Genomic DNA, 72,089 nt, shown 5'->3' on the forward strand with positions numbered 1-72,089 from the left:
CTATGTCAAACTACCTTAGGCATGGAAATGTGACAGCACCACCGTACAGCCTCTTACGTGAGCGAATGTGAAAATAAGCAGCCAAAAATTCCTAAAATGCTGCCAGATGCCTCAGGAGGAGTTTGTTCTGCCTTGACGTCCATCTCTCGCTCTGTCCACTTCAGCAGGCTTTGAAGCTGCCTGCAGTGTGAGAGAAAACCAGACTGTGTTCAAACAGCATGGCAGTATTTCGCATAACTGAAGTGTCTCTTCAGACTGAAACCAAGGTTAGCCAGCCGCTTGAATTTCCTCTCTGTGTTTGACAGTGTTCTCCATGGGCTTGACTTGTCTGGGCTAGGGAGGGGGTACCCAGCAGGAATGTGTGGAATTGGAGGCTGGAAAAAAAAATATGCTTGTTGAGCAGTGTATTCTTCTGGTCTGAGCAGTTATCTAAATGAAAGTGATTTCCCAGGGCATCTGGCTCTGCACATGATCTAGAACAAATAGCAGAGGATTAATTTTCGTTTGAGAAGTGAAGGGTTTAGCCATGTCTAGGGGAGGTGCTGCGTGGGGGGGCTACCAGGGGTAGCATTCCACTCTGCAAAACACTTTCTGCTGAGAATTAGCATTCAGGCAATTAAATAGCTCAGCTAGCTGGGCAAGCTTAGCTCGCTGAGCACTCAGCAAAAGGTATCCAGGAAGAAAATGAGTTAAACTTCCTCACTTATCTGTATGTTGTGTCTTTCTGCAAAGTTCAGTGTCTGTAATGCAAGCTTGGCAAATTCTACTTGGAATGTTGTTGATTAAATTCAGTATTACAAGGGTAGCATTGTTAGCCAAAGCAGTTGTAATTAACTGATGCTGTTTTTTAAGCAAGTGTGGATTCATTCTTCTAAGTAGTACCTAATTAGTGTACTAATTTCTTCCTCTTTCTCCTTCCTCCTCCTCCCTCCCCTATCATGTAACTTGGGAAACAAATTCTTATCTAAGTGTGATGTTTGACCTTTCATGTTATTTATCAAAATAGTCATCTCCAACTTATTTTCAGATCTTATTAAAACATGATTATAGTTAACATGGGGGAAATTGGCTGCTGTGAGCACCTCAGACAAGTTTTGATTTTGAGCCAAGCTCCTCAGTCACCTCTCCAGTGTTAATAGTCTTCGCTTATTTACATTTTGCTTGAAAAAGACAAGACTTTAGGAAAAAAGCTTTACTATTATTTACAGCACAGTGCATTTCTTAACTGTCTTTCAAATACCTGTCACTAGGAAGCATGAGCTTTTCAGTCAGCAGTAATTGAATCCTAGGATTTTTTTTTTCTTAAATTTGGGGGAAACATGGTTGTATTCTATGTTTTTAGTATTCCTTACAATTCAATTTGAGCTTCTGCTAAAGACCTAGTTTGCCATCCAGAAACGTCTGCTGAAGTGGCTTGATTTAGTTAAATAAGGCATTTAAAAAGAGTTTCTTCAAAAATACAAATGTGCTTCGTTTCCACTAGAAATTGGAGGCAGGAAATGAGATTGCTGAAAGCAGCACATTAATGATTATTTAAAAAGTATCTATTGTGTGGTGCTGTCTCCTGTGGGATTTCAAGGCACACAGGCAAATTGCAGTGCAAGGTGCGGATGGTTGCAGGCTTTGTAGCAAACTCTGTTTTCATAAATAGTGTCCGTCATTCAGTCTTGTGCAGAACTGTCTTCTTCCTGTGCATCTCAAGCACTGCTTGTTAGCTGTGACCCAGAGCCTGTCAAATGTCTGTTCATTTGGATTAGAGTTTGGTTTAATCACTGAGACTTTGCGTAACTTCTCTCTTAACTTTTTGTTAAACAAACAGCTTCAAAATGTTCCTGGCAATCATAGAATCAGTCAGGGTTGGAAGGGACCACAAGGATCATCTAGATCCAACCCCCCTGCCATGGGCAGGGACACCTCACACCAGATCAGGCTGGCCAGAGCCTCATCCAGCCTGGCCTTAAAAACCTCCAGGGATGGGGCCCCAACCACCTCCCTGGACAACCCATTCCAGGCTCTCACCACTCTCACGGGGAAGAACTTCTTCCTCACGTCCAGTCTGAATCTCCCCACTTCCAGCTTTATTCCATTACCCCTAGTCCTGTCACTACCTGGTATCCTAAAAAGTCTCTCCCCAGCTTTCTTGTAGGCCCCCTTCAGATACTGGAAGGCCACGAGAAGGTCACCTTGGAGCCTTCTCTTCTCCCGACTGAACAGCCCCAACTCTTTCAGTCTGTCCTCATAGGAGAGGTGCTCCAGCCCTCTGATCATCCTGGTGGCCCTTCTCTGGACACCTTCCAGCATGTCCATATCCTTCTTGTACTAGGGGCTCCAGAACTGGACACAGTACTCCAGGTGGGGTCTCACCAGAGCTGAGTAGAGGGGGAGAATCACCTCCCTCCACCTGCTGGCCACACTCCTCTTGATGCAGCCCAGGCTATGGTTGGCTTTCTGGGCTGCAAGTGCACGTTAACAGCTCATGTTGAGCTCCTCGTCCACCAGCACCCCCAAGTCCCTCTCCTCAGGGCTGCTCTCCTGCCAGTCACTGCCCATGTGCTTGTGATTCCTTTTCCTGTGTTGTGAAAGACAAAGATGTGAGAAGAGCTCTACTCATTTTAATATAAAGTTCTTTATGGGCTTCTGAAAACACCACAGGTCTGTAAATTTTACTTTATTTGTTTCTGCAGGTTCATCAGGCATCCACCAAGAGCTTGGAGCATGGCTATGAGCAACGTCAGTGACTCCATGGTTCTGAGCAATGGCAGTGTCTTGTCAAATGCTACCGGCCCAGGTATTGTCACAGCTAATGATGGAGATGTCGTGGTCCAACAACTGCCATCCAAGGAAACACCAAGAGCAAAAGCAAGTCCAAATGGCTGCCTACAACTTAATGGTACAATCAAACCATCCTTTCTGCCTTTAGACAACCAAAGAACTCAGCAGATGCTGTCTCAGTGCTGCCACCCTTGTCCATACCACCACTCTTTAAATAGCCATAATAACAAGCAGGAATGTCATTCAGTGGTTGGCAGCTCAGCATCATCTCCTATCACTTCGTGCTGCATGCAGCCACATACTGAGTATTCAGCATCTGTTTGCCAAAAACACACCCCCATATATCAACCTGCCTGCTGTCTTCAGCCCTCCCCATCCTTCTGCCTTCACCATCAGTGGCCTGACCATTTTCAGCATCAGCCAGTGCAGCAACATATAGCCAGGATAAGGTAAGCAGATTGTGTTGGTTGTAAGTGCTCAGTATGGGTAACCTTTTCCATAACCATTTCATTTTTTTAGGAAAACAGAAGATCTAAAACAAAGGTAAACCATATTTCTTCCCCAGTGTTAATTACAAGTTAATCTTCAATGTGTTGCCAACCTTTTTCTTTTCTTTTTTTAACTGGTTTTGCTGGGATGCATGAGTATTCCTGAAGTGAATTAATTCTTTCTAGGGGGGGAAAAAAGGCTGGTTTTCTTTCTTCTTGGGGATTGTTTAGAAGCTTATTCACTCTTTCAGAAGACACAGTGTACACCTGTATTGTGTGAAACAATACAGAGATAGCTAAGAAAGCACTGAAAGAGCTGGTGTGTCTGCAGAGTCTAATCAAAATCCTTATCTCCTCAAAAAGATGCATTAAAGAATACTTTCAACAATTCTATTCATAAGTGTGCTGGGTTCTTTGTCAGATCAGCTGGTTCGCTGAGTTTCCCCAGTGTATGTATCTGCAAAGCTTCAAAGCTGTGCTTGGATTGAGAAATTTTTGATTGTTCCAGGTTATAATCCTTTCTATCCTCTACTTTGTATAAACTTGCCTCTTTGTTAGCTGTAGAGTTCCACTCACAGTAGTCTCAGCTGCAATGAGCAGCAGCCACAGGGAAGATCTTCTACAGCCTGCTGCTCTTGGGCAAAATCAGTTAGTCCAAGAGTCCCTCCTGACTTGTAATTGGGCCAAACTGGATGAATTTTCAGTGGAGAAATAAGAGCTACCCATCTCACTGCCATCCAACATCTGGATCCTTGCTCAAATACTTGGAGTTACAAGTATTTCTTGGTAAGGTATAATGATTCTGCTCTGATGAAATGTGGGAACTAATTTTAAACTTCAGAAAATATCAGATTGGGACAAATATGTAATGTGGAAAAAGTCAAAGTGAATAAAGCTTTTTTCCTGAAGGTGAAAGCAGATGAAAATAAGGATAGTAATATAAAGTAAAAATCAGCTTTTCTCTGCCAATTATTCCTTTTACAAATGGAAAAAATCCTAGTTGTTGGAACTGCTTACAAACTGTTTTTTCAAAATCATACTTGTTTAAATATTAAGTAAAAGTGAGAAGCTTTATGTAATTTTGTTTACAAAGGTATATGCAGAAACTCGAACCATTACAGAATCAAGTCACTCATACATTGCAAGCTGTCAGAAGGGGTGCACTAATTTCCTTATTTTTCTCTCTGTGCAGCAGGACTGTTAAACTTCACCTGTATTCCACAGTCTTCAGGAAGGGAACAAATGTGATCCACAATCTGTTTCTGTTCTTAGTCAAGAAAAAGTAACAATGAGAAGTTCTTCCAGATACTGTAAAATAATATTTTCCATAGCACTTCACAAAGACTAAGGCTTTGTTTGAAGGACTCTGATTGGGATGTTGAATCAAGATGCTTTCTTTTCATCATGCACTTCCTTACTATGGTGTACATCTGTACATAAATGTACATAAATTATAAGTAATGATTCATGATAAGTTTGTCTTACTGTTACCAGTCAAAATAAGGATACAAATCTGACCTTTAAAGCACCTGTACTTATTTACTCAACTATATGCTTTAGCATACTTGACATATCCCTATCAATTGGTTCCTGTTCTGGGCTTCTTGCTTTTAGCTGAGGCAGCTGGATTTTTCTCAGCTACAATACAGTTGCAGTATGCCTCATAGGTCAACAAATCAAATGAGTCCTTCATCTGAAAGCCAGCTAGCTTCTGGTTGCTCTTACTTGTTCTGTTAGGTCTGGTTGGTAAATAGGACTCAGGTCCCATGCCATGGTGAGGAAGCTGGACTTCTCATATGCATTTTAACTCCCTAACATGGCTGCATTAATGGACAATGCATATGTCAGACTGTATCACTTGTGGTATTAGTGTGGAACCAAAAACTTCTTTTCTCTCTGAATAAACCACAATGTGAGTCTAAATGTGATGGTCTCCCATTGCATTGTCCATCTAGTTTATCATACTGAGAGGCCATTGTCAATGCAGATGTTGACAGATGCTTAAAAACAGAGAGCAACTGGATGCAGCCTTGCAGGTGGATGGATATATACTCAGGAAAAAGCAAATTGTCTCACCTGGTAGTTACTTTGCAGTGCTAAAGAGAATAGGTGATAAACGTTGCAGGTGATAAATATTGCTGAAGCATGTCCAGGGAAGGGCAACAAAGCTGATAAAGGGTGTAGAGAACAAGTCTTATGGGGTGTGGCTGAGGGAACTGGGATTGTTTAGTTTGGAGAAGGACTTCATTGCTCTCTGTAACTCCCTGAAAGGAGGTTGTAGTGAGGTGGGGGTCAGTCTCCTCTTCCTTGTATCAGATGGCAAAATGGGAGGAAAAGGCCTAAATTTGGTTTAGGTTGGATATTAGGAAAAATTTCTTTCCTGCAATAGTGGTCAGGCATTGGAACAGGCTGCCCAGGGAGTTGGAGTCACCATCCCTGGAGGTGTTCAAGAAACATGTGGACATGGCACTTGGGGACATGGTTTATTGGCCATTGCGGCCTTACGTTGAAGGTTGGACTCAATCTTTTCCAACCAAAACAGTTCTACGATTCTGTGTGTGTTCATTTTTCATATGCTCAGATAACTTTCTGTACACAGAAGAGCAATACTGAGGTGTGTGATATTTTAACATGATCTTTGTTCCACGCTTTATTACATTTTGAGCCTATAATCTGCACAACAGTTTCTTCTCCAGAGACTTTTTCTTGCAAGGCTAATTGGCAATCATCCAGCTTTGGAAGAGATGCATGTTTTGACAGGGTTACTTAAAATGCAGGTTCTCATAGGGATACATTAATGAAATTCAGCATGTGGGCAAGTTAGCTTTCATTTTGGTTCTTTGTGTTTATAAAGAATGCATTCAAATATTGTTAGGAATGAAGGCAGAGGAAAAAGATACGATTAGGTAGAGGGAGGTGAACACTTTTTGCAAACTATATTGCTAATGCTCACAGCTCTGGGCAGGTAACCAATTGTTTCAGCAGGACAGGTTCTGTCAGGTTTTGAAGCCCAAGGCTTAACGTTTGTCAGTGACCTAATATTAAAGGAATGTAGCTCTGGTATATCATTGCAGATTGGAGTGTATAAAGAAGACAGATTGAAATAATGCCACATTTGTCCTATCCTCTTAAAAGCTGGCTGGCTCTGGAATTTTGTGGTGTGTTCAGCTTTGAGGTTTAAACTGGATTACACTGAAATGTCATTTATACACCACAATTTAAATGTCTGGGCAACTGGTAAATTTTTAGGGTGGTGAAAAAGGCTTGTAGCACAAAAGCAAATACTTTCATAGATTCATAGAATGGTCTGACTTGCAAGGGACCTCCAAAGGTCATCTTGTCCAACCCCCTTTGCAGTAGGCAGGGACATCCTCAATTAGATCAGGCTGCCCAGAGCCCTGTCAAGTATCACCTTGAATATCTTCAGGGATGGGGCCCCAACCAACTCCTTGGGCAATCTGTTCCAGTGTTCCACTACCCTCATGGTAAAGAGCTTGTTCCTAACATCCAATCTAAATCTACTCTTAGAATCATAGAATCAGTCATGGTTGGAAGGGACCATAAGGATCATCTAGTTCCAACCCCCCTGCCATGGGCAAGGACACCTCACACTAGATCAGGCTGGCCAGAGCCTCATCCAGCCTGGCCTTAAACACCTCCAGGGATGAGGCCTCAGCCACCTCCCTGGACAACCCATTCCAGGGTCTCACCACTCTCATGGGGAAGAACTTCTTCCTCACGTCCAGCCTGAATCTCCCCACTTCCAGCTTTATTCCATTCCCCCTAGTCCTGTCACTACTTGATATCCTACAAAGTCCCTCCCCAGTCCTCTTCTCTAGTCTGAAGCCATTGCCCCTCATCACTGCAGGCCTTTGTAAGCTCTCCTTCAGTGATTGGTGGTTTACAACACGATAGTGGCAAAAAAGTTCCGTTGTAAAAGTAGGTGAAATACAACTGTAATGATTCCAATGACTTCTAAGATGTTTTTCTGAGGTTGGAAGATCTTGAGACAAAGTTTTTTGTGTTATTTTGTGTACATGTTTAAGATGTAGTTCATTCAAATATGTTGATACCTTTTGTTTGTTTGTTTTTTCTAGTGGGTACAGTATCTTGATCACATAAACACTTCCTGGGAAGTTCAAGCTTCCCTCCATATCAGAATGCAGTTGTTTCAGGACTTAATTTGCTTTTTGACAAACAGTTTCTAAGCATACCTGTTTGGAGCATGGTATAATTAGTTCTTTTCAGGTACTATTGGAAGATCTTTTTCAGCCCTTCCCCTTTTGAGAACTCGTGTCGAAGTAAATTTTTATCTAAATGCACTTAATGTACCTTAAGAAACCTGTGGGGCTTTAGAGCCACTTGAAGGTGGGTAGTTATTGCCCCTCCTTTGCTGCCATCTGCTTCTGTAATCATCAGCAGCCTTCGCCAAGTAGACAGTAGAAACGAGGAGGAAGAAGCAAATAATGCTCTTAAATCTGAAGAGATGGAAGAAGCATAAATGCTGGTGCTTGACAACTGGAAGCATTGAGTTAGGAGGCCCTAGGGAAGAGTAAAACTATGCAACCCAGCAGCATGTTTAGTGGGATGAAAGTAGGATCAAATAAATAATGAAGGGTTGCATCTTCTAGCAGAACTAAACACTGCACTAAAATGTATTTATAAAACTAGAAAACCCTTTAAAATGTGGTATTTTTCAAAAGCTATTATTTCTATAGGAGTTTATGCATGTAAATAGGAGCAGAAGAGGGAAAATGCACATTCAGAAAGTCACCTCAGGGTTGTGGAAAGTAACAGTGGAGTAACAGTGCTGTGCATGACTGCTTTCTCTGGTACCAAATTGAATTGCTCCTTTCAGACTAGTATGTGAACTTTTTAATGGGAAAACACCATTTGAAAGCTACCTCTATCCTTGCTAATCTTGATACCAGCTCTTTTGGAATCTCTTCTACAATTATAACCATAGAATAGTAGGGTTTGGAAGTGACCTCCAGAGATCAAGTCCAGCCTCCCTGCAAAGCAGGACCACATAGCCTGGTTATTGTCGGGGGGGGGGGAAATTTCAGCTCACACTGACACAGCAGGTCATACAGGAACATGTCCAGGTGGGTTTTAAAGATCTCTAGAGAAGGAGACACCACAACCTCTCTGGCACCCTTACAGTAAAAATGTTTTTTCTCATGCTGAGATGGAATTTCCTGTGATTGAGTTTGTCTGTTGCTCATCATCCTATCAATAGGCATCACTGAAAAGAGACTGGCTCCGTCCTCCTGACGCATACCCTTCAGGTGATATTTGCAGACATTGATAAGATCCCCTCTCAGCCTTCTGTCCTCCAGCCTAAGCCCCAGGTCTCTCAGTCTTTCTTTGTAAGAGGGATACTCCTGTCCTGTAATCGTCCTCATAGCCCACCATTGACCTCTCTCCAACAGTTCCCTCCACCCCTCTTAAACAGGGGGGGGGGCCCAGAACTGTATTCCAGATGTGGTCTTACTTGGGCTGAATAGAGTGGGAAGAGAACCTCCTTCTTACTGTACCCAAGTATACTAGAAAACTTAGATCTCTATGGACTGGAGACAAAAGGTGGGGTAGGAGAAGTCAAGTAACTGTGAAAGAGTACTGCTGATGAGGAAACTGCTCCAGATGGCCACTGCATGTAGTGCTTGCACTTCTGCAATATTTACCCAATAAATTCATACAAATACTCTTTGCATGGACTAGATCTGCTCTGTATCACCTACCATTATTTACATTTCTGACTATAATGTCAATGCTTTTGGCTAACGCAGATGATTGAAAAGAACTGTTCTGAAAAGCATCTGAATTATCCCTGGTAAAAAAAGACAGGTTAAAAGGGCACGTAGGATGATCCTCTCTATCATCATGCAGTCATCTCAAGCTAGAATACACGAATAAAATCAGTTTAAAGCCTCACAGAATCATTAGCTGGCTAAAATTCTAAGACTTTGGGATATATGTAAATTGTTCCTTGTCCCCTACCAGCTTTGGTTAGTCTGAATTGGTGGATTCAAAGTTTTTGCTTGCTAGACCAATTTACATTCTAAGAAAGGCAAAACCCACAGTGCTGCAGATTCAGGAAACTGGTAAAGCTTTCTTATCTCCAGGCTCACTACACATCTTCTATTCAGTTAGATTTAAGCCTTCTTTTGAACTGTTTTGGCATTGCAGATTTATGTGATGGTTTGGGATTCTGAGCTCTGCTGTATCTCAGAGAGTTCTGTGCCACACACTGTTTAAACAGTATTGCAGATAGACACGAATACTTGCACTTTAATTAATACTTTAAAAAGGAGATCTATAAAAACAAAAAAGCTGTGAAGTGAGGGTAGAATACTATAGCTGCCTCTTACATATTTTATATTTTCCTTCTAGTTATTTGGCATAAAGATTAGAAGCAGAAAGAAATAAAAAACTCTTGGGTTTTTGTTGTTTTTTTTTTTTCCCCAAAAAAAACCCCAAGGGAATGTTTGCCAAATACCAATCTGAATAACAAGACTTTATTATGAAACAGCTCTCTGCTTGATTCCAGGAAAAAAGATCATTGTTATCTAGTACATTCTGCAGGCTTGCAGAGCTGATTCTATGCATACATGTATATACAATATTTTCAAATATTCTCATTTCAGCAACTTTAACCATTCACAGGAACTCCTACATGGCATTTTTTAAACAAAGTGTTTTCCACCCATCCTAAGTATTTTTTATTTTATTTTGGAAGTTGTTAGCTTCTGCTGTGTTTCATGCATTAAAAGATCCTTTAGCTTTTGTTTTTAATAGGAAATGTGTGCTACTCTCTTTTGTACAAAATACATGTGCATATACTGTATTACAAACATACGCTATATTACAAATCAATCAATCCCCTGGGAAGACTGAAAAAAGGTATCTTTAAAAAAAAAAAAAAAGAAAGAAAAATCTTTTAGGTCACAGAACCACAGAATATATCTGGTTGGAAGAGACCCCAAAGATCATCCAGTCCAACCTTCAACCCAGCACTGAAGGGTCAACCCTAAACCATGTCAGAACCACAGGCTGCTTAAACACCTCCAGGGATAGTGCCTATCCTGGGCAGACCCTTCCAGTGTTTGATAGCCCTTCACAAGCCTCATTGCCCTTCTCTGGACATGCTCCAGCACCTCAATGATCTTCTTAGAGTGAGGGGCCCAGAACTGAACATGGTACTTGAGGTGTGGCCTCACCAGTGCTGAGCACAAGGGGACAATGGCCTTGCTGTTCTTGCTGGCCACATTGTTTCTAGTAAAATGGAGAATGCCACCTGGGCACTCTGCTGACTGATGTTCAGTCAACTATCAACCAGTACCCTCAGGTCCCTCTCTAAGTTGCAGTTTTCCAATCATACGTCTCCAAGTCTGTAACTTACCATGGGGTTGTTGTGACCCAGGTGGAGGACCTGGTCCTTGGCCATGTGGAACTTCATCTAGTTAGCCTGATCTAACCTACTCAGCTCCTGCTGTAAAGCTTCCCTACCCTCTAGCAGATCGCCACAGCCACCCACCTTGGTGTCATCTGCAGGCTTACTCAGGGTGCACTCAGTCCCCACATGCATATCATTCATAAAGATATTAAAGAGGACAGGCCCCACTACTGAACCTTGGGGGACACCACTAGTGACTGGACACCAGCTGGGTTTAACTCAGTTCACCACCACTCTTTGGGCCCAGCCATCCAGATAGTCAGATTTTCCAGCTTATGTCTGAAACTTTTAATCAACCTTCAGCAACTAAATAGCAAAAGTTGCTACCATCATTTAGTCCATGATGTTGCAAATATCTTGATCCATGCTGAAGATCAGGAGTTCCTGCATGTTGCTAATTTGTATGGAAACAATATAGATTCTGGCTCCATTTATTCCATGCTAAATAGGAATTCTTTATTCAGTGGCTTCCCAGAGTGAAGGGACTGGAAGCACAGGAGAACTGCAAGCTAGATGCTCCCTTTCATGTCACAGCAGTAACAGCCCTATGACACTTGGGGATATTAATGTAGTTGAGGAAAGGAAAGGGAATGTGTATCAGTCTCATACATCCTTCTGAACCTGAGTCCAAATGTGTGCACGTGTGAGGCAAGATATCTCCCTGTGACCAAGTGAATGAACTTGCTCTTTTTCTGTCTCAGAAACAATTTTGCACGGCAGTCCATAATTTGAGCTGCACTCTATCACTTTTGCTGATTTTGTTAATTTTTAATCATAACATAGATTCATAGAATGGCTTAGGTTGGAAAGGACCTCAGAGATCATCTACTCCAACCTCCCTGCCGTGGGCAGGGACACCTCTCAACTAGTCTTTGTTGCTCTTATGTTATTCCCAAGTGTGATACCTTAAGATGTTTATTCTGGCTTTATTAATTCATTTACTGTTCTTGTGATAATTAATATGCATTGTCAGCTATGCAAATGACATGCTGCACTTTCTATTAGTCTTGCACACAGCTGAGACAAGAATACATGCAGAAACCAGAATCCAAATTAAAAATGCCATTTATAATTAAAAAAACCAAACAAACAAACTAAATACTTAATCCTCCTCTACCCCCCTATTTATTAAGCAGTTCAAGGTATTTTTGCAGGCTTCAAATTGTACTAATTAAGCATCAGTATTTATCTAGACTTAAGACTGCTTTGAAGCAAGCATTTTTGCAATAGGAGAAGGGCACTTGGAGGGTTCCTGCTCTCGTCTGAGTGCAGCCTGGCCATATTTTGACCTTTAGTCTCTGCCATTTACGAATTCCAGGTTCTGTGTGTGCTTGACGATGAATTTCGTGCCCTCTATGCTTCACCTTTTCTTGAACAACAGAAGAGCTAGTACTTAACTAGCAATTCCCTGGGCCTTTGAACTGCAGTCTTCAGATGACAAAGCTGATAATGTGAGGGAAATGGTCAAAACCTCGGCTCCTTTCTTTTGTACTAAACAGACTGGGAAGCCGGCAACAGCTGTGTTAATTCTTGAAAAGGGCTAATCGGTGTGGGGTTTTGAGGTGACTTTTAAAACAGCATTTAGAAAACAAGCATGTGGCAGAACAGCCCACACGATGGCAGTTTCTTGGACTGTGTATAGTCGTTCTCATGCCTTTTGATTTCAATAGTAGGTTTTGATAAGGTTCTGATGTGAAACAACACTAGACAACAAAGAGGAAAAGGCTAGACTGAACGTGGCTAGTGACCTAATTTTCAGCACTCTTAAAGAGACAACATTTGAAAGATTTGAGTATTCCTACTTTCTAGAAGCTTTTGGTCTTCCTTATGATGGGTGGAAAGTGGAGAGAATCCAACGGAGAGCCAAGAGGATGGTTAGGGGACTTGAGCATCTCCCTTATGAAGAGAGACTGAGATCCCTGGGGCTATTTAGTCTTGAGAAGAGAAGATTAAGAGAGGATCTGATCAATGTCTATAAATACCTGAGGGATGGGTGCCAAGTGGAGGGGGCCAGGCTCTTTTGGGTGGTTCACAGTGATAAGACAAGGAACAATGGGTTCAAACTAGAATATAGAAGATTTCACCTCAACATGAGGAGAAACTTCTTTACAGTGAGGGTGACAGAGCACTGGAACAGGCTCCCCAGGGGGGTTGTGGAGTCTCCTTCTCTGGAGACTTTCCAAACCCAACTGGATGCATTCCTGTGTGGACTACCCTAAGTGATCCTGCTCTGGCAGGGGGGTTGGACCTGATGATCTCTTGAGGTCCCTTCCAACCTCTGATACACTGTGTGATACTGTGAAAGTGCAGAATAAAGAACATAGACTTTGAAAAGCTCTTTGTCAGCTGCCATAGTTGTCTCTGCCTATAGCTCCTTCCAGAATCACTTATCCTTTCTCTCTAATAATGTTTTGATGTTGTCCTTGTCTCCTAGAAAGTTATAATTGATGTGTATGGTGAACGTACTGGACTGGAAAAGCTTCCATTCATCTCTACTTCCACTTTCACAGTATTTTCTGGGATGATAACAGGATAGTGTTCCACCAAATTCTTGCATTACATTTCCAGTTTGTAGGATGTTTAGTTGTTGAATCAAATGGATGAACGTAAAGGATGGATGTTGTGTAACATTTTTGTTGAACAATTTTATTTATATGAAATTTGCTTTATATCATATTTACTCTTGTAGTGCTTCTTTTAGGTCTTAGTTAAATATTGAAAACCTTTAAAAGTTCATTAAGTACTTTTTTTTTTTTTTTTTTTACACTGAGCAAACAAATCTCATCTCAGGAGACAAAGTGTGATTTTGGTGTGTATGTACAGTTTTTCCTCTGCGTCAATATAGGCTAAGAAGCCTTCTTTGTGCAATTGCTTGCTAAATCCTTGTATATCTTTTAATCGTGTTGAATATTGTGTGAACTTGTTTTATATCATTTCACAATTGACATTCAAAGTAACTAAATTCACAGACATTGGAATGCCAGCTCAGCACCCAAATGTGTTTTGGAAATGAAATTTAGATCAAAATTGTTTAAGTAACAGTATTTTCATTTGCTCCAAGAGATGAAATACCTAGAAAGGTTAAAAACTAGTGTTTGTCCCCATAGTCAGTCTAATAATTTGGAGAAATTGTGCAGGCTTGTAGTCTATTTTCAGGAAAGCTCTCTGGTCAAAGGAGATTTTCTGAGAGCAAAAATGAACCCCCCTGGTGACTTACATTCACAAACTCTTACATCTGCACAGGAAGGAGGGCTGAAGCATGTACCTCTTGAAGTGTGATATATGACAGTCTGAAGGCTCTCTACTCCAGAGTCAAGCTAGCGTATGCTTCATGTCAATCGTTAATGCCTGTAAGAACAGGGATTTCAGCCCTTGTGGAGAAATACCTTGAATAAAAATAGGTGCTCTGTACATCTCTTTCATTCTCTTCGGTATCATGGGATGGAGTTTTTCTTGTGTGTATGTTGTGATTTCTTGGTTCATGTTAATTTCCTGTCTGTCAGAGAAATACAAGATGTGACCGTGACCTTGCATTGCTCCATTCAACTGGGAAGTGTAAGAAAAACAGCTTTGAAATAAAATATTTCTTATGAAGGAACTTTTTTTTTTGCCAGTAAAAATGCTGAAAACTACTCTAGCCGTCATTTAAATCCCAGGACATATCTATTAATTTCACTGTAATTACAAAGAAAAGAAAAAAGACTAATGGTTTTAGACTCGTGAAGGATCTTGAAATAATATTAGTCTGCTCCAAATTAGCTGTTGGCTTGTTTTCAAATAATGATTCATGGTGGTATTTTACTAAGCCCTTTTTATTGTCTTGAATAGTTCAGAACTTTTGTTTAACTTGCCAAGCAGTGCTATATGTGGTCTTGCCCTTAGTGCTTCAGAAGTTAAAGGAATATATATAGAGAGAGAGGGAGCGCTTCAATTAAGCCTTTTGAAGCAGAATATACTTTGAATTATGTATAAACTTTGCCATTTAAAGCTAGGACGATCCAGTTTAAATATGTTTGATGGCAATTTTCTTATTGACAATTTAAGAACTGTGTTTAAAAGTGGCTGCACACATTGGAGGAAAGTTTAGGGAAAGCAGAATACAAGAAAAAAATTAGTGGGGTGTGTATTACTTGGCTTCTTCATACACTGTCAGATTTTCCTGCAGAGAAGGTCATCTACTTTCTGTTCAAGTAGATGGTCTTAAGGAAAAGAGCCAACTGTCCTGGTAGTTGAGAATATTTGGTCATTTGTCAAAGATGAAAAAGGGAAGGTATTAGGAGCAAGTATTGCAAAAATGAGGTTCTAAGAAACCTTAAGATGAAAACTTGGTAAATAAAATCTTAGGCTCCTTAACATCACCATATCTGGAGGTATTTAAAAAATGTGTCTGGGATTTAGTAGTAGTAGTTCAGTAGCAGCAGTAGGACTGTGAGCTCGAGGTGAGTGGTTGGACTTGATGATCTCAAAGATCTCTTCCTACCTCAACAGTTCTATGTATACCATGTGGGGCAGCAAGGAAAGGGAGTGCACGGGACACCAAAACCCTCAAAACTCGCAGATGTTTATAGCAGCATTTCAATTTCAAGTAATCTGTATGCTATAAATTAATAGAAGTTTTAATTTTAACATATAATGAGGAAAAACTTCTTTAAGGGTGATGGAGCACTGTACCAGGCTGCCCAGAGAGGTTGTGGAGTCTCCTTCTCTAGAGACTTTTAAGACCCATCTGGATCTGTTCCTGTGTGACCTGCCCTAGGTGATCCCAATTTGGCAGGGGCTTTGGACTTGATCTCCAGAGGTTCCTTCCAACTCCTACCATTCTATAATTCCATGATATTGGGATACTAAACTTACCAAAATGACTTCCAAATGAAAATACACACATAGGGGATGTCAGTATGATTGCATTGACCTTTTCTCATCTCTAGTGACTTGATGCAAACTCTTTTTCCTGTTGTATGTTGACATGAGCCAGAAGTTAGTTATTGGGAGATGATTTTCACAGCAGATTAATAAAGTTTAGTATTGATTTCATAGCAAAACCTTGGCTTAGTTAAGTATATAGGAATTCAAGGAATCTAGTTTTGCCCAGTGTGAAAGCTGTAGGTCAGTAAAGCATACCCTTCAATGATAAATTGAAGTCAGAGCAAGTATCACTCAGCCAATGATTTCATTATTGTTAACATCTTCATTACAATTGCTGTCCTTGCAGACAGACAATGTTATTTTCTCATACTTGCTGTGAATACAGAGCAGATCCAGAGGTGGAACTGAAGAGGTAGGTAAGAATCCAAGAAGAGCGGACAAGAACCTTTATAAAAGTTTGGCATCTCAACTATAAAAACGTGAGTTGACATCTATAATACATTGATTTTTGGTCACTGTATTACAAAGACTTTCATTTTGCTTAATTTTATGCCTTAAGAATAGCCTCAGCAGAAAGAATCCATAATGTAAAGTTTAAGCAAAGCTGCGACATTGAGATTTTACACTTTTTAAGGGGATAAAATAGTGGTTAGTTTCAGGTCACCTCACCTTCATAGTTTAGAGATAAAAACTGAAATCCTTTTGGATTGTTTCTTGACATTTTGTGTGAGAGAACAAGAGAATTCTTTTCATTTTTCTTGCTTTCAATAAGCAACTTCGCAGAAAAATGAATTCTCTCTCATCTTGACAACATCCTTCTGCTCTGTCCTATTCTTCCTGTGTAGATGTAAAAGTAACACAAGTTGCAAACACAATAAGCATGACATGTTTAAAAACACCTAGAGTTCATTCATTCTTAGAGTCAAGGAAAACTCCACATATCATAGCAAAAAAAAAAAAAAAATTGGGAGGCTACCAAAATCTCTTTTGGCAACTTAATCTGTTGGATTTGTTGTCTGAGTGATTGCAGTGATTCGTAAAATGATAAAGCACGTAGGTGTTATACCTGATCCGGCAGCAAAAGCTCGCCTGGTATTTAAGAGCCATTCAAATTGTTCTCTTGGGTCAATGACATCCTGAAAACACAAGGATTTTCTTCCTCTGCTGGGATTTAGTTTGCATTATGTGTTCTAATGGAAGGTGTACAATATGATGCATATCTCAATCTATCCTGCAGGGATTTAGCTTATCCTTGAGTGTAATAATGACAAAAAGCTATGTTTTATCGCTTCTTGTAACCAGATCTGCCAACAAAGGGAATACCTTCCCTCTGGCAAAGTAAAGCAATGAGGTTAAACACCTCATAATCCATGGACAGAGGAGTCTTTATATTGATTTTTTTTTTCCCCCTAAGCAAGTACAACTATTTATTGTACCTTACCATTTTTGACTCAAGTGAATCTTTAACTGAAAGGCAAGAGAGCAAATTTAGTTTTTCTATTCCTGTTTTTTTTAATGATTGATTCTTTTTGTTTTGTTATCACTATGTTTAGACGCCTGTGGTGTACAATGTATTTCAGAAAGGAGATACAGTTTCTATCCTGAAGAGTACACCATGTCACAAATAGGCCGTGTACATTTATGGTTTTGATGTTTGTATCAAGAGAAATAATACATTCCTTTTATGAACACCTGCCTGAGGAAAGTAGAATTAAAACAACGTCAAGCAGTCGGTGTTTGACCATACTCCCAGAAACTGAAGGTGCAATGCCTGCAATTTTCATTTATTCTGAATCCCATTCTGCTGGAGCAGTTGTTACTGCTTCTGTTGCTGTGTTACCTGCAGTACTATTAGTGATCATTTACAGCCCTTGTAACAACTACTTTAAGCTATACATTTCTGAATTTTGTATGGCTCGGTGCCCAACTGGAAACAGCCACCTAAGCAGATAGTTTTCTCTGAATGGTTGGTTGGAAAAACAGCCTTTTCTGTCAAGTTTCTGTCAGTGACCATTTCTGTGCTATGCTTGTGCCTGGGTTTGAGCCCTGAAATTATGGTTCATATTCAGGTGTCACTGAGCACAGATCTCAGCTGGATTTGGTAAGGGATGGCATTTATCAGCAGTCAGGGTGTTTTTTATCTGAGAGCAATTGCCATAGAGAAGTAGGAAAAGTGGTTGCAAAGACTGATGTGTATGTATTTGAGATGTTCCTAGCCTGATCAGCTAGTGGTTCAGAATAAACTGCTTGATGGCAGGGAATGGTATGAACGTCCTCAGTTAGTGGTGGTTCTATCTGGGACATGGTACTGTTCAGCCAGTGCTGGAAGGTGGCTCAGCTGCAGCAAAGCACCAAAATCAGCTGGATATTGGTGCTGGGATCACAGCTTTGTGCTCCCCCTAGTTGCTGTCTCTCAGGGATGAATCATATACAATGCCAGCTTGGAAGGGACCTCAAGGATCATCTGGTCCAACCTCAATGAAACAGAGGAGAAGTGTCTGTACTGACAGTTTTGGATTTTTCCATGATGCTGTTGGTTTTTTCCTTACACCTTAAAAGACGGCCAACAATCCTAGGCAGAGCCTCTGTGCTGCTGTGTGTCAAGGTGGTAACCCCCAGGCATTGATTTTAGCTCAAAGTCTTAACTGTTTTGTTGTTCCTTCAAGGGAAAAAAACCCAAACAAAACCAACCCAACAGGGCAAAACCCCTTCTACTTCTGAGCTTCAGTCCCTACATCTGCACACTGTGAAACAGAAATTAATTGAATCTAAATGATGTGAAATAAATAAAAAATAAAATATTTAGCGAGGGTAATATCCAGAACTATAACAGGAATTTTAAATGGTTTAGGAAGGTATTGTTTGGCTAAGTTTGTACAAGCATATGTTTTGGAGTGTATTGATGACTTTAAAAAAGAAGCGCAGAATCACAGAAGGTAGAGGCTGGAAGGGACCTCTAGAGATTGGGTCCAAGCCCTCTGCCAAAGCAGGATCACCTAGGGCAGGCCACACAGGAATGCATCCTGACAGGTTGTGAAAGTCTCCAGAGAAGACGACTCCACAACCTATCTGGGCAACCTGGTCCAGCGCTCTGTCACCCTCACAGTAAAGCAGTTTCTCCTCATGTGGAGGTGAAACCTGGTGTTCCTTGTCCTATTACTAGGCACCACTGAAAAGAGACTATCTCCTTCATCTTGACACCCACCCCTCAGATATTTGTAGACATTAATAAGATCCCCTGTCAGCCTTCTCTTCTCAAGACTATCAATGCAGACAGGACTGCTTCTGTTCAAAATCGTATTATTATCTCTTTCAAAATCTTAGGTTATTGATAGCTATGCTAAGGCTTTTTTAAAATGCTGGTTTTTCCACAACAGGTAGAAAACTGTCTTCAAAATATGCATCAAAGCATAGCCTATTTTCCCAATTTTCATGGTACCTTCTGCAGGGTTTCTTGCACCCACTTGAGGAAGCAGCTAGCATTGATTCTTTGTGGTGTGAGAACGGGGGATACTTTAATTGGTACTGTGCTCACAGCTGAGATTTGTGAAGAAGGACTGGAAAAGAATGTTTTGGGATATGTAGATTCTTTACTGTCCTCTGACATGCTCAAGTTGTTATTTCCCTAAAAGGCATTAAATCAATGAAAAAAATACACTGCAAAACCAGTAAACCATCCATAATTTTATTAAGTGTTAAATTCATTTGAAATGGTCCCATACTGAGGAACGTGTTCATGAAACATTGCTTTGTGCCATGTAATGTCCAAGGGATGTGAAGGTTATAGAACAAGCTTTAATAATAGTGATGATATCCAAAAGCTTGATTTTGACTCTTGAACTCGGGACCAAACTGTTAAACCCATGCCAATGGGTATAATTGGCAGCTTTCATGAGAAAGCTCACTGAGTGCTGTGACTGAAAGGAAACTTTGGCTTCATTGAGAATCTGAAGGCAGGACTGATCAGTGGCACAGTCTGTTCCCCTTCAGGAGGCTAGAGCACTAGTTGTGTTCTTTCTCAAACTGATAGCTATGTAAACCTGTATTTTTTATACATGTGAACTGCCTCTATTCTACTTGCTATTTACACAAACAACAGAAATATTTACACAAAATAGAAAACTAATGTTTTATATTACCTCACTGTTCAAAATAGCTTAAATGCTTATTTAGGCTAGAGAGGTGAATATCAGAGCTGTAGTAATCCAATCCCAACTGGTGCCCTGACCCACCCTCCTCATACTCCTGTTATTTCTTACAGTAAAATTTCAGATTTTATACCAACACATTATAAAAAAATCACCACTTCTCGTTTCCACCATGTGGCACAGAAGGATACTGGATAACCAAATACATTTGATGTTGAGAAATGTTTGGGGGTTTTTAACCAGCCTGGTTTTATGTAGTGCCTAATGGTGTGATATGCAGGCTAAACTCCCCTGTAGGAAAAGACAGGATGAAGCGAACTCTCTGTTGAATAGGAGCTGAGACTTGCAGTAAATGGTGGTAGAACAGAACAGAACCCCTTATTTTCTTTCCCTTTTCCCTTGTCCCCCCTTGGTGTACAGTATGTGTTAGATTTTAATCAGTGACTGTAATTTATATAATAACTTGGTTGTGCTGGTCCCATCACAAATAACTGTGATTGTCACTTTCTGCTATCAAACTTGTGAGAACTAAGTACAGATGTAATTTAATACACAGATTGACTTGTCCCAGCAAAATAATGGAATTCATCATTTCTTTCTCATGAAAACTGATGAGGATTTCTTTTTTTTGTCTAGACTTCTATTTTTGTCTTTTTTTTTTTTTTTTGGAGGATAGTGGTGTTATTTAAATGAAAGTCTAATACTTCAAAAATTAGATACAGCAGCATTAATTAAGTGGGGAAGATCTGCTTTTGCCATGCATTTCTGTATTTTAGAGCATAACTAAAGAATTTTTTGGCCATAGTTTTCAGGGATAACTTTTCCTATTGACCAATATAATAGAGTCATCACAACAGCTGCAAGGGATTGGTTACACTGCTGGAATTCACCCGGGTCTACGCTGGTTTTTTCAATGCATGCTTCTCGAAACAAAACAGTTTGATAGCAGGTGTGACCTTTGACCCTCCCTAACTTTGAAGAACTTAATCATCATCGTTTGTTCAGCACTGAATATATTTTGCAGGTGGAGGAAACAGAGGGAAATGTAGTTTGGTTTCGATGGGAAAGGGGGAGGATGAGGAATGGCTGTGTTGGCATTTTTAGCCCTTTTATGTAAGCCAGATTAGGTGAAGGCAATTTTTGAATGTTTTATCTAAAGCAAATTTTACATTCTGTGGAGAAAATCTGTTTTGCCATATAGTTGCAGAGAAAATTGAGAGACAGTGTAAAGATTGAGGAGATAGATTTAAAACATACCCATCTACTAAGAGTTTGCATGAAGAAGGGGCAGGGAGAGTTGTAGAAAAAGTGAATATAGTCACCCTTCCTTTCTAGGTAGTCACCCTTCCTTTCTAGGTAATCACCCTTTCCAGGTATTGAATATATTCATAAGAAGAAGATACATTGAGAAGATACCTGTATTGTCCCCAGGGAGTTATCAGTTATATGTTGGTCCTTCCCAACAAGTGTTTGGCTTGCCAGCTGTTTAAGGTCATCAGATGAGGTTCTGTACACCCTTGTGTTTGGGGGGAGTGCATAGTGATGTGGCCATGACTCTCTGGATGAACCAAGTAACCCTTTACGGAGTCACAGAGATCATGGTAACAGCCATGCAGAATGGTGTGTGATGATCATGAGGGCAGCAGATGGAAATGTTGTCTTGATGGGAGTTAATTCTCAATCCGGGACCTGCTTCTTTTGCCAACCTTGTAGGTCACCTGTGTTTTAGAAGTGGCTGCTAAAATTGGCAAAATCTGAGAGAATGGAAGACAGCTTTATCTGCTGATAATAATAAGCCTTTATAGAAGTCATCATAGGATCATAGAATTGTTAGGATTGGAAGGGACCTCAAGGATCATCTAGTTCCAACCCCCCTGCCATGGGCAGGGACACCTCACACTAGATCAGGTTGCTCAGAGCCACATCCAGCCTGGCCTTAAAAACCTCCAGGGATGAGGCTTCCACCACCTCCCTGGGCAACCTGTTCCAGTGTCTCACCACTCTCATGGTGAAGAATTTCTTCCTAACATCCAATCGGAATCTACCCATTTGTATTTTCGCTCCATTCCCCCTAGTCCTATCACTGCCTGGCACCCTAAAAAGTCCCTCACCAAAGGCCTGTACCAGTTGCCATGGATGACTTGTGTGACAAAGACTTGTGGGGTATTGTTGCTAATGGTGGGGTACGTTATGACACAGGTGATAACAAGACTTGCTTTCACAAGTGACTGAGCATGTGTGGAAATTCAGGTATTTACAAATCAAAGCTAGAAATCCATGCTCAAATCACCATATTAACAGTAACTATGTCTGTATATTTCTCTCTAAAGTCAATGTGTAAGCTGCAGTTACAAAAATCTCTTCCTCCTGACCCTGTAACTTTGTCCCCTTCCTCGAAGCACAGAAGCTTGCATTCAGTCTGTACTCTGCATTGGTGCTGAATTAGTCTGTGAGAGGGCTTGCCTGTTGAAGCATTTATCTTCATACAGAGTTCTGTTCCTACTGACTTCAGATTCAAGTTTAGTGAGTTCTGTCTTCAGTACTTAAGCTTCTTATTGCCCCGTCTAGCCTTGGTTGAGAAAGGTTGGTTCTGTCGTTGAGGCTGTAGATGGGACAGTGAGCAGTCCCCTGAGCCTGCTGCAACTTCTTTGCAGCATCAAGCAACTTTACTGTTGCAAAGTCATTGCAGAACTCAGTTCCTTTGGGTTTCTGTACATTTGAGCTGCTGCAAGTCTGCTGTTACTGGTGTGGTACCAGGAGTTTTTGGCATCAGTTGTGAAACTTGAGTATGTCCACTACCCCTGAAAGTCAGATTTGTGCATTTTGGACTAAAGTCTGAAGGCTGGTGATGTTTCATAAATTTAAGCTTAATTTTTGTGGCTAGATTTAACAGAAAATCCTGGTGTGTACATTTCCTCAGTCTTTGAGGCACTGCAGCTGCAGATAGGTTATTCTGCTTTTCTCACTCTTTTCTTCAGCTTCCTCATGGCTTCGAGGAGCAATTTTTACTACTTTGTGCTACCAATAGCCGTGTGCCAGTTGGCAGTTCTGCTGCTTCATTGTGTTGGAGCATTTCCAGACATCAATGAATTACAGCTGACAGAAATTTGCTTTCTTAAAATTCTTATTTCTTAAAACAGTTAAATTAAAATGGATTTATATTTCCTGAAGAAATAAATATAATAGCTTTGCATATGTTGGTGGAGCATTCTGTCATAGTTATGTGCGATATTGCTTGTGACACACTCTGGATGGAGATGAAGAGTAAAAGAGGGCTTAGCATGAGTGTTTAGCTTTTCTAGTTCAGTTTTTCCATCCTTCCTGCTGAGGAAAGGGACAAGAGTTATCTATATATCTATATCTATATCTCTATATCTATATCTATATGTATATTTATATCTGTATATTTATATTTATAATTTCTCCGGGCTGTCAGTTACATTTTTATCAACCTTTTGCTACCATGTGAGTTTGCAGTGCTTTGAATATGTATCTGAAGAGGCCTATTGCTACATTAAGAGCTAGCTTGCATGGATTGTATTTTTTGTTTGGTCTGACAAAGTGTTGTTCCCTTTACAGTTTCTCAGAGTTAGAAATAGGTATGGCCTAAACAGTATTCACACTTAGTGTGGATGAGGTTGCACCTACCTCGAGGTGATTACATCAAAAATTTTAGTTCCTCTGGACTGGAATTTCAACCCAGTGTATTGACTCTTATGTTTCGAAGGACAGCAATCCCATTTCTGAGCACTGAACTAAGCTGTAAACTTTTGTGAAAATCTACAAGGAGTCTGAATTTATTTATCCTATGATGTGAAAACATGCAAATCTACTCTTAGAGACCTCAGTCATCTATTTTATCATAGAATCATAGAAATATTTTTGGCTGGAAGGGATCTATGAAGACCATCTAGTCCAACCTCCCTGCAGTAAGCAAGGACATCTTCAGCTACATCAGGTTGCTCAGAGCCCAGTTCAACCTGACCTTGAATGTGTCCACAGATGGGGAATCTATCACCTCTCTGGACGGTCTGTGCCAGTGCTTCACTACCCTGAGCATAAAAAATTTCTTTTTTATATCTAGTCTAAACCTCCCCTCTTTTAGTTTAAAACCATTACTCATTGTCCTGTCACAACAAGCCCTGCTAAAGGGACTGTCCCAATCTTTATTACAGACTCTTCTTCAAGTACTAAAAGGCCACAGTAAGGAGTTTTCTGTTCTTCAAGCTGAACAACCCCAACTCTATTAGCCTTTTTTTCACAGCAGTGTTCCAGCCCTCCGATCATTTTAGTGGCCCCTCCTCTGGACTTGGTCCAAACAGGTTCATGAAATTTTATGCAAGCAGCTGTTTCTAAATTCACTGTTTTCTATACCTTTTTAAAGAAGTAATATGAAGTTCTTGGTGGTAAAAAAATACATACTTTAAATGAAGCCATAGTCTGGTTACATCTTTGGAATGATTGCACATCACATTAATAGACAAAAGATTCTTGAAAGAACTTGCAGATGCCTCATGGGAAATTTTTTTAAAATGACATTTAAGTAAAACTTACTGATCCTATAGCTAACAAAATGCTGTGCTTACCAAACAGTGGCAGATGAAAATAATTCCTGTTTGTTTGCTGTCTCCTTATCAAAGGAATATTGCTTATATTGGATTTTTAATAAATAAAAACCACTTGCATAGAAAAGTTGTACCTTTTGTCATCCTGTATTATGGTAAGGCGGGATTTATGTCCAGTTACAGGATTTATGTAATTCTTTATAATGGAATTAGGAAGGACAATTAAGAAGGTTTGTGAATTGTAGTGTTAGAACATGGTATTTTGGATGTCTGTTTCCATCATATGCAAACTTTGTCGTGATTTTGAATGGTATCACATTTTTGTCATCTTAGTTTATTTGCTCTCTTGTTGAGAACTGGAAAAGCCTCTGGAACAGCCATCCAAAAAATCATCTTCATGAAATTCCACTTTTGAAAACCTAGATGTCTTTGTAGCTGTAGTTATTCTCTGAATTACTTGGTTGCAAAGACTCAATTGAATATACTTGTGTGCCTTTTAAAATAATTCATGTTTGGAAATATCTGATTTTCATAATTTATTTGCTTATTCATATACGGGAAGAATTAAACAAAATGGCATGTGCATGTGTATTATATTTACAATTTCCCTCTTTTTTTCTTCCTTCCAGGCCAGCCAGACCGTTCAAGTTACCAAAAAGGTAAGATCTAATACTGTTGCATGTGAGGTTTGCAGAATCTTAAAGGCAATAGATGAGGTGATGGCAAGCTGTTATTCCCCACACCAAGCAAGAGTAAGGAATGTTCAAGGAAAATGATAGGCAATCAAGGCAAATTTTAAAAGAAAAGGTATTTCTTCAGGCAGTGGGTAGTGAATTTCTGAAACTGCCACAGGAGACTGTGGAGACAGATAGCATCAGCAAGTTCAAACAACATTTAGAGGAATTGATTCCTAAATAAACACTGAAAAGAGGAGTCGGGGACAAGTTCTTTGACATCCCTAATCACATATCTTTGAATGCTGGGGGAACAGGAAGGGGATAGACCACAGAAGGTGGCCAAGCTCCCATGCTCTAAGCAGAGACAAGTAGTCTCTCCATAAATACTGGGCTGGAAATTTAAAATATATGCAGATTTCCATGTTCCTTGTTTTCAAATATTTCATGGCATTTTAAATTACAATCTCTTCCATTCTCTTTGTGTACACATATATCAGCCTAATAACTCTGTGAGTTTCCACTGAGGGTTATTCTGAGAAACAACTTGGTTGTATCATCAAAAAAAAACAACCTGACAGAAAAGTTTTTAAAAAAGTCATCCTAATGATCTTTTCTTCTTCCTGTAACCAGAAGCCCCATAAAATCAAGAACACTAGGTTTGGACTGTGTATTCTCTGAAGAAAGACAGGGTCATATTAAAAAACACCAACAGAGCACTTTACCTGATACTGTTAGTGCATCAGTTATAGCAACAAGAAACCATCTCAAGGGAAAATACCCCAAAAATATAGTTCACCTCTAGGATTTGCTTTCACTAAAGAACAGGCCTGTTGTCTAAGTATCTCTTTTGACTTACATAAATCTGCTTGTTAATATGAATTCAGTCATGCAAGTATCTATTGCTCCTAGTGACCTCTTTAAGATGCAACTATATGTTGTTACAATAAGGAGATATTGTATCTCTTTTGTTTTTTGAGAGTGGGTAATGGTTTAGCCTGACTGTGTCTTCATATAGGTGCTAAATGGAAAAGCTTAACACTATCCATATGTTATGCTGTAGCTTACAATGGGAAATGAAAGTAAACAACATTTTTTACCATCTTTTGAAGAAAGCGTTTGAGGTCTTAGATCACCTTGGGGCAAATTACTTGAAACCAGCCTTTGAGCAGTGCTAAATGGGTGAGATAAGTACAGATTAAATTACTTGCCATATCTCCTAAGCATTTTTATGTATTTAAAACATGGGGGGAAAAAAACAAACCAAACCAAAAACCCAAACAAACCAAAAAATCCCAACAGCCAAGCAGAAACTTTTTTCAGAAGTGTGAGTAAAATCTAGATGAAAGAAATGAATGCAAATTATATGCATTTTAATATAGAAGGCAGCTTAAAGTAGTGCTATCACTGGAACAGCAAGATTGAAGGAAGGGGGTGAAATGGCATAAAGAGGACATTTCAGTGAGCATCAGAGAGTTATTGAGAACTTCATGAGAATTCATCATTCAGTACTTTGGAGTACTGCATCTAATTCTGGGGCCTGCAACACAAGAAGGACATTGAACTGTTGAAGCAGCTTGAGAAGAGAGAAGGGCCACAAAGATGATCAGAGGGCTGGAGCACCTCCCCTTTGGGGACAGGCTGTGAGAGTTGGGGCTGTTCAGCCTGGAGAAGAGAAGGTTCCAGTGAGACCTTCTAGCAGCCTTCCTTTCTGGTACCTGAAAGTGGACCTACAAGAACTCTGGGGAGGGACTTTTTACAAGGGTGTGTAGTGACAGGATGATGGGGAATGGCTTTGAGCTGCAAGAGGGGAGATTTAGATATTAGGAAGAAATTCTTTTCAGTGAGGCTGGTGAGACACTGGAACAGGTTGCCTGGGGAAGTTGTGGATGCTCCTTCCCAGGAGGTGTTCAAGGCCTCTCTGGATGAGGCCCTGAGCAACCTGGTCTAGTGTCCCTGCCCATGGCAGAGGGTTGGGATTAGATGATCTTTAAGGTTCCTTCCAACCCAAACCATTCTGTGATTCTACTTGAATAGTTTGGAGTGGAAAAAAAGAAGGTAATTTATGTTGTGTAGCAATATGTCAAGCTTATTGCACAACCGTAATTTTAATTAGGCATCAAAAAAACCCAGAAGCATTACCCTGCTTTAGAAAAAGTACTTAAAGGATGTCCTTTCTGAATGTGATTCCTTGACTGAGGAATTAAGTGTTTTTCTCTTGGACAAGTAGTCGTTTACACAGAATCTAAGTCAGAGCACAGAGAAAAATAACTGAACTCTGAAAAATAACTGAAAAATGGCTTTTTAATGCATGAAAAATAGAATAACTGCCATCTGTTCAGCTACTAATGATGGCTTGGGATTGAGGTAGGCTGTAGACACAGCTTGGCTGGAATTAGGGCCCTCAGCAGTACTAAATGATACTCGGTTGAATTAAAATATAGCATAGAATCATTAAGGCTGGAAAAGAATTCTATGATCATCAAGTGCTGCAGACAACTCATCACTACCATCACCACTTAAACCATGTCCCACAGCCACACATTTTTCAGACACCTTCAGGCATACTTAGTCCTTTTTTGATGTTCCTCGCACAGGTCAGCTTTGTTGATCTGCATTTCAGTATGTGATACAAGACACAGGATGGATTTGCAGATGTAAAAAAGCACTTAGTGTTTTCTGAATGTGGCTTATGAACATGCTAAACACTTCACCCAGGACACAGTTTCTTTTACAGCTAGGGCCTGAAGAATTTAACCAATTCAACAGCTGCTCAACTGAGAATGGAAGCGTAGAGATGTCTCAAAGTGGTAAATATAGTGATGAAAAGGGAAAAAAAATCTTTTGAGTATAATTTTTATGACTGCAGAGCAAATGTCTGTAATAGCAAGTCAATCTGTCTTAGTGTTTATGAAAACATTTAGTCCTATAAATAGGAAAATTCTATTAGGTCATTTGCTTCCCTTCACTTCTATTTTGTACAATTGCTCATTTGGCAAGCTGCCCCTTTGTGATTCACTTTAATAAAAACTTACACTCCAGATTGCTTTTCAAGCTTTTGCTAATTAACCTCTTGTGTGAGAACATAAGAGTTATTGCACATTTACCTAATGGGAAATTGAGATACACCCAGTGTTTGGGACTTCCTTGCTTCTTAAAGCTCTGTTTAGACCCCTAGACCATACCTAATTCCACATGTTATGGAAAGTCAGCAATAAGCTTGCTCACTGCTGTTGATTTTACAGTTAGAAAACTGGGAAACTGTTGCTGGAGTGGAGAGCTGGGCATTACCTCCCTTCTTAGGAATGGCATAGAAAATTCCTGTGCAGCAAATAACCCTGATTAGATATAGATACTGAGTTGCTCTGAAACTCAGAAAGAACCATAATCATTTAAGACAGCATAGATAAGTAAAGGAGCACTCTGCTGTGCATAATCTTGAATGTTATGTTGCATGTAAGTTGAAGAGGAAATAAGAGATCTTCTTGACCAATATTAGTATGTACAAAGACTATCAATATAGAGTGATTCATACCCCATAATTATTTTTTTGGTGCCTTTTAAACTTTATGTGATTTTCACTGGTCTTTTTCCTCCAAAGATTAGACAATGTCGCCTGTGAAACAAAGTCCATGAATTCAAGCATTTAAGAAAACTTACTAAGAAATTAAGATTTCTGGGTCTCATTTTCTGATACTTTTCTGTCAATTTAAGAAAAATTAAAATATTTGAAAATTCTGAAAATTGGATTTGCATATAGAAGTTCTTACACTCTGAAAATTTAGCATGATATGCGTTATACTAGAGCACTAAACAATTAGTGTTGATTATGTATCATGTTGCAAGCCCTTTACACCTTTGAATTTACAACAGATTTTATGGATCATTAGTGTATAAGGTTTGAGGGGGTATTTTAATGACTAAGCATAGAACAAATGTTTTCTTTTTGGGTTCTGCTTTCAAATTGATTTTCTTTTTTTTCTTCCTCTTTGATATTTTTCTTTTAAAAGTTTAAAGAAGAAACTGTGATGTTTTCTGAAATTTAATTATTAACAAAGCATCTATTTCTAATGATACCCAACCATGGATAATATCCCTGCCAAAAATGAAGTATAAAATTAACAAAAAAGTGCCTATGTAAAAAGCAAAACTGTATTTAGACTTAAAGAAGGTTTCACTTCACATATGGGGTATTTTTTTGTTTGGTTTGCTGTTTGTTTTTATTGTTTTTTCCCATTTTTTTTAATGTAAAAGCACTGTATTTAAATTATTGCTATGGCAGTCTGAGATTTTCAATATGTACCAAAGAACATAAATATCTATTTCAGTATCCCATAGTTTATCCCTTTATCTAAGATAAAGCCTTCATTTTTGTCAGAATCCCAGGGAAAATAATAGTCTGATAATGAACAGACAAGAAATAGAAAGTTCAAGTGCAAAGATTTGATAGAAAGTGCCTTTTTGTTTTGCTTTCTTACTTGAAAAATAAAAGAAAGGAAAAAAGTAGAAAGAAACAGTTTCCATCCATTTGTGATAGTTATCTTAATTTCCTGTAAGTATAACAAAGGAAACAGGTCAGGTTTTCAATGTGTTTTCTCTTTAGAGAAGTGTGGATTCATTTTGTGTGTAACTTTAATTTCATTAATTTCTGTATCACCTTTTTCTCTGTTTCTTTCCATGTAGCTATGCTGCACTGATAGCTGACTGGCCTGTAGTGGTCCTGGGCATGTGTACTGTGTTAATAGTGGTGTGTGCACTGGTTGGGATATTAGTTCCAGATCTTCCAGATTTCTCTGATCCATTGCTGGTAGGTAAATGTTCATCAGTTGTGCTGTCAAATGAAATATTTTTTATTTGCTGGTATTTTCAGTAATACCAGTAAACAGCAGATGCAGGTACAGCAATCGATACATTCCTCTTAAACTGAGATCTACCCAGAGGAAAAAAACTGACTCTTAATGTGTTTCAAAAGATTTGCTACACCATAAATCTGTTTGAGAATCAGTTTCCAGAGAGATTCAATTGGTAGTAAGCTTCCAGAAGCAAGTTCTAATGAATCCATGAAAGAAACGAGTTGTTAAAGAGCCTTGTAATTCCTCTAATTAAAAATAAAATTAAATCTTGACTTTGGAACAGCTAATGGTGGTACAAAGATGCAGTTGTTATCAGAGAGTATTACCCTCTGGTTTAAATTCCTTCTACATTTTGCTGTTGAAAGGTCATATGTCCTTCAACAAAACTGCTGTTGACTGAATAATGTAAATTCATCCCAGAATGAGATGTCTGCACAGTACAAGGCAGACCATACGTTCTACATCAGGTTTCAAAGACTGAGGGCCAGGATCTATTAAAGGAAAAGGGATTCTAAGTGCCTTCTGGGGATGAAATGATATCCATATTGAAAGAGTGGAAGTAATTTTTATCAGATTCTATTAAATATTGCACTCATGTCTTATTTTCCCTGAGCTATCTTATCTATGAGTAGCTTTTACGACTTTCACTGAAAACACTGTATTTAATTATTATCATCAAATTAAAATATACTCTTCCTCTAAGTTATTCTGATTTATTATTATAGTAGGGTATATCTGTACATAAACACATGAAATGGATAGTTCTTGAACACAGCCAAATAAATACAATTGTTTCAAAGTCACTTTCAAAATTGTTTAGTTTTGCCTCTTTCTTGTAGAAACAGAGAAGATATACTTGAGTGGTTTTTAATCATTGTTTAATCAGTAAAGAGTTGTAACTGAGATACAGAAGAGGACTTTGTAGGAGGCCTTTTGTCTGAAAACTAAGTGTTGACCATTTGATAGACTAAATCATCATCACTTCTCAGGGAGAGACATAGTACGTGCAAGAATTCTTAATCCCTTGTCACTCTCTACAGTTGGTCATTATTTTGTCTGACCTGTCATAAAGCATTTTACTTTTAAAAGTAGATGCCTGGAGTAACTCTACTTCATAATGAAAACTATCCATCACTTTGATCACGTTTCCACTTTCCTGCTTGAGCTAAAGAATGAAAAGTATTAATGGAATTTCATGATGCTCTTCTCTTAGGGATTTGAACCAAGAGGGACAGCCATAGGACAGAGATTGGTTACATGGAATAATATGGTGAAAAACACAGGGTACAAAGCAACACTTGCAAACTATCCTTTCAAATATGCAGATGAGCAAGCCAAAAGGTAAGAATTTGTATTAAAAATGCAGTTTAACTTGTTGGGGCGAAGGGGGTTGTATGTACACAGCTCTCGCCCCAGTACCCTCTGAATGCAAGATACTGAGACTGATTTCAATAAATACTCAATGTGATCATCTACAATTCTCAAGGATTTTCACATTGAACTAGAGAGTTCCCATTGCAAGCTCCTTAAAATGAGACACTTTTATAGTTTTCTCTTTGAATTATGGATACTTTCAGTACTGGGCTCAATGTCATTTCCTTAGAACAAAAAATTCAGTCAATGTGTGTCACTTTTTGTCTACCAAAGCCACATTTCCTCATACATAAGACCTATTAAGATGTGCAACTTGTCTATTAACATTCTCTTTGCTAAGCTGAGGTAAAACTGTTTATTCTGTTTTAGTCATCAAGATGACAGATGGTCAGATGATCACTATGAAAGAGAAAAGAGGCAAGCAGAGTGGAACTTCCACAAGGATACCTTTTTCTGTGATATTCCAAGTAAGTGGAGACATGATGTAAGGCAGGCTAAAAAATTCCACCAGTTGAATGATTTCTGAACTCTTCTGTATGTTGTATGCCTTATTAGGAGAATGTTTTTTGTTCAATATATTCACAATAAGTACTTTCTTCCTGTCTGCAAAAGTCTTTGAGCAAATTGGGCTGAAATGTTGCGTTCTGTTGGTTCTTCCTAGGAAGCAACTGTATTTACTTCAAGTGCCTCCTTTAAGTGCTTCTGTTTCCTGTAAAGATTTTCATTAATTATTGGTAATGCTGATAGCATTTAATTCATACTACATAAGAAGTTATAACTGTACAATTGACTCTAAAAAACCTACAGCAAAATATTTTTCCTGTATATGTCCTAAAAGACATCCAATTGTACAAACTGTATTGGGTTGTTTAGGAAAAAAAATAAGAAAGCAAACAACCCCCCCCGCAAAAAATAGTCCTACACACACACACAGAGATCTCAAACAAAACACCCTTTTCAAAGAAAAAAACAAGCCCAACCATCTTAAAGTACTGAAGATTTATGAAGCTGTCTAAATTAAACTAGAGGATGAAAAAGACAAAGAAGTCTTTATTGACTTTTTACAAGGCATACTGCAAAACTTTGATAAGTCCTGTTCTGGCAGAGAGCATGCACTGGCAAATGCAGATCTTGCCTTTATTCATATAATGACCTGGGTGCTTTTGCAGCTCTTTCAATATGTGAGGACTGATAACAGAGCACAAAAACATAATTGTGGAATGATTTGTTTATATTACTTGATCTGAGAGTGCAGTGACCAGTAAAAACAAAGGTGGAAAAAAAAGATCTGTACTATATTTTTTTCCTATTACGTTATGGTCTTACATCTAAGTGAGGTGTGAGGAAGGTTGTCAGTTCTGCTCATGTGAGCAGAGCTGAGTTGGACTGAGCATGCCTTGTGTAAGGAAGAGGAAATGTACTTGAAATTCTACTGTGCTCTAACTGCAAATTGAAACAGATTTAACTCCTGTTATCCTGCTTGCTGTTTCTGCATAGTCTCACTCATTCTTTCCACTGCTGTTTCTGTGTAGTCTCAGTTGTGGCAGTCATGGAGGAATTGTGCTTCTATGGGAAAGTTTGGCAGTTCATTTTACAAATAAAACAGTTGAGTTCCTCTTGACCCGTTTTTGTCGTTCCTGGTATCTCTGTCTGCTCCAGCATCTGCAGATTTCAGTTTCCTTGATCCTAAAGCATGGTCAGAGATCCTAAAGTGCTACTCTTGAGTCATTCCATTACAGTCTGGTGAAAGGCAAAAATTCTGCATGTTCACAGCAGTGGAATAAATTCCACTTTTTAGTTTTTGGAATATTGTAATTAACATCATCATGTTTCTTACCCCAAAGTACCATACAGTGTTAAGCAGTGCTCTATATTTGTGTTTGTATATGTATTTTCCTTATTAGCTATGCATAAAGATCTCACTGCCACTGAGTAATTATTTCCTTTCCTAAAAGCTGTCTCCTAATAAATGTGATTTAATTTGTAATTTAAGCTGTATGTGTCTAAACTGTAGAATTCTTTAAAATGGCCTGAAGGGTATCACAACAATTTCTACTGCAGTCATTTGCTTCTGGAGCAAAAATATTCTTGCAGAAACAGCTTCATAATTATTATTTATATTCCCAAACAGCTTACTAAATCAGCCTTTGATTACTATTATCTGTGTACTGCCATTATGCTGTGCCAAGAATTTCATAGTTTGCTGATTAGATCTCTTGATTTTTGCTTGTTTGTCATATTTCAAAATGAAATATGCTTGAATTAGAAGTCTGTGGAGCTTCTAAGTGGTATACACGAAGATGCCATATTTACTGTAAGCGCTTTAAGGAAACCAAAACTTTCATGTGGACTGAGTCTTACAGATAAATAATGTATCCTGAAAAGGAGGTGGATTCCCATGACCTGACAAAGATTTCTTCTGTGTAATTTGAATGGAGGGATTTTGCCTCAGTCTAAGATACCAGACACACCTAAACAATCTGTAAAATCCCCCTCCTGTAATTCCAGGTGATCGCTATTCACGAGTGGTGTTTACATCAACAGAAGGCGAGAATTTATGGAATCTGAATGCAATTAAGTCAATGTGCAATGTAGATAACGTGAAGGTAAGTAAAGATGGCATTTAATTTGTTTAACTTGCAGATGTGAAGCACACATTTTGAAACTTTGTTCCACTGCCTGTTGCCATCCAGTCACATATGAGAAATGTTAACATTTTTCACATCTTTTTCAAATGGTCAGTCAGGGTGCAGACATAGTTAAAAAGAGAATTTTCAATTGGTAAATCAGGTTAAATCAGGGAATCTATTTGGTTTTGCTACTAATACTATCCAGAATGAAGCGGAGGCAGGTTGCTTCAGAAGGTGCTTTGCAGAAAGGGCTGTATATTTCTTTTGCTGTATATTTCCTCTTAGAATATTAGTCCATGGATTTTTGCTCTTGTTTCCTAGCAAATAATTCATTTTTCTTGCTTTTCCATCTTCAGGTGCATCCCTACTGCATCCCCATAGTATATTCAGTTTTCTCTGTCTCCCAGTGGGTCATTCAGATGTTGCCTTTTTTAGGTCAAAAGAGAATAAGCTGGCAGATGGATATTAAAGGAACATAGGCTAGTTAGTAGTTAGAAACATAGCCCAATTAATTAAATGTGGATAGTGATATTTGCAGAGTAAAATTCATTTTCTCTTTAAAACTGAAGAAATGAGAGAAGACATTTTGGCTTTGTCTGGCACTGTTGCAATTTTTCTTGGCTTACCTTGTACTCAGTACCTTGCATAGTCAAAATAAGCATTGTAACAACCCACTCCAGAAGTTCCCAGAACTTCTTTTACATGTGCTAGGAGGGAGTTTAGCACTCTGATTTAAATCAATGTCTGGTTTCAACTGGTGGAAGCTAATTGACAAAGGCCAAAATGAAATAGGCACTTGGGTGTGTATTTTTTGGGGTATTTGTAAATACAATTGGGTATTTGTAAATACAGGCTTGTCACTTGCTGGAGTGAACTCCATTGAACTGCTGAGTAACCATAAGTTTTCATCACATATAGTGTGTTGTGTAGTGACTGTGTACAGAAATAGAGCAATGTGTTTTCCTTCTATTAATAATGATCTGTTCATTTCCTTTTTTAATCCTCCACATTTATTTCATGAAGGAATATTTTCATGATTAGGTTTGATTATCATTGCGTTTCCCCTAACGGTGTTTTCTTGCTTAAAATGTTGAGCTGTAGTGAAACACTCTGTAAATGACTTTGCATTGACCCTCTGCTAACAGCCATTTTGTGCTGGTTGGCCTCTGTTGGTGTAACTGGGGTTTGCTCTCACATACTCTTGAAATGTTCCTTATTTCCCCATCAGAGATTATTGCACCAACAGGGTGGTTCATCTGATCACCTTTTATCTTTTTCAATCAGAATGAGCCAGGTGAGTAAAATACAGTATTTAAACTAACCCATCTCAGTTTTGAATGAACAGAGTCATCATATCAGCAGTTCAATCAGGAGATTAAGTGGAGAGTAACCTTAAACAAGGGTTAAAATTAAGAGTTAGGGAGGAGATGCTGATCTGTCTTTAACTATAGAGGTTTAGTCACAAAGATGGGTGATATAAGTAAATCCCAGGTAGTATAGATTATTGCAAAGCAATACACTCTGAATAAAAAATTTCTGTATAATAGAATAAAGTTAGTTAATTATCTCTGAAAAATAATATTTACAAGCATTGCATTGCTCCTGAGAATTTTTTTCTCTTTTTTTTTTCCACCCTACATGCACACTTTATTAGTACTTTACTTTGTGAGGGAAGGATGAAACTACTTCAGAAAATAGGCACCACACATCTTGTATCCGTAAAAATAGCTCTTCCTTTGAAAGGGGGATAATTGAGAAAATTAAATGTTGTCTCCTTAAGCTGCACCCACAGTTGCTTAGATAATTACAAAGAATATTGTTTCAGGTAATATTTCTATGGACCTCTTTTGTAAGTTAGTAATCAAACAGGTGAGCAGAACAAGAGTGCATTATCATAGCAGCGTTGATTTTTGCTAGCTACTAGGTAAAGGAAATTGCTATGGTAAGGTTTGGCAACTGTTTCTGGTCTATATGTAAATTTATAATAAAAATTAGATACTCAGGGCTCAGAAAGGGCTGAAGCTTCTTTTTTCTTTTCTTTTTTCCTTCTTTCTTCCTTTTTTCTTTTCTTTTTTTTTTTTAGTGCTTGTTACTTGCAAATTACATGTTTAGATTATTTTAATACTTTCTAACAATTTCTGAGCACCTCTAACACCTTTTAGAAATGGGAAGTGCTGCTGTATGCCCCAGTTCTGAATGCTAAGTTCTCTAGCAGCCAGTCCCTAGAGAGCATGGAAGTTGACCTACGCTACTGCTATCGGATGAAATTGATGACTTGAGTGACCTTGTCCTACAGACTCTGTCCTGGCTATAGTTACTTTTGTTGTTGAATTTATGTTTGTTTATGGCCACAATTCTGTTGAAATAAGTGGCAAAGCTTTCTGTATTCCAAGACAGGAAAATCAGACACTGTTTCCTGAAGGTGCCATGTATGCATTTTCCTGATGATAAGCAGGATTTCAGCACCAGCTAGTATTTGCTTTAGCATAAACTAACAATATATCCCCTATGTATTAATTGTATTCCCATCTGCTTGTAACTACTTTAACTGTATGTTTTACTGACACTTAGGGGCTCCATCCTGCAGCTGCTTAGCATATGGTTGTCCTATAATCTTCATGGAAACTTTATATATGAAATAGCTATAGGAGGTGTTCTGATTTTTTTACTACCTGGATAAGAGCAGACCTTTTTTTTTTTCACTTGTTAATTGCAGAATGTTTTCCCCATAAACTGTAAACAGTTATTTTATAAACTTCAAAGACTGTAAATGATCTGCTCAGACTGCTTCCCCCAAACCATGTATGTGTGATACTCTGTCACTGTGTAGAACCATTTGGGCAGATTTACCCACAGATACAACATGTGCACAGGTTGCACAGCTCAGTTTCCTTACTTGTTCCAAAATAAACGAGAATTTTGCCAGTGGCAGACCAAGTCTGGCAACAGCAAAATGGTCCTTTCAGTTTCTTTGGATCACCAACAAAGCTCAACACTACAACACATTAACATTTTACTTAGTAATTTAATGAGCTATCTGGAGCTACGTTTTGGATTTTAATTTCTAATTTCCAGCTGCCAGCTCGTGTTACTTTCTTTGGCAACAGTTGCTTTACCAGTGAATGTTTGTGGCCTGCAGCAAGTGTTGAAGAACAGCATATAAACCACATTGTCCCATCTTGAACCTGACTTCATAGAGAAGACAATACAACCCTTTCCTCTTGATTTGCCTATTATATCCTCACAGGATTAACCTGGAGATGTGCCATGAAAAACACCAGATATGCTATTCCAGTGCTTCCTTTTATTTAGTAGGTTGTTCAGTTTTTCCTGAGTTTGCATGCGTGAGTGTTTTTATCTGGAAACAATCAAATGTGAATTATCCTGTTTTTGTGGAATGCCAGTCTGTTATTGTTCAGAAACTAGTTGACAAAATTAAGTCCATATTAAAGCTTATATGTCTGCCATGAGAATCCCCAAGTGCAGGGTTTTTGTCTGCACTATGAAAGACTGCTAATAATTAACCTGTTCAATTTTGCTTAAGAAAAAACCCAAACACCCAAACCAACAAACAAAAACCCAACCAAAAATAAAGCCAGCTCTGCAAAGTGCTCTATTTCAGCTCACCTAAATTTAAGACATGCATAGATAATGATTTCAATCATGCCAACTCTTAAGCACAGGGATTTATTGATGTGGTTCTACTAATATGCATTCATTCTCTGTAAGTTGATTAAGACTGAAATTTTACCTGTATCTAACTATTTGAAGAATTAATTCTAATTTGTCATGTATAACAACCCAGAAGTTCTGACTTTTAAGACTTACATCCCCTGTGCCCTATCAAGGCTGAGTTTTCCTGACTGGAGAAAATTTCTCCCATCCAACCTTGTTACTTAAGGGTTTCAGTTCTGCTTTCAATACTTTCAGTTTTGCCTAGAAGTGCTCTGGCCTTGCTTCTGCTGCATCTTCCTCCACTCAACTCCTGGGACTTCAGTCCCGTGATGTGTGCAGCATTCAGAGGCATGGCTGCTGTCCCTCTGCAGCTGGGCTTGTTTTGGGGTGCTTCATGCCACAGTGGAATTAACTCATGCTTGTGTGCTTACCTTGGGAATCCTGCATGAGAGGGACACACAGTGCCTGGGTGGCAAGCTAACTTGCTTAAGGGAAATGTCTGTCAGCTGTACAAGAGCTGAAAAAGACTCAAAAAGCGAGAGTTGTAAAAGAGAGGTCAGATGATGGGAGGTCTTCATGAAGCTGTCACATCCTTTCTTTCTGGATGATAAATCCCTGCCTCTCCTAGGAACTGCAGAATGTGATTCCAAGCAGAATGAAACTTCACTGACGTATTCTATGGCTTGCTGTTTATTTTCAGGAGTATAGCATAAGATTGAAAAAAAGAGACTTAACAGTCCTCAGTCTGGGGAAAAGCCAACCACCTCGGTGCCTCTTTAGACAACAGAATTACAATATTCTTAACACTTCTGCCAATTTCATGCTGCTGTGACAAGTCAGTATACAGTTACTGCTGGTTTAGTCTGCTGAGGATACTGAGCAAAAAAAAAGTATGTGGAAATAAGAAATCTAAAACAGGAATACAAAAGGACTGTAAGCTGAGTTTTCATCACTTCAAGACTATTTTTTTTTTTTGGTGGGTGAATGTTTTTAATAATTCAGACAATTACTTTAAACTGGATTTTTTTTTTCCTGCCCTGCCTGTCTTTATACAGATCAGATCTCATTCCCAGTTTGGTGATCTCTGCCAGAGAGCCACTGCTGCTTCGTGCTGTCCCAGTTGGACACTGGGCAACTACATTGCTATTCTGAACAACAGGTCATCATGTCAGAAGATTGTAGAACGGGATGTCTCTCACACCCTAAAGCTGCTTCGCACATGTGCCAAATATTACTACAACGGAACCCTGGGGCCGGACTGCTGGGATATGAATGCCAAAAGGAAGGACCAACTCAAGTGTACAAACGTGCCTCGCAAATGTACCAAGTACAATGCTGTTTACCAGATCCTTCACTATCTAGTGGACAAGGATTTTCTAAGCCCAAAGACAGCTGACTATGTCTTACCAGCTTTAAAATACAGCATGCTCTTCTCTCCGACGGAGAAAGGGGAAAGCATGATGAATATTTACCTAGATAACTTTGAGAACTGGAACGCTTCTGATGGTGTAACCACTGTCACAGGGATTGAGTTTGGAATAAAGCATAGACTATTTCAAGACTACCTGTTGATGGATACTGTGTATCCTGCCATAGCCATTGTAATTGTTTTGTTAGTGATGTGTGTATACACGAAGTCCATGTTTATCACGCTGATGACTATGTTTGCAATAATTAGTTCCTTGATTATTTCTTATTTTCTCTATCGGGTAGTATTTAATTTTGAGTTCTTTCCCTTCATGAATCTCACAGCTTTGATTATTCTTGTTGGAATCGGAGCGGACGATGCTTTTGTCTTATGTGACGTTTGGAACTACACAAAATTTGATAAACCTCATGCTGGAACCTCTGAGACAGTGAGCATCACATTACAGCACGCTGCCCTTTCCATGTTTGTCACGAGTTTCACTACCGCTGCTGCCTTCTATGCTAATTATGTCAGCAATATCACAGCAATCAGGTGTTTTGGTGTTTATGCTGGCACTGCCATTTTGGTGAATTATGTTCTGATGGTTACATGGCTACCTGCTGTAGTTGTCTTACATGAACGTTACCTTCTCAATATTTTCAGTTGCTTTAAGAAACCTCAGCAGAGGGTATACAACAACAAAAACTACTGGACGGTGTTGTGCCAAATGTTCCACAAGATTATTTTTGCAGTCTCAGAAGCATCCAGGATATTTTTTGAAAAAGTTTTGCCATGCATTGTTATCAAATTTCGATATATTTGGCTTTTCTGGTTCCTTGCCTTAACAGTTGGTGGAGCATATATTGTGTGTGTAAATCCAAAGATGAAGTTGCCCTCACTGGAGCTCTCTGAGTTTCAGGTGTTTAGGTCCTCTCACCCGTTTGAACGATACGATGCAGAATACAAAAAGCTTTTTATGTTTGAACGTGTCCACCATGGAGAAGAGCTCCACATGCCAATTACAGTAATCTGGGGTGTCACACCTGAGGATAACGGTGACCCTTTAAACCCTAAAAGTAAAGGAAAGCTGCAGTTAGATAGCAGCTTTAATATTGCTAGCCCAGCTTCACAGGTTTGGATTTTACGTTTCTGTCAGAAGTTAAGAAATCAAACATTTTTTTATCAGACTGAAGAACAAGACTTCACAAGCTGCTTCATTGAAACATTTAAGCAGTGGATGGAAAATCAAGACTGTGATGAGCCATCTCTTTACCCCTGCTGCAGCCACTGGAGCTTTCCATACAAACAAGAAGTTTTTGAACTATGTATCAAGAGAGCTATAATGGAGCTAGAAAGAAGCACAGGGTACCATTTAGACAGTAAGACCCCAGGGCCTCGCTTTGACCTAAATGACACTATCAGGGCAGTGGTGTTGGAGTTCCAAAGCACCTACCTCTTCACACTGGCTTATGAGAAAATGCATCAGTTCTACAAAGAGGTGGACTCATGGATTTCAAGTGAGCTTAGTTCTGCTCCTGAAGGTCTTAGTAATGGTTGGTTTGTGAGTAACCTCGAATTTTATGATCTTCAGGACAGTCTTTCTGATGGTACTCTGATTGCCATGGGTCTTTCAGTTGCTGTTGCATTTAGCGTAATGCTTCTTACAACTTGGAATATAATTATAAGCCTTTATGCAATAGTTTCAATAGCTGGAACTATTTTTGTCACTGTAGGTTCTCTCGTTCTTCTTGGATGGGAGCTAAACGTGTTAGAATCTGTCACCATTTCGGTGGCTGTTGGCTTGTCTGTAGACTTTGCTGTTCATTATGGAGTGGCTTATCGCTTAGCCCCTGACCCTGATCGAGAGGGAAAAGTCATTTTTTCTTTAAGCCGTATGGGTTCTGCTATTGCAATGGCTGCATTGACTACATTTGTAGCTGGAGCAATGATGATGCCCTCTACAGTGTTGGCATACACACAGCTTGGCACTTTCATGATGCTTATCATGTGCATTAGTTGGGCTTTTGCAACCTTCTTCTTCCAGTGCATGTGCCGATGCCTTGGACCCCAGGGCACTTGTGGCCAGATCCCGCTACCAAAAAAATTGCGGTGTAACGCCTTCTCTCAGACCTTTTCAGGAGCCCAAGGAGGCAGAGGTCAAAATAAATCACACCCCGTTAGCAAGTATCAGCTGGACTCCAGGAGTCAAAAGCCCGAAATGGAGCATGAGCACTATGAGCTTGAGCCTCTGGCAACACAAACGGGTATCTGTAACCCCGCAGAGAAAGTGACTTATGAAGAAACTCATATCTGCTCAGAGCTCTTCAGCAGCAGGCCCCAAAGCACATGTATGCATTCAGCCTATAGTAGTGAAGTGAGTAAAAGCATAAAAAACGTTGCTAGTTCAACTGTCCTACAGACATCTATTGACCAACACACCATATGCCCTATTTTTGCTCAAAACAGGCAGTGTAGCTGTCCCGATGCATATAAGCAAGTGGCAGTGAAGTGGAGTCCCCACTCATGTCAGCAGTTAAGTGACACCTTCTGTTACCAGTGTTCTCCTTCACCGGGGACTGTACAGATCCAAAGCTCTGTAGCTCCTATAAATGCTATCCAGCAAGCTGCCGAAGGTTATGCGCATCCAGTCCAGCACATCCTCCACTGCAGCTGCCTTCAAGGAAGGCTCAAGAGAACGATGACACAAAACTCTCTGCCTAAAAATTTTTTCCTCCAGTCTGTGCAACAGTTTCAGGCACATCAAAGAATAAATAGGACAGATTCACATGCTCATCAAAACCCAGAGGAAAATGTAAGAACTCCTCCAAAGGTGATGAGCTCTTCACAGTTTCTCTGCCGAAACGCAGGACCTCTGCTCGTGCGTTGCCCTGAATGCGAGAACAGCGTTTTGCAGACCCAGAAGGGGTTCTGTCAGCAGACAGGCAAGTGTGATGAGAAGGGTGGTACAGAAGTGAATGGGGTCGAAAGCAAGAAAGCCTCTCTGCCAAAGCAGAGAAAGAAAGCCGAGAGCAAGGCAGATCAGCGCTCTTTGCAGAGTGACCGAGTCGTGAAGGCTGACCAAGCCGATAAAAAACATCTGCTGAGTAGGGCAGGGAGAGAGGCTCGCTCCGAGGGCTGCCGTGCGAACTCGCGCTGCTGTAGCAAGGCTACCCCAGTGAAGTGCAATTCCGTTGACTGTCAAATGCCAAACATCGAAGCCAATGTGCCTCCTATGTTAATGCGCCCAGAACTTTCCAGTGAAAGTTTGTTAATAAAAACGCTATAATCAATCTTTAATTTGGCCATCCTGTGTCTTTCTTTCAAAAGTTAACTTAAAAATGCTAAAAAAAAAAAAAAACCAAAAAAAAAACAAGGAAAGAGCTGAATAAATATGAATTATAATTTGCATTTTGGAATGGAAAAAAAATGTATTTTATACAACAATTTATACTTTTCATAAAGCCATTATATGTAGTAAAACCTGATGTTGTCCAGACTGGTTTTGGCTTGATTTCTTTGGTTTTGGTGTTTTGTTTTTGTTTTATTTTTTAATCTTATCTTTGGCGGGGGGTGTTGTTTTGGTTTTTTTGTGGGGTGGGTTGTTTGTTTTGGTTTTTTTTTTTTCTGTAACTCATAAAATGGATTGTGCTTAATTTAGTTTATGCCCTGGGGCATTAGAGTTTGAACTCTCCTTATTAAGCTTCTCAAGAAATAAAACATTACAAAGAAACTCTTCCTTTTTGTAAGGGTACTGGAGGGCTGTACCAGACTGCCCAGAGAGTCTCCTTCTCTAGGGAATTTTAAGACCCATCTAGACACATTCCTATCTGGCCTGTCCTGTGGGTGATCCTCTTTGGCAGCGGGGCTGGACTCAATCTTCAGAGGTCCCTTCCAATCCCCCTACCATTCTATGATTTTGACACCAGGTCTTATGAGATTGGTAACGTTTGGGGTAGACTGATGTTGCCACGTTTTCAGACTATATCATTTACCTTTATTATTCTCTTGCTTTGGCAGGCTTGTGTGCGCCTTGAAACAGCATCAGGGTTACAACTGTGTTCATTCAGGACTGTCTGAAAGATTGACTCTGCAGAGCAGCCTGGTGTGGAAATATTTTTAACTGTTTATCCCAACAAAATGTAAGGAAAAGCTCTAGGAGGTCAAGAGTACTTAGAGTCATAGAATTATTTCAGCTGGAAAAGTCCTCAAAGATTGAATCCAACTGTCAATCTAAGACTACCATGGCCATTAAACCATGTCCCAGAGTGCCATGTTCACATGTTTCTTTGAACACCTCCAGGGACACTCCTTGGGCAACCTATTCCAATGTGTGAAAAAACCCAAACCTTGCACTGCTGTTGTTGCCTGTCTGTGCATATAGCACAATAAAACAGCTTAAACTGCCCTTTCTGGCAGTTGTGTAGACTCTGCCATTAAATACCAGAGAATAGTGGTGGAAACAATGATGAGTGAACATTATTTACTTCTTAATGATGGCAAGAAAAGTATGATTCATGTGTATGACACATGTATGTATATAAAATCAGGAGCTACACCACAGGGCGTAAAGTGCCTTGCAGTACCTGAACTTTTCCCCACAAAGTATGGAAATTAGTTAGATAATGGTTGAACCTGATGATCTTAGAGGTCTCTTCCAACTGAATTGGTTCTATGAAATTAGAAGTAAATCTGCTGTGGAGAAATAGTTAATGGACACATTCTAGAGTTGCTGTCTGTAGTATCAGGGTTTAATGGCCATGGTGGTCTTAGGTTGATGGTTGGACTCAGTGATCTTAGAGGTTTTTTCTGACCGAAACAATTCTATGATCAGATTAAGTCAATTCTCAAGGATTAAAAACTAAAGGGGAATACTATGCCCTGAGTTTCCTTACCCAGAGAACTTCTAAGACGTAGCTGAAAAGGCTGAACTAAACCATGTAACCAAGGCATTGGATTGCAGATGTTGGATATGTGTTACTACAGGGTTTAGTCAAATGACAGCTATAGTTTGACATGAGAATACCTGCTGGTCTCATAATTCAGGGAGAATACATTTGAGAGCAGGAACTGTGTGGTATGTCCTAATTCCTATGCACCTTGATGACAAACCTCTCTTCATATAATTGTTTAGTTATGCTGATTGTGTTGGTTTGCTATACACAGACAACAGAAGATAGATTTCATGGACTGATGCGATATCATGTACTTGGTGTATTAGGAATCACTGAAGGAAAAGCCTGGCTTTTTGTGTTCTAATGGTCATGTTGAAGAGACATAGATGATGAGTATCATACAACCAACCACTTTGTTTTGTCTGGGAGTGGTGATGTTCCTGCTTATGCATCCCAATGACTGGAACTGAGGTTGAAAGCTACAGGAAAAGCTGAAACAGTCTTGCATCAGTTAAGAAGCATTCTTTCGTAGATATAAAATAAACCACAATTTTATTTCCTTTAATTTAGTTCAATTAGTTCCTTTAATTTAGTCCAATTTAGTTCCTTTAACATTTGTTAACTCAATTTAGAGCCAGATTCTTTCTAAATGCTTGTGATGAGAACAGTTGAAGGATTTTTGAATGGCACTATAGAGGCCACTGATTATAATAAGAGGTAAGACTTGCTAGAAATATGAAGAAGTAAGCTGGGCTTTTGCTGTTGTTATTGTCCAAAACATCCTCCTGACCACTGCACCTGCTTGAGTGCAGTTTCTGTGAGGGGTATGTGTAAAACACTGAGCAATAAATTCCTGAAATAAAGCAATGCTATGATAGTTTAACTAACCTGCAGGCAGTCCTTGTCAAAGCAGTGTACAACACTTCAGCCGTGCCTAGCGTATCAGCTGTCATGTACAGCTGTGCCTTTTCAGACATGGACCTTAGGTGAGGTCCTCAGCAGATTTATCTACAGAACATAGATTTAGGCTAGATATTTAAAAGAAATTCTTTACAGTGAGAGTGGTGAGACACTGCAACAGATTGCTCAAGGAGGTCATGGATGTCCACTCCTCAGAGGTGTTCAAGGCTAGGTTGGACAAAGCCTTGAGCAGCCTAGTCCACTGGGAAGTGTCCCTGCCCATGGCAGGGGTGTTGGAACTAGATGATCTTTAAGGTCCCTTCCAACCCAAACTATTCTATGATTCTGAGCTGGTGAGCTCAGAACTGAGGTTTTTTTCTAAGCCAGCTTTCCACAACTGCATTCTGTGCAAGGAAACCATTTTCCAACTGTGTTTATTACTGATGAGGTAAGTGATAATGTTGTATTTTCATTAAGACTTATATGTTCTTAGTGGCTTATACAGTGGAAAAAAATGAAGCAGATAAGGAGTTGTGATGTAATGTACTCTTAGAAAAGATTAAAATGAGCTAACATACTTGGCTAGCAAACAGTATCACTGTTGTATTTGTCTCTTGTGACTCTGCCATTGCCTCTCTGCTATCTCCTTTACTCTTTCCAAATCACTTAGCTGGACAAGGAGCAGCCATTGAAATAGAGAAGTTTATTATTTGTGTGTGTGTGTGTGCAGCATCTATTTTCAGTTGGTGCATTGACTCTAAAATCCTTATCAGTAGAACTTCTGGGGGGTGGAAGAGCATAGGATTTGTTTCCTGTGGCAGTTGAAGGCTGATGAGGCTACTCGTTGCTATATCCCCAGAAAACTCATGAGAGAAAAAAATAGTAACAATAATTAAGTTTTTTACAAGCTGCTAGGAGCAAGTAAAGAAAGGGTGGATCCTGTTCTACTCCAGGAAACCTTAGCAAGGACCATTACGTCCTACTGAGGCATCTCTTATTAAGAGTTGCTAGTGATTGCTGAGTCCTAAGGGAAGCTGGTCAGCCTAGAATACTCAAATTTCCATTAACTCGTTTGCTGTCACTGGGGTCTTCCCTTGCATTGGGATCTCACAGTGGATTCAGATTCATGCACACCGTGCTGGCTGAGTGTGGTGCTTCTCCCTTGTAGGCGTCCCACTTGGGGTAAGGGCCCTGGCTAACACTTCCCCCATGAAGTGACAGGCTCCTGGCTTTAGCAGGTGTAGAGCTTTCTTCCTATGGATTGTCCGTTTGGTTATGTACCAAACTGAGTAAGGTATTTGGTCATTGTTCTGGCAGTGGTGACACCTGTAGCTTGGGACATGACAGATGAGCCTTCTGCCTTTTCAAAGTCTAGGAAGGACTTAACTGTAACTTGTACGTGCACTGCATCTTTAAAGTGACACCTCTTAGATTATCCAAGGGAGGAAACAGAGGGTTTATTTGAGAAGACAGTGATCTGTTTGTGCCTCCGAAGTTACTGGTACCCTTTCTTCAGAAATAAAGAATACAAACCAAAATTTGCCTGTGAGAAGGACTTGCATCTGAGACCAACTCTCAAATTCACCTCACCCTGGGAAAAAATAATTAACATTTAACATAATAGAAACCTTAGTCATTTATACTGTCCTTAGGGTCTGTGTTTTTCAGATGACAATCACATTTCTGATGTGGGTAATACAGTGACTAGTTTAACAAAAAATTAACAATAATTTACAATAAATCCTTTAAAATCTGCCACCAGGCTCAATATATGATCACTTTGAGTACAGCTACCTCATAGGAAGTATTGTTAGATGGGTAGATAGCTGGCATGGTAACATAAAGGGAATTGTTAAGTTACTGTTTCATGGTTTGTGGTTTTTTTAAGAAAATGAAAATCTGTCATTTTACAGTCACCTGCAATCACTTAAATTTGATCTCTTTTTTTTTTTTTTTTTTTTTTTTTTTTTTTTTTTTTTTAAACTAATGTGGGAGAATTGCTTTGAAATCCTTCAGATTAGGAACACCTCTAATTTTGCCAGATGGAGGCCTGGCAGTCAGTGCAAGAGAGCTCTAAAAATACAGGTTGACAAATGACAAAAAATTATAGTACCATAAGAAATGTCAAGTGTGATCAAAATTGAATATGTTTTATTTATATAGAGAATGTTATACTACTTAATATAGGTGGCATATGGGCAATTCAGGCTAAAATCACACTGACTTCATTGAAATGGACTTCAAATTTTTTCCACATGCTGGCAAGCTCTGTTTAATTTTACTTCTGCCAATAATACCTGAAGTGCCTGTGCATCTAGTGTTTGATTTATGATGGTGAGTTGGGACACCATGCTACTAAATATTGCATATTCCCACAGTGTGAAACAACTCTTGCCTTTGTCAAAAAAAAAAAATTAATTGCAAGAAAGGCAAAAACTTCTCTGAGTTCATAACAGATGTCTGCAGACTCATGAATTTGGAGCTGGTGCCACTATCACAGAACTCCCCTGACTTTCATGTTGTTATCCTTTGACTGTTTATTCTCCACATGGTATTGATCTGGCATCAGTCATTCTGCCTCTAAGTATCTCACCAGTTCTCTCATTTTATCAGGTCTCTGGGGTCTGGATAGCCCAAAAATAGATTGTGCACAGCTTAGGCTGCAGTTTCTAGGTACTACCTTGCTGTAACTTCTGCATACTAAGTAGTCTTACAGACCAAGGACTCTGACTTTCCTGTTTCACTTTACTTAGAAGCTTGTATTCAGAGCATTTTTTCAAAGGTCTCCACGTGAGAAAGTTGCATAGACTCAGGTGCCTCCTGGAGACATGTAAATTTCAGTTGATTCCTGGACTGTAGTAAAGGTAATACATGCAACTCGGGTTTGGATTCCATCTGTATAAAGGTAGTGTGTTGTGCAACTTGGGTTTGGATTCCTATTTTTGGCTTTTGAGAAATGTTACTACCTGCAAGTAGAAAGACTCCAGAGAAGCAGCTGGCTGTTGTCTTTATTTAAATGAGTAGTTTACAGTGTGTGTTGAGTCTAGTTCCCAAACTATTAAAGTTAATTAAAACTAGTGCTGATTAGTCTTCTTAAAAGCAGTAGAGATAGTATGTGTACTCTTCTTGTAGGCTGGTTACATTGATGTGAGAAGTTGAAGCCTTCCAGCAATGAGTCTTCAGAGCAGATGCGTGGCTTTGCTTTGAGGCCTGAACAAAATATCTTAAACCCTTGTAAAGCCTTAACCAAAACTGTCCTTAGATTTATCTTAAGAGCAATTCTAGTACATTCCTCTGTGGCTTAGGGAAAACAGTATCACAGAATCACAGAACAGTCTGGGTTGGAAGGGACTTCCAAAGGTCATCTAGTCCAACCCTTGACTAGATCAGGCTGCCCAGAGCCCTGTCAAGCTTCACCTTGAATATCTCCAGGGGTGGGGCCTCAACCACCTCCCTGGGCAACCTGTTCCAGTGTTCCACCACCCTCATGGTAAAGAACTTGTTCCTAACATTCAATCTAAACCAGCTCTTCTCTAATTTGAAGCGATTGCCATTGTCCTATCACTGCAGGCCTTTGTCAACAGTCTCTCTCCATCCTTCATGTAGCCCTTCAGGTACTGGAAGGTCATTATAAGGTCTCCCTGGAGCCTTCTCTTTTTCAGGTGAACAACCCCAGCTTCCTCAGCCTGTCTTCACAGCAGATGTGTTCCAACCCCAGGTCATTTTCATGGCCCTCCTCTGGACCAGCTCCATCAGGTCCATGTCCTTTCTGAACTGAGGGCTCCAGAGCTGGATGCAGTACTCCAGGTGAGGTCTTACCAGAGCAAAGTGGCCAGAACCACCTCTTTAATCATCACTGACTCTTCAGTAATACTGACTCTATAATAGTGCCCTGATCCACAGAAAAGAGCATGACTAAAATCTAAACTGACTAATAATGTCAGACCCTTAAAATTTTGACCTAAGCCATGTTTTCTGCATATAAAAGTATTCAGTAATAGGAAATGGCATAGTTTAAATCTTAAGATGGATGATATAGTAAGACCACTACTGAGTTTATGTGTATTTGAAGTCATTTTCAGGACAAATGAATGACAAATGAGGACAGCTTTACCCAAGATGACTAATGAGGTGACACCTCTGGTTGTCTGCCCTCAGACCCAACCCTAGCAGCAGGTTGCCTGAAAGTACCTTATTGTAACAGCAGCATTCAGGGCAGTAACAGCATCAGCCACCTTTCCCCTCCATCTCTCTCCAGTGAAGTTCTTAATTTTGCAATAAGAAGACCTGGGTGGGACAAAGATTCAACTCACTCCAACAGCATCAATCACAAGTAAATTAATTGGTATTTCTATGCTGGTATAAGAAAGAGAGGTATCACAACCCCTCAGTTCTTGGCACTTTGAAGTTTGGCCATAGATCCATTTTCTAAGGAAGTTGTTTATGTGCAGAACCCATGGATGTCCTTAAGAGTTCACATGAAAATGAACAGAAATAGGCAACTGAAGGCACATGAACTGAGTGCTGAGAAGAGAGATGGGTTTAACTCTGCTCACTCTGCTTTGAGTGGAGAGTTCTGTCATCCTGTAGTACAAGGTTAGATACCCTCAATTTTTCCTTACAAAAATAGTAAATTTAAACATATCTTTTAAAATCTGTGGGTTTTTAAATTTATTTTGTCACTGCCTATTTTTACAATATGTAATAGTCTTTTCCCAAGTATTTTCCAAGTGACTTGATGTAACATGGCTGAACATCAAAACTTTTTCCTAATATATGCCCTTTTCAATTGGACAGTGTGTGTTAGTAGCCCAGAAGGCCAACCATATCCTGGGCTGCATCAAAAGAAGTGTGACCAGCAGGATGAATGAGGTGATTCTCCCCCTCTACTCTGCTCTCATGGGACCCCACCTGGAGCACCGTGTTCAGTTCTGGTGCCCCCAACACAAGAATGACGTCAGACTCCTGGAGCAGGTCCAGAGGAGGGCCATGAAGATGATCAGAGGGCTGGAGCACCTCTTCTGTGGAGAGTTGGGGCTGTTCATCCTGGAGAAGAGAATACTCCAGGGAGACATTATAGCAGCCTTCCAGTACATGAAGGGGGCCTACAAGAAAGCCAGGGAGGGACTTTCTACAAGGGCTTGTAGTGACAGGATGAGGGGGGATGGCTTTGAGCTGGAAGAGGGGAGATTTAGATTTGATATTAGGAAAAAAATCTTTACAGGGAGGGTGGTGAGACACTTCAACAGGTTGCCCAGGAGGTCATGGATGTCCTCTCTCTGGAACTGTTCAAGGCCAGGTTGAATAGGGTCTTGAACAACCTGCTGTAGTGGAAGTTGTCCCTGCCCATGGCAGGAGGGTCGGAACTAGATGATCTTTAAGGTCCCTTCCAACCCAAACCATTCAATGAATCTATGAAAGCTTGAATTCATGGCTGTCATAGTAGCACAGCTGTCTTAAGACCCTTCTTCACTCTTCCATCATGTGTTGTTAGGGTTCTGTCTCATCTGACTAAATTTTTGGCTTTCATAGATGCCCTGACATAGTACTGAACCTGTTAAGTGGCAGCTGTAGCTCATTTTGACGTTAATGTACACTAAAGGTATCCAGTTTTCCCTGTGTTTCATGTGTTCATAAAGCTGCCTGTAGCAGGCCTTCCTCTCCTTTCATTGATTCCCATGTTTCTTGAGTTCTTGACATACAGCTTGTGAAGTTGTGTAGCATAATCTCTTTGATCCTTTATCACTAGAGAAGCTTTATTTACTTTGGTGGAGTATAATATGTCAGCTTTTGAACAGCTCACAGCAGACTACACTGCTAAATAGGGCAGAATAGGGCTGTGTTGCACTGACACTAGTTTGAATACTTCTAGTAGCAGGTAGTTACATGATTTGGAGGTGTTTTATTTGGCACAGCATTGAATGTGAAGTCCTCACAAAGATGGGCATTATGAATTTTGTGACATAGATGACAGATAATGACTTGCTCTTATTTTCTTTTGTGTAGTGTTATCTTCACACCAAGAAACTTAGAAGTAGTAATTCAGGAAGGATTCAGCACAACAACATAAAACTGAAAAATGCTGAGAACAGAGAGCCTAGCCAGCAGGTAAGCTCTGCTACTTTCTCAGTCTATAAGAACTTTTTAAACCACTCAGCTTAATATGTCCCAGGTGAACAGCATGCTGTTACCAAACAGCTGTTCAAGAAACAGGCCACTGACATCTCTAGACAGTATCACTTTCCAGAGCACTTTGGGTATGTGAAACAATTTTCACAGCACTTCAGAAAGGTATCTTACCAAAATAAGGTGTCACAATGTTTCCTAAACTCAGTTTAGGAAAGATGTTGAATTGCTGGAGCATGTCCAGAGAAGGGCAATGAGGCTGGTGAGAGGCCTTGAGCACAAGCCCTGTGAGGAGAGGCTGAGGGAGCTGGGGGTGTTTAGCCTGGAGAAGAGGAGGCTCAGGAGTGACCTCATTGCTGTCTGCAACTACCTGAAGGGAGGTTGTAGCCAGGAGGGGGTTGGTCTCTTCTCCCAGGCAACCAGCAGCAGAACAAGAGGACACAGTCTCAAGCTGCACCAGGGGAGGTTTAGGCTGGAGGTGAGGAGAAAGTTCTTCACAGAGAGAGTGGTTGGCCATTGGAATGTGCTGCCCAGGGAGGTGGTGGAGTCACCATCCCTGGAGGTGTTCAAGAGGGGATTGGACATGGCACTTGGTGCCATGGTTTAGATAGGCATGAGGTGTAGGGTGACAGGTTGGACTCGATGATCTTTGAGGTCTCTTCCAGCCTTCTTGATTCTATGATTCTATGAATGAAGACTATCATTGAAGTGTTACTCTGTCTGTCATTTGCATCATTTGCAGCAATATGAGACTTGAGCTAAAGTGTTTTAGCTGCACGATACTCAAGCCCATATGCAAGAATTTGAGGCAGCTCAGTAGGTGCACTGGATAGCTTAGGTATGTAACCTTCAATTAGTCTCATTAAGGAGAGTGTTTTTTCATTGGAATACTTTTGTACATGATACAGAAGGAGTAAATGTCTTGAAAAGGTATGTAAAGAACAATATTTGAGACTACAAGAACTTTATGATCTCAGAGTAAAATAAGATTAAAAACAGTTGCAAGCAATAGCATGTAAAAGGTGACTGATGTTTAATTAGGGGATTTAAAACTTCTTTGCACTTAACATCTGTGGTATTTAAAAAGGATACATTCCATGAACCTGCAATAGATGTTTGTGTGTATTCAAGATGATCAGTAACTCAGTACATCCCCATGGAGAAGGACCTAGGTGTCCTGGTGGACAACAAGTTATCCAAGGGACACCAATGTGCCCTTGTGGCCAAGAAGGCAAATGGTATCCTGGGGTGCATTAAGAGGAGTGTGTGCAGCAGATCAAGGGAGGTTCTTCTCCCCCTCTACTCTGCCCTGGTGAGACCTCACCTGGAATATTGTGTCCAGTTTTGGGCTTCCCAGTTCAAGAGGGACAAGGATCTGCTGGAAAAAGTCCAATGGAGAATTACCAGGATGATTAAGGGACTGGAGCATGTGCCCTACAAGGAAAGGCTGAGAGCCCTGGGGCTGTTTAGTCTGGAGAAGACTGAGAGGGGATTTAATAAATGTTTGTAAATATCTGAAGGCTGGGTGTCAAGAGGGAGGGGACAGGCTCTCCTCTCCTCTGTGACAGGACAAGGGGCAGTGAATATAAACTACTGCACAGGAGGTTCCACCTCAACATGAGGAGGAACTTCTTCACTGTGAGGGTCACAGAGCATTGGAACAGGCTGCCCAGAGAGGTTGTGGAGTCTCATTCTCTGGAGACTTTCAAGCCCCATCTGGATGCATTCCTGGGCGACCTTTGCTAGATTCTATGCTCCTGCTCGGGCAGGGGGGTTGGACTCAATGATCTCAGGAAGTCCCTTCCAACCCCTAACATCCTGTGATCCTGTGAGATTATATGGTCCTGATCCAGCAGGGGGATTGGACTCGGACTCAAAGATCTTCAGGTCCATTCCAACCCCTAACATCCTGGGATCCTGTGACATCCAAATAGTTTTTGGTACTATAACTCTGATGTACTCCACTTTGCATCCATTACATAGGTTCACAGGCACAGCAGTGCCAGTCGGGATTGTGAGTGGAGACTGAACTGCCTCTAGAATGAGCAGCTCAGAACTGAGACCATCTGTAAAAGCAGAATACAAAAATGCCTCTTTCTCCTTTGCCAGATGCTAGCTTGTTATGAGCAGTGGAGGAGCAAGGTTGAGACCTGTACTTCCATTTGTCTCCTGAATACAGAAGCTGGTAACTTTGACCAACATAGATGTTTCCACAGTTCAAAAGGTGAATTAAGTCCTTGTGATGCTGTGTACATGTAGCTGAAATGATGTGTGTGTACTTGGATTCTTTGGTGTTCCAAAGTCATACTAGGATGTCATTGAAAACAGTGAGTTTTCAAACTCATTGTTTTCGTTTTTCACTTCACCACAGTTAAGTGTTAAAAAAAAAACCAAACAAATAGCCTCATCTGTTTCCATTTTGGTGCTCCCAAAGAAACACTATTGCTGTTCTGCTTAAAATCATCTTTATTTGAAATATATAAAATCTAGAATAATATGCTCCAGTCTTAAACTCCTGTTATTATAAACTGATGGTTAGTGTTATCATTTCAGTACTTTTTTTAATGGTCCAGCACTGTAGGGGCATACAAACTCTCTTTTAGTTTACCATTTTTAGTATTTCATTTTTGTATTTCATGATGTCTTTAAAATAATCCGTTAGAAATATTTAGGCCTGGATGCACAAGTGATTCAAAGTACCTACAGGTAGTGTAGAACTTCTTGAAACAACTGAGGGGAATAAAGGCAAAACATTTACAGGTCAAGGGAGGTCATTCTCCCCCTCTACTCCACTCTGAGAGACCCCACCTGGAGTACTGTGTCCAGTTCTGGAGCCCCTATTACAGGAAAGATCTGGACATGCTGGAATGTGTCCAGAGAAGGGCCATGAGGATGATCAGAGGGCTGGAGCTCCTCTCCTATGGAGACAGACTGAGAGAGTTGGGGCTGTTCAGTCTGGAGAAAAGGCTCTGAGGAGACCTTATTGTGGCCTTCCAGTATATGAAGGGGGCTACAAGAAAGCTGGGGAGGGACTTTTGAGGGTGTCAGGTAGTGACAGGACTAGGGGGAATGGAGCAAAAATAGAAATGGGTAGATTCAGATTGGATGTTAGGAAGAAGTTTTTCACCATGAGGGTGGTGAGACACTGGAACAGGTTGCCCAGGGAGGTGGTGGAAGCCTCATCCCTGGAGGTGTTTAAGGCCAGGCTGGATGTGGCTGTGAGCAACCTGATCTAGTGTGAGGTGTCCCTGCCCATGGCAGGGGGGTTGGAACTAGATGATCCTTGAGGTTCCTTCCAATCCTAACAATTCTATGCTTCTATGGTTTATAAAACACAAGCCCAATATACTTTGTTGCTAGTGAGCCTGCACAATACACATGCCTCTTGTCTAGACTTGCCCTTTTCACAACCCTCCTTTCAAGGCTGCCTCAACCTCTCTTACGTCTTCAAGTTCTCCTTTCTAGCTAACTCTGTTTTTCATGCAGTGTCTGGACAAGAATCCTGAAGGCCAGGAGCTGTTTATCATACTGCAAGGGGCCAGCCAGTTTGGAAGGGCTGCAATTATGCCATTGTGTGCCTATGTTCCCAGACAGAGAGCTCAAATACGACCCACTATTATATCTGGCCTAGCTCTCTGACCATGAGTGATTGATCTCAAGCAGCAGAGCAGGTGTGACGGCCCATGCAGCAGGGGGGCACGGGGCCATGCAATCCCCAAGGATTAGTCTCCAGTCATAAGAACACTCAGCAATTTATCTTTCTGATATTAGGTCTAAATTTGCCTTTTGTGCATTGTGGTCGTGCTGCTGTGCCAGTTATTCCCCCTCCTTTGGGCAACCGACAGCAGCTCCCTCCTGGTGCTTACAGTTGCTGCTGCATGCAAAGAGGCCCTGCTGAGGAAGGAGCCCCTGCTGCTTGTGTACAGCCTCGCTGGAGCCCCTTGTCAGTGGCAGAGAGCTGGCAGGATTCATTAATTGAAGCAGCCTTGCCCCATAGATAACTGTTGTTTGTATTGTAACTTCTGCCACCTGGGGACTGGGAGCAGGGCAGGGCAGTGTGAGCTTCTGGGGTGGACTGTAAATCTAAGGACAATGGATTTAAACCTGTTTTGTCTTCTGACTATGCAAGAGCTCAGAAATCATTCTGACATCTAACATTTGCTGTCTCACTCTTCTTTTTTGATGCACTACAGCCTGAAAAGCCTGATTGATGTGAAACCCTGCTGGAGTCTTCAGCTTTCACACTTGCTCTGGTTTCACATTGTTGTATTTTTAAGATTAGGAGGACAAAGATTCATGTCAGATGTTGTTGCTGCTAGTGTCTTCCCCCTTCCCTCCACCCAAGTCCATGCTATCTGGAAAGGGATCCACCCTTCCTTAGGAAACCCAGACAGTGAGGAAGCCACAGCCTCTTCATGTTTTTACATTTAGGTGTGCCTGTCTGAACACAGATCTGCTCAAAGCTATCGCAGCTCTCAGACTGGTTTGGTTTTCCTTCAGATGACCTGAAGTCTTATCTCAGCACCTCTCCTACAGTGGGAGGGCAAATGGGGAAAACAAACTGGAACTCTTAGAAGACTCATCTAAGTCTCCTCCATCCCTTCTGATATCTATAATCTGAATTGAGGATTTAACTCCCAGCTACCAAATTTTGTGGTATCATGAATTCAGTCAAGTGAGATCTGAGAGCTCCAGCTTGCTTGGGTATGGATGCAGCAGACAATAAGGTTTCCAGAGGAAGCAATTTCTTTTTGGCTAACAATGCAGTATAGTTTTTCTTTCCTGTTAACTAATGTACAAGTGAAATGAAACCTGGAACTGGAGTCAGAATGGTCATAGAATGGTTTGAATTGGAAAGGACCTTAAAGACCATCTAGTTCTAACCCCTCTGCCATGGGCAGGGACACCTTCCACTAGAGCAGGTTGCTCAAGGCCTCATCCAACCTAGCCTCGAACACCTCCAGGGAGGAGGCATCCACAACCTCCCTGGGCAACCTGTTCCAGTGTTTCACTGGATAACATGGGAATGTTGAACAAGCACAGGAACAGCTGAAATATTTCTTTCCTCCCTGAGATAGCAAGCTTGGCAAAGGGGCTACTTAATTCCCATGAATCTTTTTATTTGACCAGGCAAAAGAAAGGGTTGACAGCCTTCCCTGAGATGCTTGCTCTGCTCCCCTTAGCCACCAAAGAAATTGAGCTGGGACAACACAAGCTCTGGTCTGTCTTACTTATTCTGCCTATAGTACTCAAGGTACTGCATGTATCTCTGTGCTGTGCTATGGTCTGCTTCTGTTGGAAGTCATCCTATTTAATAGACTTTGTAGCTGCCTTTTAGGGCCAGCATCTCCTTTTCTGGGTAACTGGTTACCTGTTTCATGATAGGGTAGAATCAGTGGTTACAGTAGACCCTGGGCCCAGTGCTTTGAGCCCAGCTCTTGCCTCTCCCATGATGATTCTTGAGCTCCACTTCATCTTCTTGCTAACAGTCAGCTGTGTGCTGGCTTGGGAAAGCTTAATTCAAATGACTAATCTATTGTTCCCATTTGTTTGTTTGTGTAGGTTTTAACAGGAAAAGGTGTGGGTTTTAGTCTATGGCAGCAGACAGCACTCACCCAGGACACCTGATAATATTTCTTTGTGTGCAGCAGGCATATTAATACAAAAGTTGTAAATCTTGTGTGCTTTTTGTAAGCTGAAACAATGCAGTTCCAGTTCAGAGTCTTCCAGCATGTAAATAGAGGCTAAGAGATACAGTTGATGGATGGTTGGAAAGCTGCGACTCGGAGAGGGACCTGGGGTACTGGTTGATAGTTGCCCAGGTGGCCAAGAAAGCCAATGGCATCCTGGCTTGTATTAGAAACAGTGTGGCCAGCAGGAACCAGGAGATGATCATCCCCCTGTACTCAGCACTGATGAGGCCACACCTCAAGTACTATGTTCAGCTTTGGGCCCTTTAATATAAGAAGGGCTTTGAGGTGCTGGAGCATGTCCAGAGAAGGGCAGTGAGGCTGGTGAAGGGCCTGGAGCACATGGTCGATGAGGGAGCTGGGGTTGTTCAGTCTGGAGAAGAGGCTGAGGGGAGGCCTCTTTGCTCTCTACAACTCCCTGAAGGGAGGCTGGAGCAAGGAGGGGGCAGCCTCTTCTCCTTGGTGGCAAGTGACAAGACTAGAGGAAATGGTTACAAGCTGCACCAGGGGTGGTTTAGGCTGAATGTTAGGAAATCTTTCTTCTCAGAGAAGGTTCTCAAGCATTGGAATGGTCTGCCCAGGGCAGTGGTGGAGTCCCCGTCCCTGGAGGTGTTTAAGCAGCCTGCGGACTCGGTGCTTAGGAACATGGTTTGGTGTTGAACCTTCAGTGCTGGGTCAAAGGTTGGACTGGATGATCTTTGAGGTCTGTTCCAACCAGACATAGTCTGTGATTCTGTGAACTACTCTTGTTCTTACAGATCAGCAGTTTTCTTGCACACCTCTCTATTCACAGGCAGGAGCCATCATTTGACTTGATCTCTGACTCCGGAATTCCCAGACATCCTTTCTGTAAGAAGAAACGAAGTGAGTAATTTCCAGTGGGAAATGTTTTTTCCTGGTGAAGTTCTAGCATCATATCCATACATGTAAGTACGTATATTAAAATATTGAATAAATAAGCAGGCATAAACCCAGATTTCTGTAAAGGTTAGGTCTGATCATAAAGGTTGAGGCTGTTAAAAATAACGACATGTAAAAGTTTTGTTCTTACCATGTTCATTTATGGTGTTTAGGGCAGCTGAAGCTTTGAGACACATCAGCATACTTGAGGAAGCTCAAGTTGTTTACATTAGTTTCTAAAAATGTAATCTTGCACTTCCAGCTTTCTAAGAAAGTTTGACCTTTCTTCCCTTGCACAACATCTGACCACATTATGTCAGTTTGTTCTTCACCTCCAGACTGTGCTACGGTGATTTCTTGTATCTCAAACTGGGTTTGAAGACGATACACAGATTCCAGTGGGGACAGCATGTGACTGCCTGCCTTCTCCATGTTTCAGGCCACAGTGAGCATCTAAAGACTGCTGTCTGCTGCTTCCCATTTAGTTTCAGGCACATTTTAAGGCACTGATCTACTTTTCAAATCAACAAATGGAGCAAGCTTCAGCCACGTGAGAAGCTGCATATTAATCTGTGTATTACTGTGCTGTAGGACCACACCAGACCCCTGGCCCAGACATATAGCTTCTCTTGATGATTAACAAGGAAAAATATCTCCAAAAAATCTTAGATTAATCTAGAAACAGAATTGCCTGAGAATACATTTCAGAGCTTCCTTAGAAAGCCTTTTTATACTTGGGTACTTAAATTGTGAGCTTCATTCTTGTATCTCTCATTCTTCCACTTGCCCTTTCTCTCCTGTGACTGTTGACTTTCAAGAGGGAAGACTTGCAGGCATTACATGGTATCTACTTAATTTCTGCAATATTACAGGGTAACAGTGAAGAAAATCCCAAACAAAATAAGGCAGATAATTTAGTTATCCAGCATTTTTAATTCTGTATTGCTTCTGCAGCCTTTTGTGGATGTTCCAGGATTTACAGATAAATAAAAGGTCAGTTCTGAAAGGTAAGGATGTTACCAGGGAGAAATAGATGCAAGAATCAAGGGGAGCCTTAGCTACTGAGTACTGTGTCCAGTTCTGGGCCTCTCAGTTTAAGAAGGACATTGAGCTACTTGAACATGTCCAGAGAAGGGCAACAAGGCTGGTGAGAGGTCTGCAGCACAAGACCTGTGAGGAGAGGCTGAGGGAGCTGGGGGTGTTTAGCCTGGAGAAGAAGAGGCTCAGGGGAGACCTTATTGCTCTCTACAACTACCTGAAAGGAGGTTGTAGACAGGTGGGAGTTGGTCTCTTCTCCCAGGCAACCAGCACCAGAACAAGAGGACACAGTCTCAAGCTGCACCAGGGCAGGTTTAGGCTTGAGGTGAGGAGAAAGTTCTTCACAGAAAGAGTAGTTGGCCATTGGAATGTGCTGTCCAGGGGGGTGGTGGAGTCACCTTCCCTGGAAGTGTTCAAAAAAAGATTGGATGTGGCACTGGGAACCATGGTTTAGTTGTCAGGAGGTGTTAGGTATTAGGTAATAGGTTGGGCTTGATGATCTCTGAGGTCTTTTCCAACGTGGTTGACTCTGTGATTCTGTGATACTCCTGATTCAGAACCTGCACAGCTCCAGGAGAAGGCACCATCTCTTAAGTTACCTCTCCACTCTGATTGCATGATTATTGTTATTTAAAGTCAATGTATGAAAGAAACAGACAAGCCTAATTCTTAGTTGATGGGTTCGATCTACAGCACTGGCAGCCAGATAAACTCTTTTTTCTGCTTGGTAAATATGGCAGAGTCAGAATTAGCTACTCAGAAGTGTATTTATTATTGACTGAACAAGGAGTAATAGGGACACATGTAGAGACAGACAAGCTGAGCCTGAGTGGTATATATGCCTCTGAGAGTGTGTCGCTGTCTTGTTGAGTAGTAGACTTTAGTGTGTTAGAGTTGAATTAGGAGGAACTGCCAGACTTAACAAGGGCAGTTTGACCTTAGAGGACCAGTGATTTGAACAGCTAGAACTAAACAGTGTGTGCAGAACTCTAATATGGGTCCCTGGTAGTTATGCAGGCAATATGTACCTGAAGGGGGCCTTTTAGAAGGATGGAGAGAGACTATTTACAAAGGCCTGTAGAGATAGGACAAGGGGCAATGGCTTCAAACTAGAGGAGAGTAGATTTAGATTGGATGTTAGGAACAAGTTCTTTACCATGAGGGTGGTGGAGCACCCTCCCTCCCGTCCAGGGAGGTGGTTGAGGCCCCATCCCTGGAGATATTCAAGGTGAGGCTTGACAGGGCTCTGGGCAACCTGATCTAGCTGAGGATGCTCCTGCTGACTGCAGGGGAGGTAGGACTAGGTGACCTTTGGCCATCCCTTCCAAGCCAAGCTATTCTACGATTCTATGTGGTGAAGTAACTGTAGCACTTTAACAGTCACTCATGAATGTGCTGGCATGGACTGCAGCAAACAGCCATATGTAGCCCATCTGCCAGCATTTCAAGAGGAAAGCCAAAATTCCTTTATTACCTTGGTCTGGATTGCTACCCTGCCTATATTTTTTTTTTTTTTTGGTCCTGCTATAGGAATTTTTGAGGCACATAAATTGTCTGCTCAAGTGTTTTCTTGCCAGTGCATCCAGTTGTGGCTGTGTCCAAAAAAGGTTTAAATGCTCACTGTGTTCCCATTGTGATCACATTGAAGTGGCGTGGGGGGGAGAGCGGGGAAGCTATTTTCTCTTGACCTCGGCCGGCATTCAGTTCACCCCCTTAAAGCATGACAGTTGCTATCTTTAGACATTTTTTTCTTTAGCTAGGGTAATGTTAGATACTATTCTTATTTGCACAAATGTCTAATCCAGCTTTTGTTCTCTGAGCTGGTTCTGCCAGAGGATATCTGAGCTGAAGAGATGAAGAACAAGGCAGACAGTGTCCTGATGCGGTGTGACTGATGTTACTGGGAATGCCTAACAGTCATAGCTGGGTTTTCCTGCCCTGGTTTCCTCTTTCTGCTGGCACTCAAGCTAATGAGGATTTGAAATAATTCTTCAGCGTTGTGTTTGTAGAATAATTATTGATATTATGAACAATGAAGGCTTTAAACATGCAGCATATTGACATGCCATCAGGAAATTGTAAGTGTTGTTCCCGGGGGGTGTCACACAAAATACAGGGCAAACAATCTTTGTTCAAGCGAGGCAGGAAGTCAGAACCTTCCCTGAGCCTTTATAGTTCAAGAATTTGTTCTAAATTTTGCCAAGAGAGCAACTTGTCTAAGAAAGCAGTTTCTGGAGTAAATCAAAGTCCTTGTTGCCCTTAGGGCCTCACTGAGATGTTCTTCTCGGGTATCAGCTGCATGAGAGATGGAAATGAGTGTGTCTTTCTGACTGACTGAAATTAGGCACTTAAAGAAATAAACTCTGTTTATAAGCCCTGGAAATGACTTTCTTTAGCTGTGTCTGGCCATGGATTGGCAGTAGCAAGTGCTAGTTTTGTTCTGCTTGCCATTCAACCATAGGACATCAGGCAGGGATAAGAAACAGTGAGCTGTACTCCTGTAAACATTGTCTTTAAAAAGAGAAGCTGGAGAGAGAGGGAGAGAGTAAGAAATAAGCAATCATGTTATGGTTTGTGTTTTCAAATTGATGCTGAGTGTTACCTGAATCCAGAGACTCAGACCTCCAGGATTATTCTTTGTTTAGACTGTAATTGCTATGATTTTATTCAAGTGCAGTTTGGAAAAATTGTGAAATGTCAGAAATACTTTGTAGGACTCAAGAGTTTTACTTCAGGGATTGTGAAGTAATGGTGGTAAGAAAAATTATCTTTAAAAATGGTTTAATTTTGAAGGTCTTTGCATACAGCAAGACCTCATTAATTCAAATTTTTCACCCGCATTTGTACAGAAAATATCCAGGTTTCTTTGCAGCTGCTTGAAATTTTCTCTCCCTCTCTCTCTCTAAATCTTTCTATTTTGCCACTGAAAAAAAGTGAAAGAAGAGGAAAAGTGATAAAGGAAATGAACCAACCACAAAAAAAAGATAAGAAAACTGAGGCTTCTTTAATCCAGACTTTCCTTTTTGAGGAAGATGATTCTGATACTGAGATTTTTTGCTAGAAATTAATATTTTAAATGTTTCCTGAAATGAAAACCAAACCAAAACCAAACCCCAACCCTCAATCTGATAAGGATAGCTTGTTCGGCTTAAGAACTTTGATCTGTTTCCTGCCCCTGGCCTTTGTGCAGCTTTGTCTCCTCTTTGTATAAATCAGGGGCTGGTCTTCTCACTCCAATTTGAGAAGAATGTCAGGTATGCCTGTGTCAAACTGCCCACACAACCTTCACTGCTTTAAGGCATCCACTGACATTAAGTTGTCTCTGTGTAACAGTGTCCAAGATATCTGGTTTATCTCTGTCACCTCAAGCTAAGGTCACCTTCTGCACTGACTTTTTCAGGTAACTTGATTAAAAGCAGCATCTGCCCAGACTTCTCAGCTCTGCCATGTGTGTCTAATGGCATGGCAACACGAGTCCTTGCAAACAGAAACCACAGATGAAATCCAGCCTCAGTGAAGTCTAACTTCCTTTAGGATTTGAAGAAAAATGCCTTTCTTTCTCTCATATTACTGAACTGTCTACATGGAGATACCTGGTTCTTTAGAATCCTTCTTCTTTTCTGCTTTCTTAGGAAAAGTTACATCTTTTTTTTTTTTTTATCAAGTGCTGACATCCCCACAACTTCAATGTTTAAAAAAATCAGAGATTAACTCTGTGGTTTCAGTGAGGTTATTTGGGCAATTTTGATTCTCAGCAAGATGTTCATACAGTGATGTGCCAATTTCCTTTGCTGTATACATTAATTTCTGGTTCCAGTTTCCTTCTCTTCCAATCACAAATTAGTCTATCCCAGAAATACTTAATTCTGCTGCTCTTCTTACTTCCATGTTTCACACTCAAAAACTGTTCATGATACTTTGCTTAGCAAAGGTACTTGGAAATTAGGGGCATTATAAGAATAACTGTGCAAAAACCTTTTAAAATCTAAACCAAACCTCTCTCCCTATGAAACAAAAGCTTCTACAAGTTGAAAAGCAGGTCATCAAGACTGTACAGTGAAACTGCTATCACAGGAAATTCCTTGTATTCCCCACTGAGGTGTTCAAGCTGTCCACCCAGTCCTTGGGCAAAAACTGAGTTCAGTTACAAAGTTGAGCAAAAATTACACTATTTCATTTATTCTTCCAACAGATTTGGATATTCCAAGAGGTGGCTAAAGCAAGAAACATAAGGATTGTGATTGTGGTCCAGATCTTGGCTTTCCCAATGACTTGCACTATTTAGTTTCTCTGTGCTCTCAAGTCTGAGCAGAGGTAATGCTGATAATTCAGAGAACTGAGGAAAGTTTACTCTGAAGCTGCAGTCTGCTGCACAAATTATCCACAGTTCACCTAGACATTCCTAATCTGCTCCTGAAAGGGACTGAAGCCAACCTACCAAGAACACAAACTGAAAATCTCATCATCTGCTAGCACAGACGGTCTGATAGGAAATGTGCAGAGATGTGAGCAGGACTTTGTCTTGGCATCGCACAGTTCTGGTTCCAGAGCCAGCAGAACTGAGACTGACTCTTGGCTTTATTGGTGGGGGGGGAATTTCAGCTCACACTGACACAAACATAGATTCAAACCAATAGTATGAGTTTTGGAGTGTTTGTTTGTTTGGGGGGTTTTGTTGTTTGTTGTTAGGTTTTGTGTTTGGGGTTTTTAATTTGTTTTTGCGGTTGTTGTTTTGTGGTGTTTTGGGGTTTTTTGTTGTTGGGTTTTGTGTTTGGGGGTTTTTGGTTTTTCTGTTGTTTGTTACTGGGTTTTGCGTTTGGGGGTTTTTGTTTTTTCTGTTGTTATTGGGTTTTGTGTTTGGGGTTTTGTGTTTAGTTTTGCTGTTGTTTTGTTTAGGGTTTTTTTTTGTTTGTTTTTGCTGTTGTTTTGTTTTGTTGTTTTTTTGTTGTTTGTTATTGGGGTTTGTGTTTGGGGTTTTGTGTTTATTTTTGCTGTTGTTTTGTGGTGTAATGTTTTGGGGTTTTTTGTTGCTTGTTATTGGGTTTTGTGTTTGGCGTTTTTTGTTTGGTTTTGCTGTTGTTTTGTGGTGTTTTGGTGTTTGTTGTTATTGGGGTTTGTGTTTGGGGTTTTGTGTTTGTTTTTGCTGTTGTTTTGTGGTGTTTTGTTTGGGTGTTTTTTTGTTGTTTGTTACTGGGTTTTGTGTTTGGGGTTTTGTGTTTGGTTTTGCTGTTGTTTTGTGGTGGTTTTTTTGGGTGTTTTTTTTGTTAGTTGTTATTGGGTTTTGTGTTTGGGGTTTTGTGTTTGGTTTTGCTGTTGTTTTGTGGTGTTTTGTTTTGGGGTTTTTTTGTTGTTTGTTATTGGGTTTTGAGTTTGGGGTTTTTGGTTTGGTTTTGCTGTTGTTTTGTGGTGTTTTGGTTTTTTTGTTGTTGGGTTTTGTGTTTGGGGTTTTTTGGTTGGTTGGTTTTGCTGTTGTTGTTTTGTGGTGTTTTGTTTTGGTTTTTTGTTGTTGTTTGTTGTAGGGTTTTGTGTTTGGGGTTTTTGTTTTTGCTGTCGTTGTTTTGTGGTGTTTTGTTTGGGGTTTTTTGGTATGAATTCTTTAATTATTTGTCTTAGTTTTAGAGTGGGCAGAAACTCTTTTACCCCTCCCCAAAGGAGTAAAAGAAAAATGCTCCACACAGGATTGGGAAGAATTGGAAATTCAAATGGAAGTACTATTCACAACTATATAGAACAGTACAAAAATATACAAAATACACAAAATTCATATTCAGCCTTGGCCCAGTTCTCTCCAACCTGGGCTTTACCAAGACCTCTCTAGGCCAACCAGGCCAAACCCCCAGACCTCAATGCCCCCAAACCAGCCAACAACTGCTCCCCCCTTCAATAAATGCAGCAGGACAAAAGGCCTGAAGGCCTCCCTTCCCCCCAAGCCACATTGCACAGCAAGAAATTTAGTTTGCCAGCTCAAAGCCCTACTCCCGGGCAAACCAGAGCGAGGAGCCACCACAATGCCCAGAGAGAGAAGAGCAGAAGAGCCAGAAATGTCCATTTATATAGAGGAGATGCAGGTGTGATGGGATGGAATAATGAAAGATGACATTTTTCCAGTGTCCACCTCGCTGGTACTTGGAGAGCTTCTCTATGGTTAAGACATCCCAGTTCTTAAAGTCATAACCTTATTCCCCCAAACTCTGTAGCTGATTCCATTTCACACCTCACATCTTGCAGCTCTTCAAGATCTCTGTACAATGCTGTCATACTTGGACATACATGGTAGCTTAGATTCATCCCATATGTCAGATATTGCTTGGAAATGAGTTTGAAAACAATGGGCTGGAGCCTGACTTCTTCCATATGATACTAATGCTATATAAAAAGGAATTAGAGATGCTGAAAAACTTCCAGGACTTAACTGACCTCCCAAGGCACTGGCACTTCACCATCCTCTGAATCTGCTTTGTCCTATCTCAGTTGTATTAGCTTTTGGAAATAGTTTTGGTTTGTAGCCTCTACAAATGGAATGGAAGTCACAGAAGCCACTCATATATAATCCAAAGCCAAATATGGTTCCCAAAACTCAAAGAATTTTGCCTTTAAAATGTCCTTGATCGATTACCCAGTTCTTCCTGTTCCACTAAATAGCTTCTCTGATTTCTTTTTTTTCCTCTGAAAAAATGAAATCACATTATGGGATTACATTAGTGTGCATTGAGAGAGTACCAGTTATCTGATCTGACATTTTATATATTGATTGAAACACTGAGAGACAGGATTGTCATGATTTATGCCAGTACAACGAAAAACTCAGAAACAGATGAAGTAAGATCACAAAACATGACTGGTAAATGGGAGCTGAGTGCGCTACAAGGCACAAGTCTGTCAGGGCTTCTCCTGCCAGAGGATGGCGAGGAAGGATATGAAAGGCTCTTATTCAGAGAGTCACAGATTGCATTGGGTTGGAAGGGACCCTCAAAGATTGTCTTGTCCGATCCCCCTGCAGTCAGCAGGGACACCTCCAAGTAGATCAGGCTGCCCAGGGACACGTAACTGATCTTGAGCATCTCCAGGAAGAGGGCTTCAACCGCATCCCTGGGCAACCTGTTCAAGTATTTTATTTAGCTTGGTATCATCTGCAAACTTGCTGAGGGCACACTCAATCTGTCTGTATCACTGATGAAGATATTACACAGTATCACAGCATATCAGAGGTTGGAAGGGACCTCCAGAGATCATCAGGTCCAACCCCCCTGCCAGAGCAGGATCACTTAGGGTAGTCCACAGAGGAACGCATCCAGGTGGGTTTTGAAAGTCTCCAGAGAAGGAGACAACACTGGTCCCAATACAGACCCTTAGGGAACACCACTTGTCACCCCAAACCAAGTTTGGTTTGCTTTACCTGTTTTGTTTTCCCATTGGCAAGACTTTACCAATCTGTATATGGAGCAATAGCTACTGATAATAAGAATACATAGCAATAGCTAATCCAGAACTTTTTTTTTATAGGTCTCAGAAATACTTCAGAAAGGTAAAGCAACAGAGATGTCCCAAAGTTAATTACCTAGCAGACTGGTAGGGGAGCCAGGACAGCCCCCAGCATTCATGAACCCCAGTCCAGAAGTCTGTCCTCTCAGCTGAATTGTTCTTTATCATGAGAGCAAGGAAGGGTGATGTCAGGATTGTGTTACCCACAGTTTGAAATAGCTGGGCAAGTTACATTTAACTTGAACTGGTTTGTGTAGCATTTTTGGCTTTGCCAGCCTGCCAGCCTTGGCCACTAGGGAAGAGCACAGAGTATCTTTTAGGGGAGGGTTTTGTAAAAACAAGATTTTTGCTTTAATTGCTATTTACACGTTCCACCCTTTGCCCTTTTTGAGCTGCAGGCAGATCTCATTCTATTTTAAAAGCTAGGGCAGGAACTTGAGGCTAGAGACTGCAGCCAAATCAAACAGGAATCTCACCAACCTAATAGAGGGTTGGCTGATAATAAAGGCTATCTTCCCAAGCCTTTAAAGAGCTCTTCTTCCAAAGACACTCCCTTATCTGAAGCCTCTGGCTTCCCATGAGGGGGTATAAACATCTCCCTATGCAGCAGGGTACCCTTTGACATTAAGAGGAAAGTACAACTCAAGATAAATTGAAGAGTCTTTTATGTCTAATCTCAGTAAGCATTCAGAGGTTGTGAATGCCTTTTTATCCTGAGTTGTTGAGGTTTGTTTTGTTTTTTTGGCTGGGAACACATTTTGCTTGGAGTTTTATGGCATCCTTCATGGATCTTTTTTTTTTTTTTTTTTTCTTTTTTTAGCTGAGCTGTCAGTGCAGTTCTTGTTTGGTCTCAAGAAGTGTGTGTTTATTTGGCATCTTCAGTATATAAAACTAGTGCTGTTTGCATGGCTTCCATGAGGCCAGTCCTCCTAATATTTTAAGGTTGTGACTAATGTGGCTTGAGGGTAAATGCTTTCTGACTTTAACATTCTGTCTTGCTCACAGGAGCAAGTTTTGATGGCTGCTTTCCCCTCCCCCCCCCCGTTGGCAGAGGTTTCCATTTTGTCAATTCACTGCTGTTCCTCCTCAGAGAGTTTTTTTTTTTTAAGAGGTGGCAAAGTTTTTATTCTTGTTTCATAGCTGTTGGTACCCCGTCAGTGAACAGCCCATAGAAAGCCCAGCTCAGTTTCATACAAACATGTAATTGCTGAAGGCAAGACTTCTACACCTCCCCTGTCATAATAATCTGCTCTTCCAGGAGTGCTGGGCTCTGATGCACTCTCCAGGACCTGTTCTCTGATCCTTGTTTCATGTCTCTTCCTAGTCCTCACATCCCAACCACCCTTCTCGTGGCTAATGAAGAGCAAATGGGATCATTTGAAGCCTGGCATAAGCAGCGCTGTTGTGCTTAAAACTGAGGGTGAAGGATGTGAGGTGCTTCATGCCAGCCCAGGGACATACACTTTGCTACACTTTGCACTCTGGGCTGGCTGGGAAGATACGGAATTGATCTTTCCCTGTCAGCAGCAGAGCCAAAGAGTCTGTCTCTTCTGCTCACTAGGAGCCAATTAGAGAAAAAACAAAGACATTTCAGCATAAGATTTAGATTTGTAGAATCAGTCAGGGTTGGAAGGGACCACAGGCATCATCTAGTTCCAACCCCCCTGCCATGGGCAAGGACACCTCACACCACATCAGGCTGGCCAGAGCCTCATCCAGCCTGGCCTTAAACACCTCCAGGGATGGGGCTTCAACCACCTCCCTGGACAACCCATTCCAGGCTCTCACCACTCTCATGGTGAAGAACTTCTTCCTCACGTCCAGCCTGAATCTCCCCACTTCCAGCTTTATTCCATTCCCCCTAGTCCTGTCACTACATGATATCCTGAAAAGTCCCTCCCCAGCTTTCTTGTAGGCCCCCTTCAGACACTGGAAGGCCAGTAGTGTAGAAGCAGTGATGAAGCCTTCACTCAAAGGCTGTCTTCAACCTCCTTCTTCTGTCCCACGAATAAAGACTGGAAGCCCCTCACCTGTCTCTGGTAACCACCACAGACCCTCCACACTGGGTGTCCCCCCACAGTCCAGCTACCCTTCAACTCCCTTCATTTCTTTCAGAAGGAGAACATCCCTTGAGGCTCATGATACAAACTTGTTTTCAGATAAAGTACATGTAGTCAACTGCCATATTTAGCCTTCCATTTTAAACCCTCCATTTTCAGATCAGCTCCCTACAGGCTAATTCTTCTGTTTGCAGGAATGCCTGACTGATGCACAGATGCTCTGTCAGGGTACCTCACCTATTCATTAAGTTTGATTAGACAGCATTTGCACTCTGCTATCTAAGAGTGCAGCCACTTTCTGATATAATTAGTGTTCCTCCAATTAGGATAAATGGCTGTTTCATTACTTTTAAGTGGGTCATTAAAGTGCCATTCCTGTCTCATGCCTCTGGAACTGACAAGGGTACCTGAACACTCCTTTTCACAACGTCACATCTAATTTCAGAAGGCTAATGGAGAAGGTAATGTACCAGGGCAGATGTTGCACATGACTCCTACTGAGAGAATTTCTTGGGTAGCTGATTTTTCCTGTGTGCTTGATACTCCAATTTACTGAGGAAACAGAAGAACCTGTTTGCTAAGACACCTTCTGATGAAGTTTCTAGAGGCATCAAAATCTGGGAATTACTTAAAACATGTATTGCAAGCTTCTGTTACCATATGAATACTTGTTATGACTATGGAAGTGCGTGGTTGTCACAGGGAAAACACAGAGGTTGTGCCTTATCAAGAGCAGTCCTTACAACTTTGTTTTCTCATCCTCACACAAGAGGACACAAGAGTGTCTTCTCTCCAGGGGTCATGCTATGTGCTTGTAACTTGGGTGTAGCAGCCCTTTTTTGTTTCTCAAAGGGGCCTTGCAATTCCTGAATCAGATACAAAAACTACTGCTACAAACACCATTTTCTGAGAACTGGAGGGCTGATTTCTGGCCCACTCCGGAGATTTGTGACTCATACTTTGGGAAGGGATAGAGCCATCACTTTTGCAAAAGAGTTTTGAGGGCAGTGAGTCACCATGGTGGTCCCTTTCTGTAACTTCTTAGATGTGGAATTCATAGACAGCTGCATATTTTTAAAATGATGAAGAGCCACATCTGCAGGAGAATAATCTTGATCCTTTTGGATGGTGTAAATCAGAAGCTGATCCAAGGTTGAGATCACCTGATTCTCCCCATCAAGATCTTACACTGTTTAAAAAATTTCTCAAGGAGGGCTAAGATTTTGGAAAACAAGTATTGCACTTTTTGCTGTGGGATTAATCTCCTCAAGACGTTGTAAAAATGCCCCCCCCCCCCTTTTTTTTTTCCTTTTAACAATACGATTTATGGAACTCCCTGGGTATCTATTGATGAAACTGGGTCAGGTCTTAGATTGCTTAAAATCACAGAATGATAGGTATTTGAAGGGACCTCTGGAGATCACCTAGTCCAATTCCTCTGCTAGAGGTGCTTCACCTAGAGCAGGCTGCACAGGATGCCACCTAGTTGGGCTTTGAATGACTCCAGAGATGGAGACTTTACACCACCTCTCTGGGCAGCCTGTTCCAGTGCTCTACTGCTCTTAAAGCAAAGAAGTTCCTCCTTGCGTTTAGGAGTTCCTCGTGGAACTTCCTGTGTTCAGATGTAAAATACCCATTTGTTTCTCTCTGCATGTTCTTGGTTTTCTCTAGAATTCTCTGATTTTTCGAGCCCTTTTGTTTTTGTCTGCCTTGTGGTCCCTGGTTCACCTTTTACTGTGACATAGTGGTGTAAGATTTCTCCTTCCCAGTTCACCCAGCTTACAAACTGTCTAGATATTTCTCGGGCTCTCATCTCATCAAAGCCAAACCACCCAGTAATCAGTCACCATCTTGCTGATTAGGTTTATTTCTAGTAAGTGTATTAGTACTGAAGAAAAAAATTGTTCAAAGATGTTTTTCCCATCCTCTTCAAAGCCAGTGGATATAGGGCAGGCAGGCTGCAACCATTATCCCCTTCAACAACTTCTCAGTGGGTAGATTGAAACGTGCAGAGCAGTCACAAAAGGCAAGTGGGAGCTAGGCAGGAGGGATTAGATCTTGAGGAATTTTATTTAATTAACCTTCCTGCTAAAGCAATCACATCTCACTTCTCAGACTCTTACCCTCCTAGGTCATGTTTTTTTCTATCAAGCTGTGAAGTAACACACAGAATTCTATAGCCTTCAAATCAAATTCTTTGATTTGAAAAAAAGAAAAAAAAAAGAAAAAAACAATCCTGAAATGACATGAAAATATAAATAGATGGAGTATGAAAATATTTACTACTGCATAAACAGTTATCAGCCTGTCAAAAATCTCTGCAGCTGCTGGATCTCTGTGGGAGGCAAACCTGAGTCTCACACCTTGAGCCACTTGTGACAAGGGTTTGCATTGATCTCAGATGCTGTTTTGAAAACTGAGGCTTGACACATCTCTAGCCTTTGCAGGAAGCCATAATAAATCCAGTGGCTTCTGTCTAAAATCTCTGCTGGGTTTGCTGAGGATGGTGTGTTGGTAGTGTAGCAGCTTTTAGTGAAGATTCTGGCCTCAGAGACACATCCCAGGAGAACAGAATCATTGTGCAAAGCCAAATTTCAGTGACTAAGGTGTCAGGCACCTGGTGGTAGCTCAGCAGGCGTTATTAATGCATGTATCCTGGAGCCCCAAAGATGAGAGTCTGGCCAAAGGTTCACAGGTTCAGGCAGGATGTGCTGCTGTGTCATTCCACTGACATACAGTCAACAGGATATGGGGGGATCTCCAACCTGAGTGTAAGGGCTACTAAAGGGTCACTAAAAGAAAAGCTGCTGCTTCTATATGTGGAGTACAAGCAGCTTCCCCCTCCAGAGCTTCTACCGCTAAGCTTCTTCCTTCAAAGGGGTAAAGCTGAGGTCAGAGAGCAGTAAATTAAGTTAAAATCTGTGTATTCTGAGGTCATCTGGGAAGCAGCAGAATCTACAGTGTGGCAGATGGAAGAGTGAGGCTTTGCAGAGAAGAGGTGCTGTTGTGCTTCCTCAAGATGTAAGTCTGTTCAGTGGATTTCATCACCCATTGCTGTGTCTTATGTATGAGAAGTATGGGCCAGGTTCTTGCTCCTGTAGCAGACAGACATATGAGAAATGGAACCTTTCTCTGAACGCTGAGAAGGTAGAACAGCCCAGCTATAGTGGTTACTTACAGCTACCTGCTTTGTAAAATATTTTCCTGCAGATATTCCTGATAGGTCCCTAAGCTGTAGTGCCAGGCCTCCGTCCCAATGGTTTGCAAATACTGAGTGCATGCAATCCTGAGGTGAGTCATGAGATCCTTCCTGAGCCCTGAACCCTGCAAGGAGCCCGTGGAGAGTAACTGAATGGCAGAAATTATTGTTTGCTAAGAACAGTGTCCCTGGTGCTGTTCCCTGAAGCCAGTCAGTGGTATCTGAGCAGGTGTTTCACATTGCCTGTTGAATGAGGAGGATAAAGCTGGTGGAGTGGTCACTTCCACCTTCTTCTGTTGTTTGAAATTTTGGTGAGTCTGGCAGCCAGCACAGTATCAGCAGGATGGGTTGTCCCTGGGCACCTCTGTTAACAGGGTACCTCTCTGGTGCCTTTGGGAGCTGCCAGCAGCTATGTTGGAGCTGTGTAGAAAATTACAGCATCTTATTTGTTCTTCATCCTTAGGCTTCCTATGACTGGGCAGCCCTTTTATCTTTAGGAACCAGAGAATCACAGAATGGCCCTGACTGGAAAAGACCTTCAAGGTCATGAAGTTCTCTAACTCTACCGAGGCTGGGGCTCGGCACATCTGCAGAGGATTTTAGGACCAAAACACATACACAGAGGTAGTGGAGTTGTGCAGAGCTTTGTAGCAATGTGCTTCATACAGCACTGTATGAGTTCTGTCCCTTCAGCTAACACCATGTTATAACCCATCCTCAGACAGACCAGCATTTGCTCTGGATGCTTGCCCTTCCTCCTTGCAGGGCACAGAACAGGTAGCAGACGGATCTGAGCATGTGCTGGGATTCCAGCTGCAGCTTGGCCTGCTTCTCTCTTTGAATCAGGCTGTTGGCTGACTGGGTTGGTCTTCCCTAAAATATTTACTACAGCT

General features: G+C 40.8%; 1 protein-coding gene across 1 annotated transcript; it reads left to right on the forward strand.

The window, feature by feature from the left end:
* Nucleotides 1-2,715: 2,715 nt before the first annotated feature.
* DISP1 (dispatched RND transporter family member 1) lies at nucleotides 2,716-42,195 on the forward strand. Its single transcript, XM_054399165.1, has 7 exons — nucleotides 2,716-3,221; nucleotides 24,925-24,954; nucleotides 29,653-29,776; nucleotides 31,036-31,163; nucleotides 31,566-31,663; nucleotides 33,705-33,802; nucleotides 38,557-42,195. Exons 1-7 carry the CDS (start codon nucleotides 2,716-2,718, stop codon nucleotides 42,193-42,195), a joined length of 4,623 nt encoding a protein of 1,540 aa, XP_054255140.1.
* The last annotated feature ends 29,894 nt before the right edge of the window (nucleotides 42,196-72,089 follow it).

Source organism: Indicator indicator, chromosome 2 (assembly GCF_027791375.1).
Source record: "Indicator indicator isolate 239-I01 chromosome 2, UM_Iind_1.1, whole genome shotgun sequence".
Lineage (NCBI taxonomy): Eukaryota > Metazoa > Chordata > Aves > Piciformes > Indicatoridae > Indicator > Indicator indicator.

What these genes read in the sequence shown, in the direction of transcription:
- DISP1 (XM_054399165.1), top strand. Translation starts at nt 2,716, where the DNA reads ATGGCTATGAGCAACGTCAGTGACTCCATGGTTCTGAGCAATGGCAGT. An exon ending in CAACATATAGCCAGGATAAG is followed by an intron (nt 3,222 to 24,924) that starts GTAAGCAGATTG and finishes TCTTCCTTCCAG; the next exon opens with GCCAGCCAGACCGTTCAAGT. An exon ending in GCAGATGAGCAAGCCAAAAG is followed by an intron (nt 31,164 to 31,565) that starts GTAAGAATTTGT and finishes ATTCTGTTTTAG; the next exon opens with TCATCAAGATGACAGATGGT.